The sequence below is a fragment of the Mixophyes fleayi genome, chromosome 2, assembly GCF_038048845.1.
Source record: "Mixophyes fleayi isolate aMixFle1 chromosome 2, aMixFle1.hap1, whole genome shotgun sequence".
NCBI classification, from domain to species: Eukaryota; Metazoa; Chordata; class Amphibia; order Anura; family Limnodynastidae; genus Mixophyes; species Mixophyes fleayi.
In genome coordinates this window covers 30,904,757-30,965,773 of record NC_134403.1, presented here as the reverse complement: position 1 = coordinate 30,965,773, position 61,017 = coordinate 30,904,757, and the positions used below count along the sequence as shown (strand labels likewise).

Sequence of the window (61,017 nt, the reverse complement as noted above, 5' to 3'; positions counted from 1 at the left end):
CTGGAGAAAGACCCGATGTCTTAGTAAGACCGATGAGCACCGATGTCTAAGTATTTTTCTTTCATAGTTTTAGAATTTGACCCTGATGAAAGGTTGCTGTGTGTCTACAAGACGTGCAAAGTAAAGCTACCTCGGAACACTGAAATCATCATTGTCACGAACAGCACTCACCTGAGTCTGCGTGACGCTTACGTGACACAGGGTCAACCACAAAGACAACCACCTGGTCTGTCTAAAATGATTAAATCCTTCCCTATCTATGCCACACACTAGCTTTGCGATACTAATTACCACCACCAAGGTTGTTTCGGATAAGAGCTGACACTCTTATTTAGGAAGCCTTCGGTTCTCCCTAGCATTAATCCAACACAATTTACTTTAATCAGAGTTCACTTAAACCACAAGGTTTGCACAGTTTCAATTAGGTAGCGTCTGGACCAAACTGTCGCGTGAATTCATAAGAACACAGAGACTAGAACTTATTAAGTGTAATTTAATATGGAAAATACATCCACAATGCTTAAGATAAAAAGATAATAAAATGACATACAAATTGGGTGCAATTGTTTCTTATAAAATAAAAAGGATAAAACACAGAATTGATACCTCACTTAGAATCAAGTTTGTGGTGCCGGGAGGAGCAGGAAAAAATGGAACCTCTTCAATTAAACTCCCTCAGAAGAAAAAGAACCCAGAGTTACATTTTCAATACAGTTTTAAAGTCAAGCTACAGGGCCCCCCAGCCCCCTTCCCTGTGAGGTCAGAACCAACAGGAGGGGAGAATGCAAATTAGGGTCTTATGACTTTGCTGTTTGAATACCTCTAAGTCAAGTTTTCTTTACACCGTCCTAACTTTTCAACAGTATGGTTTACGAACATGATTTTACCTTCACACAACAGGTCCTACGTTTCCCTTCATCTGCATACCACACATGCCTCTGGTATGTATGATATTGGAGAAAATGATATGATCTTTTCCTGTGCCCTTATTCAGCTTAAATCTGTCATTAACATACAACCCAGTCTCTGCAGTCGGCCTGTCTGGGGCCTCCCAAACGTGTGAGATTTCATTGTCTTGCAAGAGATCTCCTCAAAGGCATTCACATTTGCCATCCTGCCATAAATGGTATAAGGTGCTATCCTTATCTACCAGCCCCCCTGGGTGGTTTAACATCCACAAAACCCATTGATCTAACAGCTTCTAAGAGCACCAGGTCACACTATTTCTAGGAAGTAATACACAAACATATATTTGCAGATTTATGCCTAAACATTAGCTTGCACATGACAATCATCATCATTTTATTTCTTTATATAGCGCCACAGCGCTGTACAGAGAACTCATTCACATCAGTCCCTGCCCCATTGGAGCTTACAGTCTCAATTCCTTAATATAGACACACAGACAGACAGACACACTGATAGCAGCCAATTAACCTACTAGTATGTTTTTGGAGTGTGGGAGGAAACCCACACAAACTCTGGGAGAACATACAGACTCCACACAGAGAAGGCCATGGTCGGGAATTGAACTCATGACCCCAGTGCTGTGAGGCAGAAGTACTAACCCCTGTGCCCAGTCATAAGCCATACACAAAACACAGAAGATGTTTTTTTGGCTAGTGGAACTTGTCAGTACTCTAATAGGGAGGGAATGGTACAGGCGATTAATGGACACTGGAATCCTGAATTTCTTGGAGAGATCAATCTGGGACGTGTTTCTTTTATTCTGAGAGAAGTTACGTAAACCACCGTATTGAGGACACAATTGTCAAATATGTTTACTGACTATTGTCTTTGCATCTTAACTAATTTACCAATGTTCACCCTTCCCAATTCCTGCAGTGCAGTCACCGCTGACGAGCACAACAAAAGTAACAGCTGTCGCCAGCAGGTGGCGCCAATGTACACAAATGTTATATTTTCCCGTTGTTACTACAATGCAAAAATATAAATAGAAGCAGAGCTACGTGGAAATTTATATAAAGTATTGCAATATACACCACAAATTAATATACACTGCTCAGCCACAACATTAAAACCACTGACAAGTGAAGTGAATAACATTAATTATCTTGTTACAATGGTAACTGTCAAGTGGTGGGATATATTAGGCAGCAAGTGAACAGTCAGTTCTTGAAGTTGATGTGTTGGAAGCAGGAAAAATGGGCAAACGTAAGGATCTGAGCGACTTTGACAAGGGCCAAATTGTGATGGCTAGAGGGCCGGGTCAGAGCATCTCCAAAACAGCGGGTCTTGTGGGGTGTTCCTGGTATGCGGTGGTTAGTACCTGCCAAAAGTGGTCCAAGGAAGGTAAACCGGTGACGGGGTCATGGGCACCCAAGGCTCAATGATATGCGTGGGGAGTGACGGCTAGCCCGCCCGGTCCAATCCCACAGAAGAGCTACTGCAGCGCCAATAGCTGAAAAAGTTGATGCTGGGTATAATAGAAAGGTGTCAGAATACACAGAGCGTCTCAGCTTGCGGTGTATGGAGATACGTAGCTGCAGGCTGGTCTGAGTGCCCGTGGTGACTGATCACTGCCACACTGCAAGAATTGTTCAGGAATGGTTTGAGGAACATGGCAAAGAGTTCAAGTTGCCTCTAAATTCCCCAGATCTCAATTCAGTCAAGCTTCTGTGGAATGTGCTGGAAAAACAAGTCCGAGCCTAACGTCTTGGTACCAGATACCTCAGGAGACCTTCAGAGGTCTTGTGGAGTCCGACTCTGTCCTCCATTATTACTTACCGAGCTAATGCAGATGGTTATGTGGCGAATGAGAGACAAAAGAGACCACTGTGAAGACCCACAGCTGAAAAACAACTAATTGAATGGATGGCTGCAAATATATCCAAGATCATGTTTCAATACTTTTATGCAAACAAATGGCAGATAGGGGCTCACCCAGAGGGGATTGAAAATGTCAAATACTGTTCTGTAAAATGTTTGACTTAGGCTGCTTCTGTTATAGGCAGCCCAATTCCCACTAACATGATTGTAAATATATGAAGAATGTAGGTGAATGAAGGCAGTAGAAGTGGTGGTATTACATTCCCCCGTATACCCTCATATCCACCTTTCACATTTCCACCTATATAGAATTTGTAATCTATACCCTTCTGAATTCCCACAGTGATGTGAAATGCCAATCTGAATGTAAAAATCCTTCTTCCTATAATATACTGTCCGTGTTCCCCATAATGTAATGCAACAAGCCTGCCATGCTGAATGTCCTAATATCATTGAGTAGTTTCACCTTACCTGCAATCTCAGAAAATGACACTAGAGGGAGCTATCCCTTCTAGAAAAAGTATCATTGGAAGCATATTTGAAATCTGGATTATTTTAGTCATTTTCTCATCCCACCATCCTAGATTTTAACGTAAAAGTTTGTCAAGAATGACGGACTCTGCAGCCCATCCCAGCGTGCAATGTTAGGCATGGCAGAACTATGCAGACAATCTGAGGTCCGTTGTTCCCAGTAATCCCACCACTTTGTCTTGTCAGTCACACACCCACCACTCTAATCCATGTATGAAATCTGTAAGTATATCTTTCTAATTTTAGTGTTATAATTGTACCCCGATGTTGGTCAGAAGAGCGTAGACTGCCGCTCTAGATCTCTGTACAGGGGCATCTTACGACCACACTAACTGGCCCTAGTCATGCTTGAAGCGATCTGGCCATTTGGCCCAGGAGGGTCTATCTCATCCAGTTTGACCACTTTGTGTATGGCTGACTTGGACATTGGAGGCCTGACCCTTGTGTGGCCATCTTACTTCCTGCACATGCCCTCAGATACACATCCAGCTTACATACACTAACATCCAGAAACTGCACGAACTAAGGTGATTCCTGATAATACCCAGTGTGCAGAAATGATGATCAGACACCATCAGAAATTCAGGATTCTGGACACCGGGCACCTTGTGACTTACAGAATACTTAAATGAATTTACTGGCTCTGACACTTCTTTCGTCTTCCCTGGCAAATTACTTCATATGTTTCCTGATAATCTTTTCATCTCACACAATACACTTTCTAAATGCTGGATAAATCAAATGTGCAACCAGAAAAATTATAATTAATTCAACTATAAAGAAGAACTTGATGTGCACCACCCAGGTGTTTGCAGGGTGGGCACGGGAGAGGGTAAGTGGTACAAAGGGGGAATTTGTTGCTCAGTTAATTATATTGTAATGACCATCTATCCCAACCCCAACATTACCACCATGTCCCCCACTACAAGTCTCTACTTAGGCCAGTGCTGGCTAACCTGTGACACTCCAGGTGTTTGTGAAACTACAAGTCCCAGCATACCCTTCCAGCAATAAGCTGCTATATATTGGCAAAGCATGCTGGGACTTGTAGTTTCACAACACCTGGAGCGTCACAGGTTAGCCAACACGGACCTAGGCCCTCGGTGAAAACATTATGGGCCCCAGGTCTTAGTTAAGGGGAGGAAAACCGCTTTAATAAATTAGTGTGCTACAAATCCCTACATCAAACCCATAGAATTATCATCCTGTCATATATTATCATTCAGCCCAACGTAATGTAAAGTATTGCGGATTAACTTAAATTGGCCCAATATGGTTGTGCTGCGGAATTAGTGGCGCTATTTAAATAGCTGACTTATGTGTGCATGGCATGTCCAAGTGGATGTGTTCCATGGGGGGGAGGGGGACCGGAGGTTGCTTCATTTGTCTGCAATAGACTCACTCTCTCTGTAGAATACTGTGCATTTATATCAGCAACCCCATAGATGGTTTAGAACATTCTATGTTAATGTTAAACTCTCAAATTAATATTGCAAAATAATAATGACCCCCCCAGCAATGTAAAATATTCCAAATGATCATTAGGACCCTAATATTAAAACAACTCAAAGTTAATGTATTCCATTTTCCATCAACAAGACCCCATTAGGGTGGTACCATGTACTTCAGCCGCAGTACGTCAGACGGGGGTGTCCCCTCGGTCACCATTTACACCCCCCATGGCTGCTGGCTCGAGGGCTTTTCCACCACAGCTGTGACCCATCTGCGACAAAACACACATTACCAAGTCATAATATTACTAAACAATCCTAAAACTTAAGTGTTGGGTGGGAATTCTAAGATCCAGCAATAAACTGCATAACCTGGATGTGTTTCACTCTCTTAGAGAAAACCTCCTACGATATAGACCACGTACTTAACTTATCTAAAGAATTACGACACTGAGACTTATGAAAGTGGCTAAAGAAGGTCACAGTTTATTAATGAAATGAATAAGTAGCAGTGACAGTGAACTGTGAGGCAGCTAAGTCAAACTGATATTTGGAAACAAGCGTGGATGGCTAACGGCCTACTCCACTTAACGGGACAAATCCTTAACTGCCCGGCCAGCGCTAAATCTGTCGTCAGAGTGACAACGCCCCCCTCCAGGCTACTCTATGGCCGCCCTCAGAAGCGGGCCAAGGGATCCTCACCAAAAAGGACCATGAGTCACGTTCCTCGAAGGGGGTAGCACCTGCGGTCAATCAGCGATAACGCTGTAATGGTCAGCCGCTGCCCACAGTGACTTCCTACCACGCTGGATCTCCTTAGTAGACTGACAGCCCAACCAACACAAAAACTAAGTGACTATAGATCCGCTGAATAAATATAACTAGACCTTCGTCTGTGAGGTGAACCCCATCCCTACAAAACAGCTGTGTTGTCCTGTAGCTAACAAGGGGTGGTCGATTACGAAGCCACCCAATTGTTTAACATCTACCTCTACGCCCCGGTTACATTTGTTGACTAGCTTTTTCATTACCTACAAGGGGATGTCAGACCTCCACTGGAGTCGGGGCACTACTGCTGACCATATAAAACTGATGGTCGGCCAAATGTTTTTGATGTATGTCAGGTCCTTGCGTATTCTGAGAATCAGGTCTATTGACCTTTACCGAGGTCGTTGCCTCCTAAATGAAGTAATAGCATATCAGGAGGGCCACATTATTTTATTTGTCATGTCAGCAGAGACCCCATCTGCCCAGCCAACGAATGTCAATCGGGATCGAGAGCAGTTGGCAGCCCCTGTGAAGGTTAAAAACCCGAAAAATCCCAGAGGCACACCATTAATCAGCATATAGATACAAAATCAAGTATGAGCACTGATGTATCTCCAAACAGCAGCCCTAGGTACACAAAGGGAGCCACCAACTCCCAAAAATAGACAATTTGTAACAGAAAAGTGTAACTCACAGCGCTAGAAGGATCACATGCAATGGATGCCAGCATACATGGATAGCTGTAACACATAAAATAATACACACATAGAGCAGTACAGTCCCAATAGATAAATAAATGTCAGAAATACCTTCCAGTGAAAAATCCCTCTTCCAATGGTGATCTATGTGGCCAACTAATGTGAATAACCACGTGGAGGGATCCCCCGCAGGGTATAGTCTTACAAGATACTCTCTTTGGGTACAGCACGTCAAACAACCATCTGGCGGTGACTCCAACGTTATATTCCATACAGAACTCCAATAATATGGGATATCACAATAAAGGATTCAAATAGCGTCTTAGAATGAGGATAGGAGTGGGTTTACCCGATGTCCATCAGCTCTCAATCGACAGTTGAATCCGTGTGGTGGTCCAGAAGCCGGTCCTCCTAATTATCCAACGCGTTTCGAATATACAATATTCTTTATCAAGGTAACAGGAAACCCAGAGTAATATCCTTATAAATTCTTGCAATCCGGTCATGTGATTTTGCCCACAAATCCCGTTAAAAGTGGGCAGTCATGTGATAGTATCCGGAAGCGTCACTATAGATCAAAACGAGGCTTGGAACCTTCTCATCTTGTACATGCGCAGATGAAGATTAGCTCTCCGTTGTTTATGCCTCTAATAGATCCTCGTAGTGGAAGCCAGTTCTGTCTCTCTCATATTCTCAGTAAATAGATTTAAATAGAAATAAAGATAAAATCAATCTTGGTACATATAAATATGTCCCAGGAATAAAGTACCATATCAAATATATACATACATAAACAGAACGGGCCATATTTCATATGTCATATAAATGAAATAATATATTCCATTCATTATGAAGGTACCATGGATATAGTTAATTAAAATGACATGGATAATAGACCAACATAAACATTAAAAATAAAAAATTAAAAAATTATTAAAATCTTGTTACTTCACTTTATGCTCCAATTTGCTATAAAGATGACATATAAAACATTGAAATACTCCCATAAAGAACAGGATCATATACACCTAGCCCAGGTGAATTTGATAAAGATCTACAATATATTGGTTCATAAGAACCATTTTAGCTCAAATTCAGCATTGAGACCCCTAGGTATTAGGGTCTTTAACTGAAAGATCCATCGCATTTCCGCCTTTGCTAGCCTTTGAAGAGTATTCTTACATCTCCAATTTGGTAGGATACGTTCTATCCCTCAAAAACTAACTATATGGTTGGGGTTACATTGATGTATCTTTCTAAAATGGTCAGATAAGGTGTGAGTCTCCAACCCTTTCTTAATGTTGTTCATATGTTCTCTTAACCGAATCTTTAAAGGTCTTGTAGTTCGTCCAATATATAGAAGATTACAGCTACATTCGATGGCGTACACAACATTAGCCATATTACATGTTATAAACTGCTTGACACGGTAAGTATGGTTATTTCTTGAAAAAGTATCTAATCTCTTACAATTAGGGACTGTGATCTTACACATACTGCACATACCGCATCTATAGAATCCAGTACTCTTTACATTAGACTGATCTACATCGAAGTTCACACTTCTTACGATTTTATCCTTAATGTTCGGTGCCTTCCTGTATATAAAGGATGGTGCCTCCGGGAGACTCCCTCCTATTACAGGATCTTTTTTCAAAATGGACCAGTGTTTTTGAAGTATATTTTTTACTTGTTTATGAGCTGCACTGTACTGGGAAACAAAGGACCATTCAAACCTTTTTCGGTGGGATATATCTCTATCCTGCTTATGAGTCACTTTGCTATCCCATTCTTGGGCTACCTTTTCAGACTTGTTAAATAGATCTTCTTTATAACCTCTATTCTTAAAGCTATTTTTAAGTTCATGAAGTTGATCCTTCAGAACATCCTCATCAGTACAATTTCTCTTCAGGCGTTTCATTTGTCCTACTGGGATATTTGAAAGCCAATTTTTGATGATGGCTCTCATAATGTACATAGCTGGATCTATCCGTAGGTTTTATATAGGTTTTAGTGTGTATGACACTTTCCTTAACATAAATTGAGATGTCCAGAAAATGTACAGTCTGATTGCTGTGATTGAAAGTTAGTTCCACATTGGATATGTTGGAATTCAGATATTCAAAAAACTCCAACAAACGATCACCTGGCCCATCCCATATAAAAAATATGTCGTCTATAAAAAGAGTCCATAGCACCAGATTCGCCCCAAAGCCACATGAATCCCCAACCCATTCTTCCTCCCATTGGGACATGAAATGGTTGGCGTAGCTCGGGGCGAATCTGGTGCCCATCGCCGTGCCAATGCATTGTAGGTAGTAATTATCACCAAAGCGAAAGTAATTATTATTCAATATAAAGCTAATCGATTTGGCAATAAACTCCTTCAGTTGTTCATCCATATTGATCGAATTAAAAAAATGCAGTACTGATTTGATGCCCAGACTATGTTGAATAATTGTATATAGAGCACGGACATCAGCCGTGACCAAAATGTAACTATCTTTCCATTGAATATGAGACAATTTATCCAAAAAATCTTTAGTGTCTCTGAGGTAAGATGGGGTTTTCTGAACCAAAGGTTGTAAGAATCCATCTATTACCTCCGACTGATTGGACGTAATTGACCCTGTGCCAGCAATAATCGGTCGTCCAGGGGGGTTTAGAACATCTTTATGGACCTTAGGCAATATGTAGATGACCGGGATAGTGATATCTTCTATTTTGATATATTCGTACATATCCTTGTCTATTACTCCTATAGCATGATACTTATCAACCAACATGGAGAATTTCTTTGTGATATTTCCAGTTGGATCACTTTTAAGCTTTAATTAATCAGGCCTTGGCCCGGGGAAAAAATGGGAAAAATCCCTGCTTGTCGCATAAAAGTGACAAGCAGCAGAGCCAAGGGCTACCAGAAAGGTGAAGAGAGAAAAGTGAAGGTGAACCAACAAAGTAATCAGGGAAAAAACAAAGCAGATATGATTAGACATTGGGCCTAATGTATTTCTTATAGGTCATCGATTTCCATCTCCCCAATGTTTTAATGGCTGCTACCGATGCATCACCTAGGGCTGCTGTCGTGGCCGCCCCAATCCGAAAGGAATGGGTGCCATACTGTGATGGGTCCAAACCCCTAAAACTTAGGGCTCTTTTAAAAATTTGACTGGAATTGAAACCTAAATAATTCTTAATTCTTAAATGACTACGAGTTGGGTCAATAGGCCTAAGAGGGGGTAAAGTGTGGACTGGGCTACTAGCTGAAATTCTAAATGCGCCAAAATAAAATGCCAGCGCAAGGGCTGTCTGGAATAACAAGCATTCATAAGGGTTCTCGGTTACCGATTGGCATTAGTTGTCGCAATAGCTGGAGATCGACTGGTTGCCTCAGGTCTTCCGGAACTGGTCTCTCCCGCGCCCAACTTTTTACCAATATAAAACTTTTTCTCATGTCTGGGACGATGGCGGGGCATGAATGATACACCCGATAAAGTATCAGCCATGGCTGCCTTGGACGCGGCTGTACTATATCATTCCCACATAAATGCCATAATGGAATCCACCTGACCTGACTCCTGGGTCCCCCTTGAGTATAGGAAATTGCACCATTGTCTCCATGCCGCCTGGTATGCACGTCACGTGGCAGGAGCCAGGGCTCTCTCCTCTAGTCCTGTTATGCCGGCCTGATAACCTGCCAAACATAAGGGGGACACGTCGTTCCCATAAGATTAGCGTGTGATACTAATGCCCTAAAAGGACGCCATTGGAAATGCGATAGAGAGTCAGCAACACCGTTCTTGACCCCTGGAACATGTTGGGCTTTAAACGAGATGTCATATTCCAGGCAAAGGAGAATGAGATAATGCAGGAGACTAATGGTATGTGGGGATGAAGCGCTCTGCTTGTTTATAGCCTGTACATCTCCCAGATTATCACACCAAAAGTCTATGGGGTATATTTACTAAACTGCGGGTTTGAAAAAGTGGAGATGTTGCCTATAGTAACCAATCAGATTCTAGTTATCTTTTATTTAGTACATTCTACAAATTGACAGCTAGAATCTGATTGGTTGCTATAGGCAACATCTCCACTTTTTCAAACCCACCATTTAGTAAATATCCCCTTATGTGTTTATCACGCAGGATAGAGGCCCAGAGTTCTACTGCTACAATAATCGGAAAAAATTCCAAAAGTAAAAGTTTGGAGGCGATGCCACACTGATGCCAAGCTTCCGGCCAACGGGCTGCGCACCAATCTCCATTCAGGTACACGCCAAAACCCAGGGAACCTGATGCGTCCATATACAGGTCAAGTTGCTTTTTGGAGATAGTAGTGTGGGGCCATTAAAATTCTGAAGAAACCTAACCCATACTTTGAGATCTTCTCTAATCTCTGCTGACAAACGGATCAGGGAATGAGGTCTGGTCTTCCCCGCTGTAGCTTTTTGGAGCTTCCTACAGAAAACCCTGCTCATGGGGATGACCCTGCATGCAAGATTAAAAAGGCCTAACAGGGATTGTACTTTTTTAGCTGGCTGGATTATGAGCTTTGTATGTCCCCAATGGCTTGGATCATTATCTGAATTTTGTCCTGTTGGAGATAACAGCAATCTGCTGCTGTATCAATTTCTATTCCTAAGAAGGACAGACGGGAGACTGGGCCCTCAGGTTTTGTCATGAGCTATGGGTACTCCCAGCACCATGAACAAGGCTTGGGCTGCATGCAATATGTTACCACACTAAAGGGAGCCCGAGGGACCGAATATGAGGAAATCGTCCATATAATGCGCTATTTCATGGTGACCCGTTCTGCTTTCAGGCCGCAGTGTAGAAAAGAGCTGAAGCTCTCGAAGTAAGCGCATGAAATTGACCACCTCATGAGCAGCAAGCGATCAATGTAAAATCCATCTATGTGTCTAAAACCCATTAATCTAAATGATTCAGGATGCAGTAATAATCTAAATGCTAATTCTATATCTAGTTTGGCTAGTAATGAGCCATGGCCAAGTCCTTGCACTAACTTTAAAGCTGATTCAAATGATTGATAATTAACTGTACTATGGGCTGGGTCTATGACAGCGTTTACTGAGTTGTCAAAAGGGTAAGAGAGGTGTTGGATGAGCCTAAATTTCCCAGGGGTTTTCTTTGGAACCACCCCAACTTGGGGACACTATCAGGTCAGGTATGGGGGGTTTTGTAAACGGGCCCAGCATAAGGCCCAAGCTAACTTCTTTTGCTATATTTTTCCGACAGTACTTTGGGAAAACTTTGCACAGATTTTAAATTCCGGGGGATGGGTACCTTGGATTGGGAGTCTAAAACCAAAACTAAAACCTTGTTTTAAAAAGGAGGCATTCTCTTTATAGGGTTACAAGCTAAGCCATCTTTCTAGGGCTAACAGGTTAATTGGCGAGGTAGCTTTCAAGCGTAGTTGCTGCCTGAGCTCCTCTTCACTGGCCTGCGGTGGATATGGGTCTAGTACATTTCGAGGTGGGATATGATCCTCTGCAAACTGAGCACATGAGGCGATATTTGCACGCAGTGCCTCGGGAACAGGATCCCTCGTTGCTGTCCCACTCCCCGCTGAATGAAATCACTCGTGGCCCGAGATGTATGACACCTGTTTGCTAGAGCTCATCAAGTCCAACCAGGTGTCAATGTCCTTGCTACCTAAAGGAATGCTAGCCCGTCCACTCATTTGTCCTTCTAAAGATGTTGTTGTACGAGCGCCAAACTAAGGGGTAATCCATCTGATACATATCGTTAATCATGTGTAGATACCGTCAGACGTCCGTCTTTTCATCTGGTCTATACTCGATGTATACGGCGGCAAAAACGCAGTATCCATTTAACCAATTTGCGAAGGACTTGTACGCGTCTTCTCCAATACCATTCTTTTCCATAGCTTCAGCTAAACCCTTTTTGCTGATATGTGTGATCGTGAACCTGTTTACGAATATCCCTTTTTTTAATCCTATCCTGACACTAGGCCTAACTCCAAACGTAAGAGACCTATGCCCACGGTGACCAGCATCGCTTGTGCACCCACCTACTTGGGGACCTAAAACCTGCCCTGCTTTTGAAGGTGCCTAATGTTGACTGTAATAGCTACACAAACTTGTGCGGGCCCTGACCAGTGCTGGTGCTAGCTAAGGGGGGACTGGTCTTACCAGTATTATGTATAGTAAATAAAAGATTCTCCCCGGAGTTGGAGGCGATGCTTTCCCATATGTAGCTGCTGACGGCGGAAGTGCGGGTGCAAGTATGTCTGTGTTGCCAGATGTCTGGTTGATGTCCTCGGCTGATCTGGAGGTGTTCCTGTCTGCCACAATGGTATTCTGGCTCTGGGAATCTGCAACCGAAAACATGTTAGTATCTGCCACGACTACTTTCCTTCACCCTAGGGATGGTGGCTGGGGTTGAATTGATTGGGCGGTGGCTGTTATCGAAGTGTCTGACATTCTGTACTCAGTTCGCAGGGGGTATGGTGCTCGTGTGCTCGTGGCCTAGCCGGCCCAGCATGACACCCATATGTATCACGGTTAAGTGTCAGACCGGTATTCATTGTAGGGGGGCTGGGTCAGCCTCGGGCGTAATCGTATGGGGATTGAGGGTATGGGCCTCCGCATTCCCTAAATTGAACTCTCTGGCTTGGTTGGTAATTAGAATGGGAACTGCCTAAAGGTACCGCATGTTCTACTCGTTGTGAGTCGTTCCTCAATATGGCCGGGTGGAAATGGTAAATCCAAAATGCTAGCAGTGCAAGAATGATGATAGTCTATGACCCTGCTATTGGGGCGGTCTGTTGTGGTCTTGCACCTTGCGGTGTTATAGGGATGAGACTGTGAGAAGGGGGTAGGATTGAACAGGAATGGGGTCATGTAATATCTCGCCTAATTGGCGAGTTTTGGAATAGCAGCAGAGAAAATTCCCGAACATTGACGTTCCTATAACTTCCAAAACTCTCTAAATCTGGGGTGTATTGGGAGTTAACATGTTGTGATCTGTAAGTGTTGAATGGCAGGCTCATTAAGGGGACTGGCCTAACGGGCGGTGGGGTACAGGGGAGGGTTGCCCTTATATAATTTCTGCAGTGCCCATTGCTATTAACATCCTGTCGGAATATCCCTGTCCGGTAATCCTTGCTGATAAAGGAAACGCAGGGCTGCAGGGGATTGTCTATAGAGCTGTGCTCCCCAGTCTGACCCTCTGGGGTTGTTAATTAAGTAAGGACTTGGGGAAAATAAAGTTGATGTGGGGCAGGGCAAAGTATTTCAGTGTTTGCGATTGTAATTGGCAATGGGGGGGGTTAATGGCAATACTGACTGGGAGCTACTGCGTGAATGAAATGGCCCTACTCCTCCTGCATTAACTGTCTGGTATTGCCTGGTTGCATGATCAATCATAGGAGGGGGTCGGAGGTGCATGGATAGGGGGGGTTGTTGGCAGCCTGGTAAGGGAAGATGCTCCTTCTTCCCTTTCTGAGAGCCCTCTTGCTGAGTCCTTTAGCTGCACCAACGCCGGGCATCAGTGACACCTGCTCTGTGCGTGGGCTCCGCGCATGCGCACAGACGCCGGCGGTTCAAAATGAACCGCCGGGCCGCACAACTGGGAACATCTCTTCCTGCTCATCCGGGCAGGAGCAGGTAAGTGATTGGCAACCGCCACGGAGGGGCTATTCTTAGGCAGCCTGGCCGAGGGGGAGGGTCCTGCCGCCGACACTCATAACGCTGGGCATAGATATATGGCTGCTGTCGTGGGGAGAGGAGGAGTCCTTCAGCTTTCTAGGGCGCGAAATACAGCGCCTGGGACGGATAGAGGTAAAAACGAATGATTAATGGTATAAAATTTAGGGGATGAGTGGCGGAAATTTATGGAGAAAGGGGGGCTGCTATGTGAGAACCGAAAACTATTTATGGGGGGGAGGGGAGGGAGGGTGAGGGCAATAAAGTGTGGAGGTGGGGGGGAGCTAAGGGATTAAGGTGTAATGAAAAGGAGGGATATGGGATCTAGGGGAGATAAACTACAGCAATTAAAAATATACGAATCCTTTCTCGGCAGCTCTTCTCCTGGGATCTCGAGCAGTGAATAACAAAGGATGTGTGACAATGTGACATGCTAGGACTTATATAGACAGATCTCCAGGCACTCATCATCATGATCAGCTATTTATATAATGCCACTAATTCTGGAGCGCTGTACAGAGAACTCACATCAGTCCCTGCCCCATTGGAGCTTACAGTCTAAAGTCCCTAACATACAGAGAGAGAGAAAGAGAGAGAGAGACTAGGGTCAATTTGATATTATTATTATTATTATCGTTTATTTGTAAGGCGCCACATGGTTTCCGCAGCGCCGTACACAGTACAAACAGTAGACCATACAGGGCAAAACAGTACAGAACATTAAACATAAAATACCAATACTTCGTAAACTCCGGGCAGGCAAATACAGTAGAGACGGAGTGGAAGAACAGGTATGGAGACAGGAGGAAAGAGGGCCCTGCTCATACGAGCTTACAGCCAATTAGCCTATTAGTATGTTTTTTGGAGTGTGGGAGGAAACCCACGCAAACATGGGGAGAACATAAAAACTCCACAGGCGGACAAGGGAGGAGGAGTCGTTATACTGGATAGATGTTAAAGAGGCATTGCGCCAATTACATGACCCTGTTTTTTATAGATTCCTTAAGAGTGATCCCAAAAAATTATTTCAAGAACAATTGAGAATCTTTTTAGAAAATGCACTGATTGAGGGTGTCATAACAAAAGATGAATTTGGTTTTTTGTTCCCCAAACATCCTGTGATCCCTATATTTTACTCCCTACCGAAGATTCACAAGTCTATTGTCTCTCCACCAGGGAGCCCTATAATCTCTGGTTTGGGATCATTGACATCCAATTTCTCTTTCTACGTAGATTACCATCTCCAAAAATATGTGACTGCCCAGAGATCCTACATTAGAGATACCATGCATATTCTCCAATTAACGAACAATATCAAGCGGAGACCAGGCCTGGCATTTTTAACCTTAGATGTGCATCATCATCATCATCATCATTTATTTATATAGCGCCACTAATTCCGCAGCGCTGTACAGAGAACTCATTCACATCAGTCCCTGTCTCATTGGAGCTTACAGTCTAAATTCCCTAATATAGACACACATTCACATACAGACAGAGAGGGAGAGACTAGGGTCAATTTTGATAGCAGCCAATTAACCTACCAGTATGTTTTTTGGAATGTGGGAGGAAACCGGAGGAAACCCACGCAAACACAGGGAGAACATACAAACTTCACACAGATAAGGCCATGGTTGGGAATCGAACTCATGACCCCAGTGCTGTGAGGCAGAAGTGCTAACCACTAGGTCACTGTGCAGGCATTCTATACTCACATTCCACATAAGGAAGGATTAAAAGTTATTGAAGATGTATTAAGTAAAGATGATAAATCTTTGGCTGGACATAATGATTTTTTGCTCAGTGCCATTGAATTCATTTTGACGCATAATTATTTTACATTTGATTCTGGTACTTACCTGCAGGTCAAGGGGATGGCCATGGGGACCAGGTTTGCCCCAAGCAATGCTAACCTCTACATGGGGGCATTCGAAGAGCGCCACCTGTGGAGGGAACCGTTCGGGCGAACCTGGTCCTCTATGGCCGCTTCGTTGACGACCTGTTTATAATTTGGGAGGGTGGTTTAGAGTTTGCACTTCAATTTGTGGAGTCTTTGAATTCCAATTGTTTCAATCTCAAATTCACTCATCTATTCAGTTCAACTGAGAGGAATTTTTTAGATATTACTTTTTATGTGAAAGATGATCGTATTGTGTCTTCCAATTACAGCAAATCGGTGGACACAAATTCCTATCTTCATTATGCCAGTGGACATCATCGCCCCTGGATAGATAATATCCCAAAAGATCAGATGCTGAGGTTACGTTGTAACTGCACAGAAATTGATGATCTTAGAAGTCCAGCACAAATATTAGAAAGGAATTTCTTTGAAAGAGGTTATCCCAAGTTACTAATAGAGACCGCCAAAGAGTGCGCTATGATAAAGATAAAGACGATCTGCTAGTTTCCCATATCGAACAAAGAGGAAATAAGAAGGCTTGGAAAGATGATAGTCTCCCATTATTTGTCTCCAAATATAACATTAAATCAGATAGGATTAAGAAAATTATCACTGACAACTTTAAAATTTTGCAACAAGATAATATCCTACGTAACTTTATAGGAGATAAACTCAAAATTGTTTTTAAAAAGAATCATAATCTGAAGAGTTTGTTAGCACCTAGTTTTTTTCAAACCAGTCATCTGGATCCTGTGTAGAGAGGACTTGGATTCCCTCGCCACCAAAAATTGGGGGGGGGGGGGGGATAGATTTTCCAACCTCTGTAGAGGTGAAGCTATGTGGATTTTCAGGTTACAAACTCTATTCCCGGAAGGTCTGAATGAGACGTTCGAGTTTAACAATTGGTGTCATTAGATTAGGGGTATTTGATATCATGGGATCCATTATTCCATGATGTTATAGTGCTTTGGGATCAGAAAGCATTTTAGACTCAGTATTTAGACCAAGTTTTTATTAGCATTTCTAATGCAGAATTGATATGATCCACCCATTTTGCTTTTTATTATTTTTATATTTTTGTGGTAGTATTTAGTCATCCATTTTTTATTACTAAGTTTCATTTTTATTTTTATATTTTCATTCATTCAGTTTCATTATTTTTTATATATTTATTTTCATTTCTATGCATTTTCATGTTATTTGTGCTTCACACATCAGTCAATCAGACCAATCAAGGTTTCTTGAATTGATATGTCATGTATATATGGATAAATTAGCACTGTTTTGTACACTTATTTTATTAATGGAGAGGTACTGCCATTAGGATTATTAAGCACAAGGTGTGACTCAACCAATTAAGCCCATTCGGGAAGGGCTATTTAAAGATCAATGACCTGACAATCGAGATTGAGGCTTGAGAAAGTCCACGATACAGTGGACGAAACGCGTTGCCATTTTAAAGTATCAGCAATTGGCTGTGAGTCATTGTGACCATCTCTACCTATACCAACAAAGCGGTGATCCAGTCCACTTCATTGATGCGATTGCGCTTTCTATGGACATACTAGGAACACTCTTTCCATAACTTTGTTTCACACGGATTTCTCACAGGTGCGCACCTATTCTCATCATTTTCAAAATGTTGACACGCTGACAGCAATAATACGGAGGAGTTCAAGTCGGAACACAATACATCTTACCACACCCAGTCCATCTTCCAGTCCGCAGACACCCTCTCCGTCCTTCAGTATTAGTATCCCTGTTCATTGTCCATTTTGTGCATGTTCAGTCTCCAGCAAGGAGTCCACCTACACAGGACTTGTACTGAATAAGAGAAATTTCTAATCTCCACAACAATAGCACTATTCAGGCAGTACCATCCAGTACAAAATACATGTTGTGCTACCATTCATTCTTGGATGTTTCTCATTAGTCTTTATGCTATTTGAGACTTTTATTTATTTTTAATTGTTTGTGTGATTAATAAATTGTACATTCACATATTTTTATACATTTCTCTATTGGGTCATGTTTATATGAGATTCATGCATTTGATTGACATCCTATTATTGATACTCATCTTGGGTTGAGTTTCTCCCAGCGCTGTTTTCATCTCTGTGTTTATTGCCATTATCTTGGGGGGTGTCAGCACCACCCCTTTACAGCTACGGGCAGTTTCTCATCTCCTTAGCGTGAGAAATAATTCAGTGCCAAGGTTTTTTTTAGTGTGTGGTTTAATAAATAAAACTGAGCCCAATTTGGTGGCTAGTAATTAAACCTCATGCCAGTGTGCTGACTGGTAGTAGAAGTGTTGAGGCGTCCACCAGAGGTTTCTTGATGCCTTATTCCAGGCTGTCATTATTAGTCGATGCTCATTGTACCATGTTTTATACCCCATAGGTAAAAATGTTGAAGGACAGCAAAAGTAATGTAATGTGATTCTATTTTTATGTATCTCAAAAAACATCTTCCATTCATCTCCATAGTATTTATTAGTGTGCACTCCTCAGACCCTCTCATGAGGAACGTGGCTTCGCAAAGGACATGAGGATATTTGTGGAGAATGGATGAAAAATGATTCTGTCATAGGGTACATTTAAACAGAGCAGCTTTCGCTAGAGGTCAAGCTAGCGCTGTGTTTAGGTGAATGCCATAGGCAAACCGAGGGGGGTTCTTAGTACCTGGTAACCCCCCCCCCCTTCCTCTAAGCCTGGGGCACTGTATAATTGATGGGGCTGGACCCTGTCCCCGCTTCACATGGCTCTGCTTGAAAGGGAGAGCTGCGTGCACCTAACAGTAGTACACGCGGCATTGCCCATTTATATTATAGGGTTAGTAAGAGTTGGAGAGCAGCCAAGCCCTGTCTAAAAGTATAGCTACACCCCTATGTATGCTGGTCATGCCCACTGGCGGCGTGGTGTGGAAACCCCACTCTACAAATCTTGTGTTTGCCCCTGAGTGCAGTGATGAGATTGCAAAAGGGAACAAATGGAGACTTGGAATCTTAAAATTCTGGGATTTGTCTAGATGGGAGTACCAGAGTGGTGGTCTTGGGCTGAGCCTGAACCTACTAGCACTTCTGGGTTAGCTGTATATGATGGAACCCTCTGTGACATCATTAGGATGAGTAGAACATTTCTGGACATGTACACAAATGTGGGCAGGTGAGCTGTGAACGCGGGGCTTGATTTAATCCCAGACCTGGTGTGTGCGTTGCCCCAGTCCGTTTCTTATCTTGTGTGGAACTTGGGGGCTTCTTCTCTTCTTGTGAGCGGGCACTGTGCTGTGACATCATACCCCAACACCACACCCCTTGCCCATTACCAACATGGAGGAGGAGCAGTAACTGGCAGCTTCATGGTTAAGAAGCTGCCTGCTGCCGGTCCTCCATGTCAGCAGATATCGCTCAGTGTGGGGGCACCTAGACTCGCCTAGTGGTAACGACGGCCCTGCATTGATCCCTGTGGTAAATTAACTGGGCATACTCATTGATATAATAACTAGATGGATGACAGACCATGGAACAGAAATGAGATATTGTCACAAACAACTGCTACCAGAGCCACCTGTGGGGGGGGTTATACCTGTGGGGGGTCCCGAAGCTATTACTTGATACAGTGTAAATTGTACAAACCCTTCTGATGCAAATACGAAGCCATTTACTTCATCCACATCTGATATTGACTTTTATGCAGTTGACAGTGTGTCTTTAGGCAGAAACATGGTTATAAACCTTCTAATAATCTCATATTGACTTCGTAGTGATCTTTACAGTTTCCCTATATGATTAAACTCATTTCTAAAACTGGGTACACACTATAGAAAATTTCTCCCAATGCAATATCTTTACTGGTTTCACCAGAGACTGAGAGTTCCGATCACCATGGCGATTCCTGTGTACACACTATACACGTTTTACAAGATTTATCTTCAGATCTGTGCTCTTCATCTGTCATAACCAACGGCTGAAAAGATTGTTCTTGTAAACTCTATGGAGAGTCTGATCATGAGTGCATACACACTGCAGGGTGGGAACATCATTCTGTTCTATCATTGAAGGAGATTTTTAGTTGGTTTAAATGAAACGATAAGATGTGCTTTGGAACGATAATCGTTCATCGTTGGAGCGTACACACTAATGCGATATCGGGCATAACGGTCGTTTATCTGGTGAGTAGTACAGACAAGTGTGAGTAATGCTAAGGGGACTCACAGTGAGTGTAGCAACAGATGTAACATAACGTACAAGGGAGTCAGACAGTAGACAGACACGTGGGACTATAGGTAGAGAGGACCCTGCTCACAAGAGCTTACATTCTAGTGGGTGGGGTGAGATCAACACTTGGGGCTGATCAACACTTATTTGTAAAACAGAAAAAAAGTTGTTCTCCTTTAATGAATATGCATTACTGTACGTTGTTATACAATAAATGTGCCCTGCCTTACAATGCTCTTCACACACTATAGCATGTTATTCATATTACATGATAAGAAGCAAACAAAGGTTGTTCTATATGTATCTAAACCCACCCTTTTGTAAATATAACAGAGAATGTAGTAAAGTTCTGTGTTACATTGTATCTAAAATCAGCCATTATAATATGCACCGCATGCTGTGTGGGTAATAGGTCGTAGAGTAAATACTGGAGGATTTCAAATATCCATGGAAGTTTTAAGCAACTTTTAAGCCTCATTAGGTCAGCTTGGTCTGTCTATGCGCTCAATGAACAAGCCTATGCCCCATGATTCATATGCCAGTGTTCTGTGATGGAACAGTCAGACGGAGAGATGGAAATTAGTTTTTATCAATGACTAATGTGTGGTTAGGATCATGTAGAATCTACAAATGCCCCCTCCAGTTTCTGGTGAACCCTTTAGAAACGTTAGAGACTCCCCCATGGTATGTGATGAAGCATTGGGCAGGTACCTCTGGGTGTTTTCAGTGAGGGGGGGTTTAGGGACCACTTATTGCTTCAGAAGTGCTAGGCACGTGACATGGTCACATCCGTAAAATGGACAGTTCATATATTGGGAGGTATATCTCCCACGGTGGCCGCCCAACCACTGCTTTAGAAGGAGGCTAATGGGAAAAAATTGATTTTTGTTCAATGCTACTAAATATATAATTGTGTCCAAGAGTCCATTATTGCAAAACAAATAAAGAAGAGCTAATGCAGTTTTATTTAATTTTTTAATTTTAATGAGTACATGCCAAGTGTATCTCTCCAGGAGCCTTGCGCAGCATTTCGCTATCTTACTATATTTGTTCATTATGTCTGCTACAGACATTAAGGGCTAGATTTACTAAAGGGCGGTTTGCTCAAACCGCCGCTTTTCGGGCAAGTTTTCCGGCGGTTTACTAAAGCCCAAACCGCCGTCAAAGCTGCCAGAAATTACATTTTTCAAAACCGCCACTTTACAAACCGCCATCCCGATTTTAACAATGATGAACATACAAACAGCCGGATTTACTAAGCTGGGGTTTTCAAAACCGCCGCAAAACAGCCATCCAAACGGCCAAAATGAAAGAGGTGGTTGCAATAGGCGAGATTGATCAAACAGCTGCTGTTTGAGCTATTTTTCCATTCAGAACATAAGAGAAAACACCATTGATATTTTAATCATTTGGAAAATCATTATTTATTGATAAAGGGACAAAATAAATGTAATATTAATTTATGAGAGAATTTTTTTTATATATATATATTTTTTTTAAAGGGACACTATTATAGCATTATATTATGTAGTCATTTTAAATTGAAGCCTCAAGCCGCCCTATAGTAAATGCGGCGCTTTGAACCAGTAAACCGCCGGTGATGGGTGGCGGTTTCATACCGCCACCAAACGCGATTCTTAGTAAATCTAGCCCTAAGAGCTTTAGACCAGTGGCATGCAACTTTTTTTTAGCCAGACAGTGTGCCCCTGTTCTGGGACCCTGAACGATGCATTTCCCAATATAATGGGGTAGATTTATCAAATCTTAAAAAATGGAAAAGGTAGCGGTGTTGCCCATATCAACCAATCAGATTCTAGCATTTATCTAGTACATTCTAGAAAAGGACCACTAGAATCTATTTGGTTGCTATGGGCAACATCTCCACTGCCCTCAGGTTGTGCACTCCGACCATAGACAACATCATCAGGTGATTATTTTAATCTACATTAAAATGAGTCAAATCATTGACGCAGAGGGATAAAAGCTACCAACAACTACAGCTTCAGCATGCAGATATTTTGACCAATAAAATAATGAAATAATGTTTTGATTTTGTGCTACATTTTATCTGGAGATGTGAGGTGGATACATATGATGTGAGGTGGATAGATATGAGGTAGATATATAGATATGACATAAATAAATAAATAGATGAGAGGGAGATGAAAGAGATATGAGATAGATAGATAGATAGATAGATAGATAGATAGATAGATGTGAGATTGATAGATAGATAGATGTGAGATTGATAGATAGATAGATGTGAGATTGATAGATAGATAGATAGATGTGAGATTGATAGATAGATAGATGTGAGATTGATAGATATGATATAGGTTAATATGAGGTAGATATGATATAAGTAGAAATGAGATTGAGATTGCTAGATGTGAGATTTATAGATATATGAATATGAGATAGATAGATAGATATGATATAAATAGATATGTGATAGATAGCTATGAGAAAGATAGATATATATGATATAAAAATAGATATAAGATAGATATACTGTAAATAGAAATGGGATTGAGATTTCTAGATATGAGGTAGATAGCTATGAGATATATAGATATTAAATCGCTAGATATGAGATATATAGAGCGATAGATATGATAGATATATATGATTTAGATATTATATAAATAGATAGATATGAGAGAGAGATTAGATACATAGATAGATAGATATGAGAGAGATATGAATTAGATAGATAGATAGATAGATATGAGAGAGATATGAATTAGATAGATAGATAGATATGAGAGAGATATGAATTAGATAGATAGATAGATAGATAGATAGATAGATAGATAGATAGATAGATAGATATGAGAGATATATGAATTAGATAGATAGATAGATATGAGAGAGATATGAATTAGATAGATAGATAGATATGAGAGAGATATGAATTAGATAGATAGATAGATAGATAGATAGATATGAGAGATATATGAATTAGATAGATAGATAGATAGATAGATATGAGAGAGATATGAATTAGATAGATAGATAGATAGATAGATATGAGAGAGATATGAATTAGATAGATAGATATGAGAGAGATATGAATTAGATAGATAGATTAGATAGATAGATATGAGAGATATATGAATTAGATAGATAGATAGATAGATATGAGAGAGATATGAATTAGATAGATAGATAGATATGAGAGAGATATGAATTAGATAGATAGATAGATATGAGAGAGATATGAATTAGATAGATAGATAAATAGATAGATAGATAGATAGATAGATAGATAGATAGATAGATAGATAGATATCCATGAGATATATTTGAGAGATAGGTAGACAGACTGATCGATCTGAGGTGCAGGTTTGCCAAGTACACCAAACAGTGAAAGACTTGAAGAGACACCATTTTGAAACATTATGTCTTTTCAAACCTGTATATTTTTAGGGTCCTCACCACCATTTAACAGCCTATCTGCCCCCTTTTCCCCATGTTGAAATCTTCCATTTTTGCATGAACATTTGACCACTGGGAGGCGCTGCACCATCACCGTTTAGTTTTCCTTTTTCTTCCAAGAAGCACTGACATGTGAGGCAGATACAATTCTCATCATGTACTGCTGGGAAAAGTAAAAATAGCAAAACAGGACATGAGCGAAATATTCAGCTTTCCACTCAGATGTGAATGGTTATTTTTCAGAAGAGACTGGATCTCTGCCATCATTATGTCGAAGCCAATGACTGCCAGCGCCCATTGCTGAGTCATGCCCGTAGCTGGTGTTACCACTGGGAGGAAACACGAGCAGCGAGAACTCTCAGTCCCGCAGGCTGTAACCCAGTCACTTTGTCACCTGTACACTGGTAACATTGATGCAAACAGTAACTCTTGTGTTTATTTAAAGGAATTTTTGGATGATGTTGAAGCATTTATACAGAGTGAGGAGCAAATGTCTGTATAAAAAGATTCTTTGTCTGGAGGATTTTGCAATAAAAACAGCTGAATAAACCTAGTGAACAGTTCCTTGCGCTGTGTCTGAAGTAGGGATGTGCACCGGCGACTTTTGAGGTCTCGTGTTTTGTGTTTTGGATCCGGATTTTCATTATTTTTGGGGTTCGGATTTGTCTCGCAAAACACTTGACGAAAGGTCTCGGTTCGGATTTAAGGTTTTGGATTCGGATTTTTTTTGGAAAAAACAGAAAAAGTTTAAAAATCAAGTTTTTGGGCTTATTTTCACTCCTATGCTATTAGTAACCTCAATAACATTCAATAACAAGCATTTCCACTAATTTACAGTGTATTCTGAACACCTCACAATATAGTTATTAGTCCAAAACGTTGCAACGAGGTATCTTTCTGGACTGCGTAGAGGAGTGGGTCACCACAATATATATTAAAAACCCTGAACTTGTATGATTCGCACCAATAAATGTACCTGGACTGCGTAGAGGAGTGGGTCACCACAATATATATTAAAAACCCTGAACTTTTATGATTCGCACCAATAAATGTATCTGGACTGCGTAGAGGAGTGGGTCACCACAATATATATTAAAAACCCTGAACTTTTATGATTCGCACCAATAAATGTACCTGGACTGCGTAGAGGAGTGGGCACTGGGCACCACAATAAAATATATAAAAAACCTTCAACAGGTCTGCATTACACTACACATACGGCTGCTCCTCCATCCTCTCCATCATATACATGTTGGAGTTTTAGCGTGTGACAACCTCTTGTTTTTGATAATGTCAGTGCATTTTGAATATTTTTCAATTTGCCCCACACCACTGAATGTACTTTATCTATGATACGCATCTATCTATCTTGACTGCGTAGTGTGGTGGCCCCGGTACACAATTTGGTACCGAGGCCACAATATAATTAAAAAACCCTCCACGTGTCAGAATTCCACCAAAAAAGGGTATGGACTGCGTAGTGTGGTGGCCCCGGTACACAATTTGGTACAGAGGCCACAATATAATTAAAAAATTGGGCATCAACTGTCACCGTTGTTTAATATCTGATACACCTAAATATGGACTGCACAGTGGAGTGGCCCCGGTAGTAAATTTGGTGTCGGGGCCACAATACCTCCTCCAACTTCCAAGTGTAGTGTTTATAAAGACAGACAGCGTCGAAGTGTTATTAGTTGACTTTCTTAACCCTAAAATTGTCCCTGTTGCAAATATTCGTGCAATGGACAGTTACTTTTTTATTGAAAGACTCAAGCTTTCAAGTGTAGTGTTTATAGAATATAAACAACAATACAGTAGTTTTAGAGCACGTCAATACCTCTTGTTTTAAATTATGACAGGGCATTTTACTTTTGGTTTAATTTCTTGAATTTTTTTAAATTTGGTTTTACTTTTTGAACATGGCAAACGACTGTTGATTGGTCATATAATGCAACAAAAAAAAGGTCCAAGATGGAATTGTCCTTGGGCCCTCACACCCACCCTTATGTTGTTGAAATAGGACATGCACACTTTAACAAAACAATCATTTCAGCGACAGGGCCTACCAAACAACTTTGGCTGAAATGATTGGTTTGTTTGGGCCCCCACACCAAAAAAGCTATTCATCTCTCCCTGTACAGACTAAACAGGCTCTACTGAGGCAAGATGTCGTCCTCATCCTCAACCTCTGATTCCTCTCCCCCTACAGTGTGTACTTCCTCCTCATCACACATTATCAATTCGTCCCCGCTGGACTCCACAACCACAGGTCCCTCTGTAGTATCTGGAGGGCAGTGCTGTACTTCATTGAGGAATTGATTATTCATTTTTATAAACATCATTTTTTCAACGTTGTGAGGAAGCAACCTCCTTCGCCGCTCACTGACCAGGTTCCCCGCTGCACTAAAAACTCTTTCCGAGTACACACTGGAGGGGGGACAACTCAGGTAAAATAGAGCCAGTTTGTACAGGGGCTTCCAAACTGCCTTTTTTTCCTGCCAGTAACAATATGGACTGTCTGACATGTCTACTTGGATGGTGTCAGCAAAGTAATCATCCACAATTTTTTCTATTGTGACAGCATCCAATGCAGCGAGAGTAGACATGTCTGCAATGGTTGGCAGGTCCTTCAGTCCGGACCAGATGTTATCAGCATCCCCGCCAGTGCCTCTTTTGGGAAAACTGAGCTTTTTCCTCGCAGCCATAGATGTGGAAGAAAATGAGGGTGGAGCTGTTGGCATGTCACGGTCCTCTTCAGAGGACAATCTCCTGACCAGCAGGTCTTTGCACCGCTGTAGACTTGTGTCCGCCGGAAACAGAGACACAACATACGCTTTAAACCGAGGATCGAGCACGGTGGCCAGAATGTATTCCTCTGACTTTAAAAGAGTGACCACCCTCGGATCCTGGCAAAGCGTACGAAGGGCTACATCCACAAGAGCTACATGCTTGGTGTAATCGCAATGGCTTACCAGCTCCTCCCTCACTTTCTCCAGCTGCTTCTGCAACAGCCTGATCAGGGGAATGACCTGACTCAAGCTGGCAGTGTCGGAACTGACTTCTCGTGTGGCAAGTTCAAATGGCTGCAGAACCTTGCACAACACGGAAATCAGTCTCCACTGCGCTTGACTGAGGCGCATCCCCACTCCTTTGCCTATGTCGTAGGTGGCTGTGTAGGCCTGAATGGCCTTTTGCTGCTCCTCCATCCTCTGCAGCATATAGAGGGTGGAGTTCCAGCGCGTCACAACCTCTTGTTTGAGGTGATGGCAGGGCAGGTTCATGCTTTTTTGATGTGCCTCTAGTCTGCGGTAGGCACTGGCTGAATGCCGAAAGTGTCCAGCAATTTTGCGCGCCACCGCAAGCATCTCCTGCACACCCCTGTCACTCTTGAGGTAATGCTGCACCACCAAATTAATGGTGTGGGCAAAACATGGGACGTGCTGGAAATTGCCCATATTTAATGCCCGCACAATGTTACTGGCATTGTCTGACACCACAAATCCCCATGAGAGTCTAAGTGGGGTAAGCCACTGGGAGATAATTTCCCTCATTTTCTCTAATATGTTGTCAGCGTTGTGCCTCTTATTAAAGCCTGTAATACACAATGTTGCCTGCCTTTGCACGAGCCGCCATTTTGTAGTTGCTGCTACTGATGCAGCTGTTGCTGTTGCTGCGGAAGGGGATGCATCTACCCAGTGGGCTGTCACAGTCATATAGTCCTTCGTTTGCCCAGAACCACTTGTCCACATGTCCGTGGTTAAGTGGACAGTGGGTACAACCGCATTTTTTAGAGCACTGAGGACACTTGATCGTACTTCTCTGTACATTTTTGGTATCGCCTGCCTAGTGAAGTGGAATCTCGACGGGATTTGGTACCGGGGACACAATACCTCCATCAACCCTCTAAATCCCACTCCACTGATGGCGGACACCGGGCGCACGTCTAACACCAACATTGCAGTTACAGCCGCAGTTATACGCTTTGCAATAGGGTGACTACTATCGTATTTTGTGGTCATGGCAAACGACTGTTGGACGGTCAATTGTTTTGTGAAAGACTTAGCGGTCTTACGACTTCCCCTCTGGGAAGATGACCGACTAACAGCAGCAACAGCAGCAGTGGCAGTAGTAGGCGTACCGCTGCAGGATTCCTCGGATGAATCCCGTATTGAGGAGGACTCAGTCTGGCTGCTGACTTGGGCTGCAGGACTGAATCTGATGGAGATTGTGGAGGAAGTTGACGAGGAGGGTGTTGCTGGTGTGTATCCAACTGGACCACGGGATTTAGGTGTCCCTGTACCGATGAGGGTCCTAGCCCCAGTTCCTGAACTAACCACTGAACTATGAAGGTTATTCAGGTGACGTATAAGGGAGGATGTTCCTAGGTGGGCAAGATCCTTACCCCTGCTTATTTGAGCTTTACATAAGCTACATATGGCCATACATTGGTTGTCTGGATTTGGATAAAAATAACTCCAGACCGCAGAGGTGCATTTTTTGGTCTTCTGACCAGGCATGACGATGGGCTTTTTCATCCCATGGACATCAGCTGTTTCCCCCCCTGGTGCCTCATTTACAATAACCACATCACCATCCTCATCATCAAGTTCCTCCACAGCGCCAGCTACATCATCAATAGCCTCCTCCCGAGCCACCTCTTCCCGTACAGTGATGGGAAGGTCAGGCTTGACAACCACCAACATCCTTGGACTCGCCTTGTGGATTTGTGATAATTTCTCTTTAGAAGGCAGAGTTGTTTGCTGTTTTGTTGCTGACAGCATAACTCTCTTCAATTTTTTGTAGGGGGGGGAGGAGGAGGAGGGCTAAGATCCGTGGGTGAAGCTGAACCACTAGTCATGAACACGGGCCAGGGCCTAAGCCGTTCCTTGCCACTCCGTGTCGTAAATGGCATATTGGCAACTTTACGTTTCTCCTCAGATGATTTTAAGTTTCTCTTTTTGCTACTTTTTCTTAACTTGGGCTTTTTGGATTTTACATGCCCGGGATTGGGCATCGGGCTTGGAAGACGACGTTGATGGCATTTCATCGTCTATGTCATGACTAGTGGCAGCAGCTTCAGCATTAGGAGGAAGTGGGTCTTGATCTTTCCCTACTTTATCCTCCAAATTTTTGGTCTCCATTATATGTAGCACAAGATACTGCAGAATGTGTGAACTTGGTAATATTGCAGTACCAATGGACTTATACTGCTGGATTGGTTTTGCAAATTTGGTTATAATTATTATATATTTTTTTTTTTTTTTTAATTTTTTATTTTTTTTTACTTTTTTTTTATTTTTTAAAAACTTGGGAATAATGGGGAAATAACTATGCCCTTAGAAGCACAGAGCACAGGACACAGCACCACTGGACTGAACAGGACACGGCACAGGACCCAGCAGCACTACGGAACTCAGCAGGACAGAGCACAGGACACAGCACCACTGGACTGATACTGCAGAATGTGTGAACTTTGTAATATTGCAGTACCAATGGACTTATACTGCTGGATTGGTTTTGCAAATTTGGTTATAATTATATATATTTTTTTTAATTTTTAATTTAAATTTTTTTTTTACTTTTTTTTTATTTTTTAAAAACTTGGGAATAATGGGGAAATAACTATGCCCTTAGAAGCACAGAGCACAGGACACAGCACCACTGGACTGAACAGGACACGGCACAGGACCCAGCAGCACTACGGAACTCAGCAGGACAGAGCACAGGACACAGCACCACTGGACTGATACTGCAGAATGTGTGAACTTTGTAATATTGCAGTACCAATGGACTTATACTGCTGGATTGGTTTTGCAAATTTGGTTATAATTATATATTTCTTTTTTAATTTTTAATTTTAATTTTTTTTTACTTTTTTTTTATTTTTTAAAAACTTGGGAATAATGGGGAAATAACTATGCCCTTAGAAGCACAGAGCACAGGACACAGCACCACTGGACTGAACAGGACACGGCACAGGACCCAGCAGCACTACGGAACTCAGCAGGACAGAGCACAGGACACAGCACCACTGGACTGATACTGCAGAATGTGTAAACTTTGTAATATTGCAGTACCACTGGACTTTTACTGCTGAATGTGTGAACTTGGTAATATTGCAGTACCAATGGGCTTATACTGCAGGATTGGTTGTGCAAATTTTGTGGTAATTAAAAAAAATTAAATTAGTTTTTGGTATTTTTTTAAATAACTTTTTTTTATTTTTTTAAACACAGGGGAATATTGGGGAAATAACTATGCCCTTAGAAGCACAGAGCACAGTACACAGCACCACTGGACTGAACAGGACACAGCACAGGACCCAGCAGCACCACTGACCTCAGAAGGACAGAGCACAGCACACAGCACCACTGGACTGATACTGCAGAACACAGCACAGCACAGCACAGCACAGCACAGCACAGAACTAAACAGCACAGCACAGAACTAAACAGCACAGCACGAGATCTACCAGGACAGAGGACCACCTAACACACCCTCCCTCTACCCTGATCAATGCCCGAGTGAAGATGGCGGCGACTAGCGGGGAATTTATAGGATCCGAGTATCGCGAGATCCGACAACGGGATTATGAGTCAGAGCCTCAGTTTCAGATTTGAATTTGGCGCCAATACCCGGATCTGTCTCGGATCCGACTCGGATCGGCAACGTTCGGGTGGGCTCGGATTTCATAAATCCGAGTGCGCTCATCTCTAGTCTGAAGGGGCTGCCGTGACTCTAACCCACATAGAGGACTTGAAGGGTTTGTAGTGTTACAGGAAACAATTCGTTTTCTGTTGTGACTTTACAATAATTAAACATTAACCAATAATTAATAATGTTTTGTCATTTTGTAAAGAAAGATAGTATAGTTCTTTTACAAGCATTGCATCTAAGGAGTCTGTCGTCACTTTGCTCCTTATTACTAGGGGTTCTGAAATTGAAAAACTGCTTTATTAAATAATAATGTAATAACTAAAAAAAATTCTACTTATTTTTTTGTTTTGTTTTGTTTTTTGCACATGCACAAGGGGGCAAACTGACTTACACATGTGCAGACTGACCCTAGAACGGCCTGGCGAGAGGTAAGACTCGCCTTAGCGCTTCCAGCCAGTAGCGTCAGGGAACTGAACACCGCGCAGCTGCCCAGTCTTTTAATGGTAAATTGGGCTAAAGAAAATTTTCTATTGTTGTAATAATCAGCGATAGAAAATCTTCAACATCATTAGGTGACAATGCTCCTTAGTGGTCAATGTCATTAAGTGAAGGAGATGGAATCATAGCATAGGCAAACCGAGGGGGGGGGTTAGTGCCTGGAAACCCCCCTCCAAGCCAGGGGCACTGTATAATTGAGACGGCAGAAAAAGGGAGAGCTGCATGCACCTAACAGTAGTGCACGCAGCATTGCCCATGTATATTTTATGGGGATAGGGAGAGTTGGAGAGCAGCCAAGCACTGTCTAATAGTATAACCACGCCCCCATGCATGCTGTTCACACCCACTGGCGGCGTGGTGTGGAAACCCCCCTCTACAAATCCTGCGGTTTGCCCCTGCACAGCATGTTGCCATGTTTCTAAACAATGATAAATAGATTACAATACATTACAATACATTCTATTACTGACAGAAATCCCATGTCTGCCAGTAATAGGCAATTCATTCTCCAGGACCAAACACCCGACATAACTTTAAATGAATCCATCGATCGGCACAGTTTGGTCGCCTTGATTCATCATGGTATACCTACATTTCTGCAGAACCATATAGGGTTGCAGATCAAGATAGCAGTGTTTGTTGATGAGCAGAAGTTTAGCCAAAAGGCAGAGTTGGGCGGAGTGAGGGAGCTTTGCTAAGTATGGGGTAGGAGGATCAGTGCAGAATTTTGCAGAGCAGAAACCAAATTTAATTTTGCTGACCGGAATGTTGAAATGAGATAAATTGGTGGAGAGGGAATGCAGGAATTTTCATTGTGCTATATCTAAATGGGATAACATAAAGGCAAACCCCTCGATCTCCTCAGTATTGAAGCCATAAATAAAGCTAAACTGAGCATTATTTTAGGGGGGGGAAATTAAATGTTTAATTTAATGAAAGGAGTGGTTCTGAAGAGGTAGGAGACTGGACTTTGATGTGAATTTCACCCTGTGTGCCTCTTAAAGACTTTCTGCTTCTCCATAAACCTAGGCCAGACCTGGATAACCTATGGCTCTTCAAGTGTGGTGAAACTACAAGCCCCAGAATGCTTTGCAGCAGGTAAATAGCTAGCCACTAACTGCCAGGGTATGCTGGGACTTGTAGTTTCACAATACCCGGAGAGCCACAGGTTGGTCCAGCCTGACTTAGACACACTTCCAGTTTGTGGAAGCCTCTTACGGGATTGAATATCAAAATAATGGAACTCCCCGAGAAGAAACATCATAGCTATTTAAGATGAGGGGAAAGCAAAAAGATTGACAAGTTCCTTTTTAATTGTTAAGTAAACAAAAATGGTGGACATCTGGGCACAAGAATAGATGAGTGCAGTGTGTTCATCACAGAGAAGACTCAGAAGGTAGAGTCGTAGATGTTATAGGAGCAGAGGAAAACAAATGCTGAGGGCAATATTTAGATATCCTGCTGCTGATCCTGTTTTTCCCACTAACAAATACAAATACACAATATATCTCTGTGGGATCACCCTCCAATCAGGCCTGGCCAACCTGTGGCTCTCCAGGGTTTGTGAAACTACAAGCCCCAGCATGCCTTGCCAGAAGATAGCCACCCGATTGCAGAAGAAGGTAAGCAGGAGATTGCGGCTTGTGATTGGTCCTCCCACTCACACAACCCCTCCACCGCCAATTAAATATGTTTAGCTTAATTGATTTGCTGGTTTTGCAACACAGAACTGACAGAGCCTCTGGTATGACAACTGCATGTAGCTGCTTCTCTGCCTTTTGGCTAAGATCAAGTGAGTACCTGTCCAAGTAGGTAATTCCTGCACCTGAAAGGGCCATGGGAAAGCTTGGTCTGGCCAGAAGGCTGGTGGCTTTGAAAGCCTGGGATAGCACCCATGGAGTGGTGAAACCGGGGTGCCATAACTCACTTGAGGAGTGGTGACCCTCACTTGACACGAAGGCACTGATCACGTACCTCACTTTGAGCCATACACTCTTCCTTGCCCCGGCCTTTTGGCTAGGCAGGAATAATTTTTAACATCTCGGTCGAAAGGCTGGGGCCGTTTTGCACGGCACTATTTATTTTCTCACTGTTTGTCACTTCACTTATTTTTATGTTTTATTCTTCATGGATTTAGGGGTGCGGGTAGGCCCTTATGGGCTCTCCCCCCAAAGATCTAGGGAGGGGGGGGGGCTGTGTGGCCCTGAGGTTCCGCCCCCCCTGAAAAACATTGTGGGTCCACCCTTCCGGCGGTTGGACGAGCTGTCGAGCTCTGGGTGAAGCTTCTGCGGATCCCAGGGGCTAAAGGGAGCCTTGTGGTGAAGGGGGTCTGAAGACCCTTGACCCCTAAGGGTCCTTTTGGATCCGAGGGTCGGGGACTAGGGCCCTTCCTTTATTGAGGAGGGCCATCCTGTCAAGTGAGGGTGACCCTTGTGCACGTTTTTTAAGTTTTGCACTTTTTTTTCGTTCACTGGGACACGAGAGCACTGAATCACAGACTTTCAATAAGGAACTACATGTAGCTGCCCCCCGGGGCTCCGGTTAGGGGAAAGGGGCAAATTACTAAAATATTTTCCCATAGGGTAGTGCAGCTTGAATATACATCAAACAAAGAGTGGGAAATGTGAGTTATGCTGTATACAACATTGTAAACATGGGCTACATTCTCTGGCTAAATCTATGAAGGGAACTCTATCATTCTGTTGCTTTGATCGCATTAATAAACAAAATATCCAATTGGTTTGTGCAGATCAAAATGTATAATCATTTTAAGCAATGAAGTTTAAATAATACACTGTATATGATCTATACTTATCTGGCCAATGTCTAGCGGACCATCTGCATTTTATATTCTTGACACAGAACAAACATTAGCACAAACCTATCTCTAGTTCATATTTATGACTTTCAAACACTTCTAAATATAGATGGACAAGAGAGAGAGGAGTCAGCCCGGTGGCGTGACGTAGTGGTGAGCTGAATGTAATCTCTTGTGAATTAAGAAACTATTTCTCATACAGTGCTAGAGGAAAAGAAGATACTACCCATTGTCTCATGAATTTCAGCCTGACATATATTGCACTATAGACCATGTTGGGGTGTAGTGTCCTATGTCTGTATACAGTGTAATAGAATTGTATTATGATCATGTCCAGTGGTCAGGTCATGTTGGGGGTGTAGTGTCCTATGTCTGTATAGAGTGTAATAGAATTGTATTATGATCATGTCCAGTGGTCAGGTCATGTTGGAGGTGTAGTGTCCTATGTCTGTATACAGTGTAATAGAATTGTATTATGATCATGTCCAGTGATCAGGTCATGTTGGGGGTGTAGTGTCCTATGTCTGTATAGAGTGTAATAGAATTGTATTATGATCATGTCCAGTGATCAGGTCATGTTGGGGGTGTAGTGTCCTATGTCTGTATAGAGTGTAATAGAATTGTATTATGATCATGTCCAGTGATCAGGTCATGTTGGGGGTGTAGTGTCCTATGTCTGTATAGAGTGTAATAGAATTGTATTATGATCATGTCCAGTGGTCAGGTCATGTTGGAGGTGTAGTGTCCTATGTCTGTATAGAGTGTAATAGAATTGTATTATGATCATGTCCAGTGGTTAGGTCATGTTGGAGGTGTAGTGTCCTATGTCTGTATAGCGTGTAATAGAATTGTATTATGATCATGTCCAGTGGTCAGGTCATGTTGCAGGTGTGACCATATATATTTTTTTTAAAATGTTGGTATGTCATTATCCTATAAAGTAGGCTCATCCAAAGCCATTCAATAGCTCATTAGTGAAATAAAACAGTCAGGTGTTGTCATGTGTTGCAACGATAGGACTAGAAACCTGATAATTGCTCTTAAAAGAGAACTAGAGCCAAAGCTAAAATTGGTTTTGGTGGAGCTAGGTGAGTTCAATGCAATAACGAAATCTCACCTGGTCCTCTGAATTCAGCCTGCTCCAGGTGGGCTTTTCCCAAACTACTGCAGTTAATGTCTGGGCAGTTAAGCCACATTCATATTGATCTCATCTAACTTGTATTCACGATAAATGCTTCCTCACAAGCTAAGAATCCTTGGGCTGATCTTCAGAGCTTTTAAATTCTAACCAGCTCGTTGTAGTGAAAATAACTCTTGTCATTGTTAGCTAATCCCTACTGGAACATTTATACCTTTGGACAGAAAATAAAGGGATTCTATTGTTTTATTGCTTGTTTTCTTAATAGATATTTACTTACTAGTTTGATAAATAATAGCTTTGTAATCACTACTTGGAGCCGTTAAATGAGAAATTAATTTCAGCCGTTCCCTCTCCGGACTTGGAACAGCAGTTTGTTCAGTCAATAACCCTACCCAGAGTTACTCAAGTTTACACTTCTCAGGCTATGAACTTGGAGCATCATAAGAGCTGAGAGGATACGTCTAAACACCTCAGGTGCTCTGGGCCTGTGACCCCTACAGATTTATTATTTTGGAAAGTGGCCCCAGGGTGGGGTGGGGGGACAAAAAAAGGATATATTGTTTTTACAGATGTGAAAAAGCTATAAATCCCTCTCAGCATTAATGTCTATGCCATTATATTTCGGGTAGAATTTTTTTTTTTTTACTGCTTTAAAGAGCAGTTTACAAATTGAAACCAAATTTGTCACATCGTAGCCCCCATAATTTCTTTGAAATGAAACATTCATTTGTGTGTAAGCTTCAAATGAAAGTCATGAGAATCTCATTAATGAAATATCTTATAATTCCATGAGGAATAATGGTCATGTAATCTAATCATCTAGTTTAGTTGACTGGCTTGGGCCTGTTTTTAAATTCTAATTAATTTAATTTAAATAGGAAAGCAGCTGGGTGAGAAAAGGTATTAAACTATTTAGCTAAGCAGAGTTCAAAGAAATTTTTCTTCCCCATTTTGTTTAACGTATATTTACTTCTTTCATGTAACAATCTTCTGGTGTTAACATACATAGATCTCCAATCTAACTTTAGGGTCAGTTTTAAACTGAACACTGGTTGCAGATTTCAAGGTTGGGTCCCTCTTGGCGAATGCTGGGCTGCAGACTTCGGGCTAGGTTTACTAAGCTGCGGGTTTGAAAAAGTGGGGATATTGCCTATAGCAACCAATCAGATTCTAGCTTTCATTTATTTAGTACCATCTACAAAATGACAACTAGAATCCGATTGGTTACTATAGGCAACATCCCCACTTTTTCAAACCCGCAGCTTAGTAAATCTAGCCCTTCGTGTTTCCAATGCACGTCGCAAAACATCCTTAACCCATCCTTGGGTAGCCCAATCTGTGTGGAGTTTCTCCGTTCTTCCTGTGTTTGTGTGGGTTTCCTGCAGGTGCTTTGGGTAGGGAATTTAGATTGTATGCTCCAATGGGGTAGGAACTGGTGAATGACTACATAGCCTCTGTAAGAACTGCCTGATATGATTGGCACTATATAAACAATAACAACCCTGAGCTTCAGTGAACACGGTATAGGATTTCAGGACACACTGCAACCTAAGTTGATGCTTAAAAGCTCTCCACAATATTGTAACGTGTAGGCTACAGGGAGTCTCTGTACTTTAAATCAATTATTTACATATTTTACATACATCTTGAAAAATTTACATCCAAAACTCCAAAGCCCCACAGCTTACGATTTAAAGCAAGCTTGGACAATCTGGTTCTCTCCAGCTGCTTTGCAACCACTAGTCCCAGCATTCACATATGCCAAGGATTGTAGTTCTACAACAGCTGGAGTTCCACACATTGTGTCCCTCTGTTGAGTGTAGGGTATGTGTATAGATAAAGGATGAAGAGCAGAACAGTACAGTAATGTTCTGTGCGCACCGGCTCTAAGAGTTGCTTAGCAGGAACTTGAAATACAGATGTAGCTGCACATGTGACGAATGATATCTCTGGCGATCCAGAAACGATCTGCTAAGCTGCAGTACTGGGTGTATTTAGAGGAAGATGGCTCAAGATACGCGCATTCCTTTTAGTATAACTAACACCGCTTCTGTATAATGAGAACAGAAAGCTTGATCTTCAGACATGGGGATAGTTCAGCGAACCAATCTTGTCAAGTGTGGGCGGGTCTTATTGCAGGAGAGGTTTGGTCTATTACAACAAGCCCTATTGGTCCTAAACTTTCAAACCTCGATTACCTAGTGAGCAGGAGGTTGCATGCATTTGGACTGTAAGCCATTAACCCTAACCCCAATGACGTTACAAACGAAAAACGAGGTCTTAAGTTATTTTATTTCCTTGTAATCATACATATGAAAAAAGTTTAACATATTTTACATACTGGACATAGGAAAATGGTCACATAACAGATTTCAGAAGGGGTACAAGCGTACCAGTTAATAGGTGTCCCTACTTTATTGCTGTCAGCATAGGTGGCATGGAGACTGTGTTTTTTTCTTGCACCATTCCATTCTATAGCAATCTATGAGATGGCTGCATAGTGGCTGCTATTATAGTGCTCAGCTGCGAATGTCACACAAGGTTAATAAGCATTAATGCCGATGCTGCAATAGCATACAACGTGCTCGTCGGTCACTACAGCCATTTGACGCTCTAGAAAAGCAAGTGGAGCGATGAAAACCAAAGTGGACCCTTCACCCATATTCGGTGGATTGCAGCCATTAGCTGAACCAAGAATGCAGTCTGTGAATACCCCAGGAGTTAGTGGCACCACTGAGGCACGAGGCACGCAGTGCCTCATTGCTCGGGGAGGTCACTAGTTCCTAGTGAACAGACAGGCTATATATTGGTTTAACCCACAAAGTGGCTGCCTCCATTAAATAGGAAAGCAGCTGGGTGAGGAAAGGTTTTAAACTAGGGTCCTCTTTAAAGATGGACACTCACTGGAAACCCCTTCAGATTTAAAGAATGAAGAAAAACAAAAAACTAAACCACAAACCAAAGCAAAAACACATGGATCCAAAAATTGCAGAATATAAATTTTTACAAATTATTTACAGCCATAACCCTCAAACATATTTCTAGGCGATGATTATTCTGGGCTACACTTACTGCATTTAAATGAGAGGGAGACTTGGAGCACAGACCACAACGGACGTTCAGCTGTTGAAAGGCTGGCATTGGGTAGCGTCAAGTCGGGTCCAATTACCAGAGCACTTACTCAGTTCAGCTTCATAGAACGACTGAAGACAAATTCATTACATACCTGCTACTGTTTGTTTTTTTTGTTATTATTAATTCTTTAATTTCAATTCTGTCCCTATAAAGCCCCATCAGTAATAATTCTTAAAGATGTAAACAGGACATTGCTGCGAGCTCAAAATATCCCGTTTTAAAAAAATATATATTAAAATCCAACACCAATTTATTCAATAAATAAAACGAGATTAGGCAAAAATAAATCGTACAAAGATTTAAGCAGACCCCTCGGAGTTTAATTACACAGATTGATTAATCAAACAAAATTCCATGAGCATATACATGAAGACAAAATCTATAAGCCTGCAGCTTGTTTCCAATGTAAACTTTATCCTCCATATAACACACAAGTGACGCTAATAGGTGTATAAACTCCTGTAAATTATACATGTAGAAAAATCAGCGAGTTCTGACGTCAGCGTTTCAGTAAGCACTAAGAAAACTTGTATTGTATATCCATATTTAATGGATATTTCAGTATTTTAACTAAATATCTGTATATAACTGTGAATCCTGAACAGGGGAGGGCTGGTAAATTTTAGCTTCAAAGGGAGAGACTCGGCTCAGTAGCCTATTAGGAAGATTTTAAATGAACCACCCCCCACTTTGCCCAGCCAGCCTCAGATTCTGACGTTGTTGCTTATAATCAATCAATTCTGTTGCCATCTTTGTTAGCATGACTTTTGTATGACACAAAATAATGTAAATGCTCATGGATATTAAAAGTCACCTTGCATTTCAGTGTCGTGAACCCTTGCACATTTACAAAGTCTTATGATTGACACCTCCTCCGTTATTCAGGGTCCTGTGAGGAGGTGAGGGCTTGTCGGGTCGCAGGCCGCTCGTTGCCCACCGATGGTTAATATTTGCATGCTTTTTCTACGTTGCACCTACTGTGGTGCATCGTGGATTGGTTCACTTAGCAGGCGAGATTATTTGGCAGCAGATATTTATGGAGAACCAATGAATAAACCTGACTAAGCAGCTGTCTGCTCTTCTGCTGAACGTAGCCTTAGAGGCTTGGTATGAATAACCAGGCAATAATCTACACATCAACAAAGTTCTTTTAGATCCACCTTAGTAAACGTTCCATTTTTATGTTGAAAGTCCCAGTAAAAAAAAAAAAAAGGAGCACACCTAAATCTAACTAATTTACTAAGCTGCGCTATATACACATCAAAAGGACACTTAACTTGATACGATATGAGCAAGAGACGCGTTAGCATCTTAAAACCGGACAGCCCAGTGTCATTTACTATGTATAACACCCTTTGTTCAAATGCAATTTAATCAGCAGAGTTGAAAGGTAATGGTAGCTGATATTTAAATACAGCTAGAACTTAATGTAATTATATATACTTATATACAGACCTTTGATTATTAATAATAGTACGTATTAATGCCACATTACCACCTTGGAAAATATTTCCCTTAGGGCCCCCTCTCCCAAGCTGGAGCCCCAGGAATTGCCCCTGGGGTATAACAGGACCGGCTCACATCTCATCCAGTCATTTCGGCCTGGGCCTGAGAGAGAGAGTCAGATGTTGTATATAGAGAATGCTGGTTAGTTAAGCTTACTTAAGCTTGGATAGGAAGCGATATGATCTACGAAAGCAAATTTATTACTTCAACATCTCATCTGAAATCTTGAAGAAAATCAAAATGGCAACTCCCCATTGTGTGTGGTATCAATTGCATGTGCCAAGTGGTGGCAAAAATGACGGTGGTTTTTAATTAATTCACTCTTTTCCAGCTTCAAAGTAACTAAGAATATTTATTTGGAGCAGAATTCTTTTATTGGGGAAGAGTTTCCAAGTGTTTGTTAGGTCTTGGAGTGGATCTGTCACCTGCGCACAATGGAAGCAGCCATTTTGTTGGAGCATTATTCATGAGAATGCATCATGGCAAAATCACTACCTGCATCATTTTGTGAGGTGTATTCCGTTACTAGAGCAAAGATCAGCTATCACAACAAAGCAATTTTATTTTTCCCATCTTAAATTCAGTAGTGAGGACTTCTAAGCTGCACAGTGTACTTGTGACATATATTCCTGATATTAACACCAGATATAACATTTATAGAAGAACTGGTTCTCCCCACATTTTAGTTAACAGGAAACAAAATCTATAAATTGACAGTGATTTATTGCACAGTGACAGACTACTATACCGTAAGCAGAAAATACTAGACAATGTTCCCCGTGGAATTCACCCAAAACGTTTAAAGAAAAAAAACAGTCACTTTGTGGAACATTGAAATATATGTAAAACAACGTCATATCCTGACATGTTCATTTTAAATTGGATTTGAATCTTGCAGCTTTATTAAGGGGTTGTACGCCCTCCCTCTCTGCTAAAGCTGGCACAAGTGCAGCCTATGCTTGTGTGGTATTACTGTTTTCAAAGATCAGGTGCTAATTCCTTGCAAAGACCGGCATAAGACTGTAACAGAGGCAGAGGGTGTACAACTCTTTCAAGGAAGCAAAGTGAGCATTTGATTTTCAGATGTCTGAAGTCAGATGTTAGCAGTGCATAGCAACATTTACATTCAACTCAGAGCATGGTAAAATTTACAGATATATTTGCAACTGTCCTTTACAAGTAACGAAATAAACGCGAAATAAACATTTACCAAAAATTTGTTTTTCCATCATATTTCCTATTAGTCAGCAGAGCAGTTTCCCAAATTCAGTTGGACATTAATTGGCTCTATTTTATTTTTTTCCCCATCAGTGCAAATAGAACTAATTCATATGGAAAATAAAAAATGTGCATGGAACAAGTGAATTTTCAGAAACACAACAGGTTGGAATGTGGAACCCTCCACTCAGTTAACAGGCGTTTCCTTTAATAAGATGTTTAAAATGTGTCGATTATTATAAATATTAACATTTAGGAGAATACTGATCGTGACCTTGATATAAATAATATACCTGTATTCAGAGATACGTAACAAATCTGCACAATATACCAGCTTATGTTCCTGTAACAGTCATAATAAGATACACTGACCAGAATAAACATCATTTTATTTTGACCTAATATATAGGGAATCAGGTCATAGGCCAAACTTTTGAATATAAAGTACAACACCATATAGTAGATTTATTAAAACTTCTAGAAAGGAAACTTGGAGGTGTTGCCCCTAGCAACCAATCAGATTCTAGCTATCATTTATCTAGTACTTTCTGCAAAATGATAGCTAGACTCTGATTGGTTGCTATGGGCAACATTTCCACTTTTGCTTTTTAGAAGTTTTAGTATGGCTAACATCAATTATAGTGTATTTTGCAGTATGTAGGATTTGATTTAACCTTGATTTATGTTCAGACACTTGGTTTTTTGTGACAATTATAGAATCAGGTTTCTAATAAATTTGAACAACTATGTTCTTTTCTATTTTCTGCTAGTTTTAGTGTGAAAACAAATGCTACTCTGACTATTAATAAAAGCAAATGTTATACTTAAAAGGGCTAGCAGGCTCAAGCAACATTTAGATACAATGAGAAGCAGTGTGGAAATAGCTATTCTGAGAGCTGAAGCCATTTCCATCCTATCATATCACTAGGAACTAGTGACATCACTAAGGTACATATGCAACTTTGCTTTTTTTTTGTGTGTGTTTTGTTTACAAAATGCATCATCCAGAGGCGATGTTCAGCCGAGGTCAAAACATTCCCTCAGACCAAGGGGAAGATTAAAACATCTAAAAATAAAAAGTGGAGGTGCTGCCCATAGCAACCAATCAGAATCTAGCTCTTTATCAAGTACATTCCTAGAACATGATAGCTAGAATCTGATTGGCTGCTATGGGCAACACCTCCACTTTCCCGTTTTAGAAGTTTTAGTATATCTGCCCCCAAAAGATAAATAAATTATTTGCCCGATTCATCCGTCTCTCAAAAATTCAAGTGTGTTTAATGTGCCATAAATGACATAATTGCAAATTAGGCCTCAAAGTGTTATTTAAAACTACCATCTGACGAGCCAAATCGCTAGAGCCGCTGCTTGGCTGCCAGTATGGATGCGTTCAGCTACATCAGATGAGATTGCTTACACCAGTAACGTGATGATATGAGATTGAAAGCCAGCTACTCATTCCTATTTAATGTACTCACAAGCCAGCGTTATCATGGCGTCTAAACAAGTTTAATTCCTGTGGACTTACAAAAACACTGATAAACAGGATTAAAATAAATGGACATCTGGTTTAAATCCCACAGGAATTACAAAACGTCTTGCAGTAAAGTGCGAGCACATCTATCAGTCGTCAGTACGGATTTACTTTTCTAACTTAATAATGCCGGTCAGTTTTCATAACTCTCGGACTGTCCAACGAACCTTTGGAAAACACTACTCCCTGCAAAAGAAGCCATGGAAAATGACCCGCCAAATGCACTAAACAAAGCTTGGAACCCCAACCCAAATATACCCCAGAGACCACCTAGTATGTCGATGCCAACATTTGGTATGGCACAAATTGTATAGTATGGGAAACTGGCCATGTCACACAGAAACCTCGTTGGCAGCCTAAGTATGAGACAAACAACCGAACAGACATTGTCAACGACTCCTACAAAGCCACAGAGAATATTTGCAAACACACAAACGACGTCACACGGAATGTTCAGCAGAACTTTGCTCAGGGCGAAGATGTAGGTGGTGACCGCGGTCCAGACCCAGTAGAGTCTCCCAAAGATTAAATTACAGATTTGTTTCACCAGGAACCACACTAGGCACAAGACACTCTTCACAATTTCGTAGGTAATGCAGAAAAGGAACTGGAAGAATCTAGAAAACGCTCCTGGTGTTTTAACTGGTGGCTCGTCTTCCGTTTGAGTTGAGGATTCCGACACTGTTCCCAGTTCTGGGGGCGAAGCTCCTCCCCCGCACTGGTTGGAGAATAACTTTACACCTCCGGATAGTCTGCTTTCAAGTTCCTCCACAGTAACCTGTTCTAGACCATCTACATCTGCAGTTCTCTTAATGACTCCTAAGGACCAGGCATCGGGGACGTTACAACAAGCTGCAAACCAGACGTACTCCGGAACGGCCACTTTGTCTTTTATTTTATCGCCAGATGGGACAGCCCCAGCAATAAGGTGAAGGCTATCTCCATTCCCACAATGAGGTACCAACTTCTCAATGACGTTATCCACATCCGTGGCCCATTTTTCCTTGAAGCTCTGTGTCAGTGGCACTGCATTGGTAAGTGCTGCCGGAGCTCTATGGAAGAGCAGTCCTGGCTGGTAATCCGATGAGGCATAGTCTTCCTCTAAAGCCTGATTCGTACCTAGACTTTCAATCTGCTCGGACACATCAGAACCTTTTGTCCCTTCCTCCAAACTGCTTGTGGAATCGTCCAACTGAAAAAGATGAGAGAACAGAGGCTATAAGCACATGCTGAGGATAAACTGAGCTTGTGAACATCATGCAACCCTATATAGAATATCATTCACACTACATATACAAAATGTTCAGGGGTGTCTAAGATGGGAAGGGATTTAGGATAAAGTTATGGGGGAGATATTTACCTACGCACAGAAGACTTCCTGTCAGCATTCCTATTGAAGGACATGACAGGTTATCTCCTTTTACAGAAAATGACTGAACAGAACACTGGCTTGTATCGGCTGGACAGTAAATGTAAATATTATGTCCAATATATCAGGTCCTGTCACGATATGGGAACGTAATATATTTGCAAAAAGGCTTATTGAAAAAAAAAACACGTAAAAGTACAGAGCAAATGCAGTTGCGATGTAACGCTTCTACTTTTGCGCAAATATACTGGTGCTATGGGTAGCTGCATCGGTTTGATGGGCCAAGATGGCAGCATCTAAGGGGGTACAAAGGTCTGCACTGTCCTCAGGTAGAAATGGGGTGGTACAAGGCATTTCTTTGAAAGAGTGGATTAGGCGCATGGATGCGCCTAATTCTGCACCGAGGTTAAAAAGCAAAAAAAAAAACCAGATTTAATTGTGCGGGACAGATTTAAATAAGCCGGCGGTGGTGGAGAAGGTGCATTTAGGGAGGAGATGTTCTATGAGTGGGCACACAGTGTTTTCCTGGAAATAAGTTAGATTTTGAGGTGACATTGTTGCTGTTGTCACAATGAACATTTTTTGAAGCATTCACAAATGAAGGTGTAAATACTCATTTCACAACAGATATTTTTCTTTAATTTTTATTAATCCCCTACGAAGCACACCCATCACCAACATGTAGGTTTTTGGTTAGTGGCAGACATTTTGTGTGCTGAACCAATATTCATGAGAATACAGATTCAGTTCATTAAGACCCAGGGCTAGATTTACTAAGCTGCGGGTTTGAAAAAGTGGGGCTGTTGCCTATGACAACCAATCAGATTCTAGCTTTCATTTATTTAGCACCTTCTACAAAATGACAGCTAGAATCTGAATGGTTGCTATAGGCAACATCCTCACTTTTTCAAACCTGCAGCTTAGTAAATCTAGCTCCCAGTGACTCAGTTATAACAATGGAGCATCGTAATCATGATCCTTAACGATGTGACTCGTTGCTAAGACATTACTGGCTGCAATCCTGAGAATATTGATTTTGATCACAAAATGGCTGCCTCCAGTATATACTATATAGTAGCAGAACCCCCCTCCCCTCCCAAAAAAATAAAAACATATTTCTTGCATCCTTGCTAGCACGTGTCTTATTCCCTATGGAGTTTGGCCCTCTCACGGTCTACCTCAATGTACAGTATAGTTCTATCTCTGTTCTATGTCCCTGTTACAGCTCTGCTGAAAATGAAAGCGCTTTAGAAATAATGCATAATAAAAATCAGACACGTACAATGTACATAATCACTGGCTGCTGCCATCAAGGGAAATCATATTAAAAATCCCCCCTTGCCAGTTTTTGCTCTCGTCCTTAGCTAATGACCTTGAGACACGACAGACACTTAAATGCTCTCCTGAGTGACAGCGTGGTCGATAACACCCTTTAGCAAAAATGTCTAATGCTTCGCTATGGGCTATGACATAAGCTTGTACCGTCAAACAGGAACTGCAAGCACATTGCAGAGATATAATGATGGATGTCCATTTAGTGCAATTAGCCGATGGTCTGAAATGCAAGCTCTCAAAATCTATTTAACCGATAATATTTCTCTCAGCGGCTGACTGTGCAGCTCAGATATCGATCCGTTAAAATAATGAACACTCGCATTTTTAGGCTCCACATAAGCAGTCTTATAGGAGAGAGCTAAAATACCACAGTTGTGGTTGTAAAGGATTTCTGTTTTTGTGTGATAAAAATTTCGGTTTGCATTCTGGGAAATCAAGCGGAAGGGTAGGAAAATGACAGAAATGGTGAAAGTGTAATTTATGTATCGGTTACAGTATTTCTACAATTAAATGTAAAATATGTTTAGAAATAGGGCTTGTGATTGTTTAATCATTACTATAAAACATGGATTTGTGTCATTTTGTGAATAGCAGTTATTTTTCTCTCTGCAATGTTCCATTTAACTAAAAAGTCTCTTACACACGCTGGAGGCAGCCATTTTGTGTCCTGAACAAATATTTACCATGATTCAGCCTATCAATTGCTCAGGAACCAAGGACAATAAAGCATCGTATGACCAATGTTTACTAGTGAACGGATAGAGTGCATGTTCATATATATCCCACTGAGTGGATACACCATACTTGTCAACCCTCCCTGAATGTCAGGGAGACTCACTGAACTAGTGGTGATCTCCCTCACTCCCTGAAGAGTCTGGCATTCTCCCTGATGCTGAGCCAGTACAAGACGTGGTTGGCTTCGCCATCTGTGGCCATGTCCATGTATTGATACCTATGGAGGTGGCCATTTTCATGGAGACCAAGATTTAAACAAAGACTGACAGGTAAGACAACATGACTTCAGTTATGGAGACAGAAATGTAAAAGACACTTTAGTCTCTAGAGATTCATTAGCTGCTTTTCTTTAATGCATAGTTGCCTACTCTTCCGCATTTTTGGGAGACCTCCCGGGCTCCCAGGAGAGCAGGGCAACCTCCCGGTTCTCGCCCCTGCAATAGATAAGTGGCAGGGGCGGGGCTTAATGACGCAAATATTGTATCATCTTAGAACCACCCCCTGCTGTAATTGGCCAAAATTGTGACAATCGTTTAGAAGCGGTGCCAAAATGATGCGATTCGTCAAGCCCCACCCCTACCTCCCCCCGGTATCTCCCTGAAGCCAACGAGAAAAAACTGGCAAGTATGGGATACATGCTCTTAAAGGTTGCCGACTGTCAGTAAATTTACTGACATTAAAATAAGTCAAATGTTAAAAAGTCAGCAAGAACAGTGGAGGACAGTAAAAATCACTATAAACACACTGAAGTCTTGCACTGATTATGTTGTGCTTGTGTAGGACTGTAAACCTCTCTCTTGCATCCTTTTGTTGCAGATGCAGCTTCACTTGTCAATTCTGCACAAATCGTGATACAGCATGAAAATGTGTCAGTAAAAAAGTCTGTCTGTAAATGCTTTAGAAATTGGTCAATAAAATACATTTTCAAGGGTTGGGAACCCTGGTGCTCTTAAAAGAATTTCCCCCGTGGGCAAGTTACAAGTGATCAATAAAATGTTTACAACAGCCCTGTCCAACCTGCGGCCCTCTAGGTGTTGTGAAACTACAAGTCCCAACATGCCCTTCCAGCGATCAACTGGTTGTCTACTGGCAAAGCATGCTGGGGCTTGTAGTTTCACAACACCTGGAGGGCCGCAGGTTGGACAGGCCTGGTTTACAATATTGGGTTGCCTTTAAGTTGTGCCCATAGCTTTTATGAAAACTTTGAGTGAAATTAGCAGATTACTTCTATTTGTCTGGCAAATAGACATTGTGTGAATAAAAGCAAAACGTATTATTCAAACGCCACACAATGTTTTACTTGGCATGTAATTAATGTCTTTTCAGTTGTGTAATTATATTTTCCATGATGACCTAATTAAGTATATTAGACCTACTGATGTCTTCATGTCTTTTATAACAATGTTGTACGGATGTAGGAGACATGCAAAGCTCCAAACTGTCCTTATTCAGACGAGACAGACGATTCGAAGAGCCACCATAGCGGTATGGCTGCCCCCTTGTGCTGATTACCAGGAGGCCACTGTTATGGGGTATGTAAATGTGCCGTCCTATATTGCAAAATACTTGCACAATGACCTTAAAAGTGAGTCACCGATTCATTGGATGCGTTATGTACGACTGTTTTATACAACCACCATTGGCTATTTTTAGACCTGACGGATATAGATGATTTAGTGACCCAAAAGGCTGCAGTGCATTTTTAATTACAAGAGCTAGGCTAAACAGACGCGTTAGTTAGTTGCCCAATCTCGAGAGTGATCTGATGGCAGAAGTGACTCATTTTGTAACGCATTGTTTCTTACATGCTCTGCTACACAAGCAATTGTTAATCAATTTGTAGTGCGATCAACTCCTTCCATCACACAATGCTCCGATTTAACCACCACGGGTGAACTTTGGGAGATTAATCTCCCGTGTTTTAATGGGATGGGCAATTCATTAATTGCCTATTGTGATTCTGGGCAGGAAATGCTTTTGGAAAATTAAAGATTTAATCACAGAGACTGAAAAATCGTCCATGTGGCCCGACACAGGCTTAGTGATTAGATAAGATTAAGATAATTTATATCATGTAGTAACTTACTTATTAAACGTATCTATTGGTCTTCATATATCAAGTTAAATTAACCACAATTAATGCATCGGTTGTACCCACAAAAAAACAAAACACACTTGTACTGTATTTTAAAAGCATCAAAAATAGATTTGCCTAGATCAGCGATTCCCCGACCAGTGTCTACGGACACTTGTTTGTGTCAGCAAAACAGACTGGATGTGTCGCAAGAATTTAAGTGCTAAAGGTGACATGACAAACTTATAAAGTAAGGTTATATATGACCTATATTTTAACTGTTAATTGAAAACATTCAGAGCACAGCTTGTTTTGTTAGATTTAGCAATATTTTTCATGGATATGATATTGTTTATTACAATATTTTAACAATGGTGTAAAAATAAAGTAATCACGTTAGTCATGTTAGGCTCAAAAAGCTTAGGAATGAATGGACTAAGGAAGCTTTACAGAAGTACTTGTCTCTCTGTGTACTGTATTATATTTGGTATACGGTAGATTTGGAAGCTTTGTGATTTCTATCTAGGACAGTCAGGTAGTCACATGTCAAGGAGGGTTGGCTGAAAACAGTAGAGTACCTGATAAGAAACAGACAGTTTATTATTCCAGGACACAAGCTGAGCTCTGTGCATGCACTAGAACACTAATCTGAAGTGTCCCACTCAGGTTATTTGAATTGTATGTGCCTCGCCCCCTCCTTGCAGGCTCAGCCACTTAATGCATGGTGACTAAATGGTTAGCACTTCTGCCTCAGAGCGCTGGGGTCATGAGTTCGAATCCCAACCATGGCCTTATCTGTGAGGAGTTTGTATGTTCTCCCCGTGGGTTTCCTCTGGGTGCTCCGGTTTCCTCCCACACTCCAAAAACACACGGGTAGGTTAATTGGCTGTTATCAAAATTGACCCTAGTCTCTCTCTGTCTGTCTGTCTGTGTGTCTGTGTGTGTGTGTGTGTGTGTGTATTAGGGAATTTAGACTATAAGCTCCAATGGGGCAGGGACTGATGTGAATGAGTTCTCTGTACAGCGCTGTGGAATCAGTGGCGCTATATAAATAAATGGTGATGATGATGAGACGGGCACACACAATACATTGCTCTATATTATTTACTTTCCTAATAAAAGGGAATTTGGCACTTTTATGCTGGACACACACCATGTAAAGAGGAGATTCAGTCCGATTGCCAAACAGATATGTGGAAAAGAAGCTGAATAACCAGACAGCAAACTGACCGCTTTGCTTGTTTGAAGAGCGATGACCTCACGCCGCCGCCTATGATGAAATAGTCAGATGGCTGGCGAGGATAAGGCAACAGATGACCAGCATTACACAAAAAAATTTGTGATATACCCATAGCATTAAGGCGAGCCGGCATCCGTAGTGTGTATGTCCAATCTCACAACCATCTCATCCAATAAATCTTCTTGGACAAAATGTGGTTTTCCAGTGACACCCACTGGCCCCTATTCGGGGTCACTATCCAATCAGCACAAGGAAGATATTGACAGCCTTGTCAAATCCGACAGTTCATCCCAACCGGAGGACCACCAGACCTAGCCACAATATCCGTACCCAAATCTACCATATAAGTGGTCATTCAGTGACCGTACTAGTAACTATTCCGATGACATTAGGAATTGAAGTGAGCACCCACTCAAGTCCATATAAACATCTTGTATTCTCCCAGCTAATAAATTACTTTTTACATTCTCCAACAATTCTTGACTCAGGACCTGAAATTCCTGCTTGGTAGGTTGTATCCTCTAGTACGGGGATGGCCAGCGGCCTCTGGGTCTCCAGGTGTTGTGAAACTACATGTCCCAACATGCTTTGCCAACAGGTAGCCAGCTAACAGCTGGCAGGGCATTCTGGGACTTGTAGTTTCAAAAAACACCCGAAGAGTCCGTACATGCCTAGAGGTATACATTATCCACAAACCTCTGCATGGTCAATCACAGACGTCTCTACTTGATGATGTGCAGAGACTGAGGTGAGGAAGGTGACCAGGTCGGAAGACTCCATCTGATTTTAGTGAGCTGGAGTACATCTATTTTCAATTTTTTTCAAACATGTTTTTATGCGGAGAGGACATTTCTGCTATCAATCTGTCAATCCCTTCCGTGTCCAGGCCGGGTCAGGGTTCCCGTGTGGAGTCAAAATCCTGATGGTGCCCTTCCATCACTTCCTTTAAATTTCAGCTTTGCCTTAACACCTTGGGCCTGATTCATTAAGAAACTTAAATTAAGAAGTTTCTTATTTCAGTCTCCTGGACAAAACCATGTTACAATGCAAGGGGTGCAAATTAGTCTTCTGTTTTGCTCATAAGTTAAATACTGACTGTTTTTTCATGTAGCACACAAATATCAACTTTAAATTTCAGTGTACAAATAAGCTATCAAGTATTTGTGTGCTACATGGAAAAACAGCCAGTATTTAACTTATGTGCAAAACAGAAAACTAATTTGCACCCCTTGCATTGTAACATGGTTTTTTTGTCCAAGAGACTTAAATAAGAAACTTCTTAATTTAAGTTCCTTATTGAATCAGGCCCCTTGACTTACTGTTGAGAACAAGCTGATTTAAATAACAAACTGATTTAATTAACACATTTATGGATGGCAGGAAGCTTCCTATCCAAATAAATATGATTATATCCACCTCACGTCGGAGGCAAGCAAATTCATTTGGGACTATCCCAAGGCCTAATGCACCGCAGTCTGCCAGTAAAGGCAGCAGATTCAGTTTCACTTAATGTTCTAGAATACGATTTGTTAAACCACATATAGTGTAGTTACCGTATTCATTACTTAAAAAAATAAAAAACATTGTTTTTTTAAACAGCCAAACTGGGAACATACAGTCTGCTGTGTAGTTAACAAATTACAAGAAGTAAAAGAAATTCTTGAGAGAGAAAAAAATTCTTATGTACGTTAAACCATAAAGTAGTTACAACAAATGACATTATTTGTGAGAATAATATGATTTGTTCATCTGAATAATAATAAACTCCTTGTAATGAGAAGGTTCTGTCTCCCTGAGGGCGAGGTGTGTGCCCGTTCTCCGACTGTGCGGGTGGAATCCGGTTGTGCAAGTGTCTGGATGCAGAAAAGCAGGATTGTGGAGGAAAGAACCAAGGCTCCAACACGCACTACACTAAACTCATTTGTATGGCCTATTAAACTGCAGTTGAATGTGAGAGGAGGGTGGAAATAAAGTTGATTACATAACAACACCGCTGAATAGAAGGGCATGGAATGCAGCCAACAAAACAATTCTATCACTGCTCATTCCAGCAGTATAACGAAACGTAATGCCATAACACAAGCCACAGACCAGTCTGTAAATAAATGCTGGCATGCGACGGAGTACACTGCTGATTTGTACGTTCATTATTTTACAGTAATCTTGATAGACCCACAATACACCGCACTGATGGCAATCATCATCATCATCATTTATTTATATAGCGCCACTAATTCTGCAGCGCTGTACAGGGAACTCACTCACATCAGTCCCTGCCCCATTGGGACTTACAGTACAGGAAACCAGAGCACCCGGAGGAAACCCACGCAAACACGGGGAGAACATACAAACTTCACACAGATAAGGCCATGGTCAGGAATCGAACTCATGACCCCAGTGCTGTGAGGCAGAAGTGCTAACCACTAAGCCACCGTGCTGCCCCAATGCTCATTACTGCAGTAAGTTAGCCGACTCCATCCTTAAACAAGAACAAAGCCATGATTAGAAAGTTAACTCTTTATTTCCCAGAAAATTATTTTCAACCTCATAATGAGTAACAGGTCGGATATTGTATTTTAATTATACCTCATATTAATCTCATGTACGCCACTGATTAATCATTAATTGGCAATGGCCATAATCTTTGAAAAAACAAAAACAAAGTTATGGACCTCCAGGCCTGCAGTCTCTATTTTAGAGTTCCTATTATGTCACAGTATGCAACGATCTGGTCGTGAGGAGGTGAGATGCAGTAGGCTTGGGGAATTGGGCGACAGCAAGTTTCACAAGGAGACCAGCAATTTGCATGACAGTTAAATATCTGGATTTCCAGACAGCGTGTGGTCTTGTTTACATCTTACTGTAACCTCACATGACATCTGATCTGCGGTCAGATGAAAAATGGGAGAGAACTGTAGTGTGATGTGTTCACACGGAGGAATGATAACGAGGCATGACTCCCAAACACACTAACAGTTATGCTGCATGTCCTCATCAAACTAAAATGTATTTATAATGTGGGTTTTTTTCTCATATACATCAGGACTTCAACACATTTACATGAATGGATAAAAAAAAATGTGCAATCGGATGCAGCGCTATAAGAAATAATTTGCTTTACGGTTTATAGATAAAAGAACACACGGAAAGTGGATACAAATGTGCTAGCTATGAACAAGCCTTTGGATGCAGCATGTTGACTCCCATATGTCCTGTTTTTCCAGGGACAATTTGCATCCTTTGATACTGCTATGTCTTCCATAATTAATGTATATTATATAGGAGCATGACTGTGGTAGGTTAGGATAGGGTTCGTATAAACTAAGATCAGTCACACCCATGTATAGTGTAGGCAACTCCATAACCGTCACTCTGCAAAAGCTGTGGCCTGCTAACTCTGCGGGGACCAAGTGACTCAGGGTATCTGACGGAGCAGGGCAGTCTATGCAGACACTCTCCCTTCTAAGTAAGCAGAAGAGAGAGCCATGGCGGCCTTTGTCTACACCCAGAAACAGCAGCGAGAGATCATGCTAAAAAGGGAGTGGAAATGCCATTAGCTAGGGGAACACCTCAGGCGCAAAGCGATTTTTCTTCCACTAAAAGTCATGCAAACATGAACTTAAACAAAGCTAACAAAAAAAAAAGAAAGAAGAAAAGACTTTGAAATAGGGCTGCATTTAACATATACTGGCCAGATGGTTAGGGCGGCACCGTTAAGGGACAGAATAGAAGTAGATACGTTCATATCATGTTTTTCAGGACACAACTTTTGCTTTTACGAACTGCCTTAATGTTTTCAGCTACATGTAAAAAAAAAAAACACTTTGCTGAGTATTGAATTATAGTTTGTCATATATGGACAGAACGGGTCACACGTAGTTAAAAAAAATATCTTTAAATTGATTTAGTCAAAGTACTAGATTACAGGTGGAGTCATATGATGATCAAACACATGGCAATTATCTGGTTAAAAAATAATAATTTCGGAATGATAGGGACTGCTGTCAGGACAATTTGCCTTATCTCAACGATCCATGCGTCATCCTAATAATAAAATGTAATGCAGGGCCTAGTCTGAGTTAGTCAATCATTAGGGTTAGTGGTGCATGGGGTTAACTACAAGGGGGGCTACAGATGTGTATTACAGATGATCACAGTATGCCAATGTCAGTCCACGTGTGATCAGATTAAGATCACCTAAACAGCCATGGCCTGACAGGCATCTGCAGGTGTGTATTTGCAGATACTGGATAGACAACATTGTTTTAAAATACTCCTCTCTCAAAAAGGAAGTCTGTGTGTCCTAAAAACTTGCAATGTCTGGGGAACTAGTCAACCATTGAAGGTGTTAATGAAATATTTCCAATATATATTATATATATATACACACACACTTTTTTTTTTTTAGAGACAAAGCGATGCTCCTCAGTGCCCTAAAATTCATTGCATGTGTTGATGTGTAAACCAATGTATCACCACTGATGCACTGACACCAGCGCCAACCACACAGCCAGCAGGGGGACTAGGTTTGGTGACAATGCCTCTTGTTCACAGCTGACGTCAGGCAGTCCCCCGGGAGTCAATACAAGCGCTTCATTCTTTTCAGCTGATACATCAGGATTTTTTTTCATGCCTGTCACAACATTCTGCCTCCCATCAAAGCAGCTCTGCAGACAAGGCAACATGATTCCCAAAATAGAGGGAAGGCATGAAAAACCTGCTACTTCTTACACCGCTCTGCAGTCACTGAAAGTGATGTCAGCTCCAGATGTACAATAATGATCTAAGGGAGGGTTCTGTGATCACATTCAGTCTGCAAGGCCTCACCAATGATGTACATAAATTATCCAGCACTATAAAGAACAAATGCTTCCATAATAAAGTAATTATCTTGCTCCAGCTGGCTGCTGGAAATTTGAATTTTGCAATTATTGATCTACAAGACGACAACTGCATTGTGCAAAACAAAATACTGGACACAAAGCAATTCAATAAACAAGTGAATGGGGCAACCAAGATTGAACAATCCATCCGCATGGGGCACCTAAATTTAAAGTCAAATCAAATACTCTTAAAGATAAGAGCTGCCAAAGCTCTGACAATTTTCTTACTGATAATGTTAGGGAAATTTACCAGCAACCATCAAATTGGACTGACATATTTTTGTATGAAAATTCTAAATGGTCAGAGGACCAAGGGATATCAGACATTGGAAATAAGATTTGCCCAACATTACTGTGGCCCAAATCCCTCCATGTAATGTGTAATTTAGTAGTGCCTGCAGATGTAATATTTTTAACAATAATATATTTTAATTGTCAGTAAATTTACTGATGTCTGGCAAACAGGCTGTATTTACATAGCACTCACAGACTAGAAATTTATGACGGATACAATTGTAACGCGTACATAGAAAGAATATGGTGGTGGTGGGGGGGGGGGGGGCGCTTGTATGGATCAATTATTACACAACACTCAGATGAGAACACATATATTATATCAATTAGTCTACATTTAATAAAGGGCAATCCTTTGTTGGGTAACAATGAAGCAACCACCTCATACCAGTGCACCTGCCCAGTGTGCATCTCATGCATAGGGATTAATGTACATAGAGAGGCAGTATTAGCACACACATAAATATATATATATATATATATATATATATATATATATATATATATATATATTTATGTACGTGTGTTTTGCAGCCATCTGTAATATACTGAATATATTGATTATTGCAGTAGCAGTCACACAGCTGGGTCTCACATCCACAAGACCAGCATCCTCCCCCCCCCCCCCAGCCCATTGTCTGCACTTACCTGGGGCTCCAGCAGCCAGTCCCCCTCCTCACTGGCTGCACCCTCCCGGTATGTGAACGCAGAGTACACCGGGATCTTGTGCTCGGTGCTGTACAGGGTGGCGAACCTGGCGCCCCCCTGGTGTCTCTGGCAGATCTTGGCATGTGAGGGGTCGCTGAAGCCCTGGGGGGGGCTCCCCTGGTAGAAGAAGTCATTGCACTCTGCAAAGCCATCCTCAGCCTCCTGCACCAGCCGGGCGTGCAGCACACATGGCAGAGCCGCCAGGCAGAGGAACACAGCCGCCGTCATCATCCCCCTGCACTGCACACACTACCTGGCTGCTGGGCGAGGAGCACGGAGGAATCTGGGAGGGTCTGGAGGAGGAATGTGGTAGAAGCTGAGCTCCCCTCCCAGACACACAGGGCGGAGGGAGACCTGGAGCAGTGCTGCAGTGTCAGTGACTGCGGGGGCGCAAGGGGTTCTGGGAGATTCCTCTCTGCTCACTACCAAGATGCAGCCTGCCACTTAGCTGAGTGCCCAGTGCTGCCTGTGCCAGGGCAGCTGCCTTCACCAGAATACACTGTGCCAACCTGGCACTACCAAGGAAACTGCCTTCACCAGACTGCATTGTGCCAAGGAAACTGCCTTCACAAGACTACATTATGCTGCCTGTGCCAGGGCAGCTGCTTTTACCAGACTACACTGTGCCAACTTGGCACTGCCAAGGAAACTGCCTTCAGCAGACTGCCCAGTGCTGCCTGTGCCAGGGCAACTGCCTTCACCAGAATACTCTGTGCCAAGGAAACTGCCTCCACAATACTACATTGTGCTGTCTGTGCCAGTGCAATTGCCTTCTCCAGACTACACTGTGCCAGGGCAACTGCCTTCACAAGACTACACTGTGCCAAGGAAACTCCCCTTCACCAGACTACACTGTGCTATCTGTGCCAGTGCAACTGCCTTCACCACACTATTCTGTGCCAAGGAAACTGCCTTCACCAGAATACTCTGTGCCAAAGAAACTGCCTTCTCCAGACTACACTGTGCCAGGGAAACTGCCTTCACCAGACTACACTGTGCCAAGGAAATTGCCTTCACCAGACTGCCCTGTGCTGCCTGTGCCAGGGAAAGTGCCTTCACCAGACTGCCCTGTGCCAAGGAAACTGTCTTCACCAGATTACTCTGTGTTACCTTTGTCAAACAGGGTCGCCGAGAGGGGGTAAAGCAGGGGCCCGGACCTGCCTGTATAGTCATAGGAGCCACCAATCTGATGGCCACACCCCCTTCAGCTATGGAAGGGGCCCAAAGAAGTTACTGTAACGGGACCCAAAATTCCTCTTAGCGGCCCTGGTGCCAGGGAACTTGCCTTACTTAAACTACCCCGGGGTATTCAACAGACTACGCATCTGATTTGTGGCAAGGAACTTGTCTTCACCCGAGAAACAGTACTTAAAATAACCCTACTGCTGCCTTTGCCACCAGACTACCCAGTGGGTCTGCTTTTACGAGACTTTACTATATCATCTGACTACCTTGCTCCAAGAATACTGTCTTCACAAGTCTTCCCTGTGACAGGGAACCTGCATTCTCTGGGTTACTCTATGCTAAGGGGCCTCTCCTCAGTCTGATCTGTGCCAGGGAACTTGTCTTTACCAGACCTCCCTGTGCCAGGTTTAGCATTGAGGCACCCTGAGGAGGTGCACTCAGTGAGTCAGAGGGCCTGGTATCACCAGACTAACTTGTTCTAGGTAACCTGTCTCTACCTGCCTATTCTGTGCCAGGGCACCTGTTTGCACTAGATTACCTTTGTTTCTTGTGACAGGATAGCCTTACTCTGCCATCTTGTCTTTCTCTTGTCAGTTTATCTGTGGTTTACTGCTTTGTCTTAAGGTTACCCTATTACCATCTGTGAAGATACCTGGTTTTCTGGCCCAATTCTACTCACAGGTGCCTTCCTAGGCCAGGGAAGCCTACCCAGTACCTTCTAAGGTCAGTCAGGCAAATGCAGTTAGAAAAGTACAACAGTACATTTATTGTAATAAAAACAACACTAGAATATTATGTACACAGTAAATAAATGTCAGGTAGGTTTACCACATCATCTGTCCCTTACCCCCACTAGCTTATGGAGCTACAGTCACCTGGCTGTCCAGACTTGACGACCCATGGATCTGCCGATGTATTTCCCAGAATGAACATCACCTCCCCCACTGGAGTGACTCCTTATATCTAAGGTCACATTTACACAGTCTTTTCCCCTCCCTGGGCAAACCCCTGGGTCTCTCCTTGTTAAACATTGGTGGAGAAGGGGTTTGGAGAAGGGAGTGGAAATGAGCTGTACTTCCACAGAAACTCCTGTGTTAAACTAGGTACACACTACAGGGTTTTTGTCCAATAATCGGCTCAACCAGCCGACATACGACCGCTCGTTCGAAAGTCTGGTCAGTGTGTGTAGTGACACGATGGTCGAAAGTCTGCCCAAATGTACGATTGTCGCCTCATTTGGTTGGTCGTACCGTTCAATATATTCGTTCCAATCTCCTTTCCGTTGTGTAGTGTGTCTAAACCTCCGACCGATCCACGACAATCCTCCGATACTTCCTCGAACCTGGGGGACGTGTGTATGTAAATTTGTGATACCTGTACCAGTCCCACGTGGTGCGGAATCCGCGCATCACAGACTTGTCTTTTGTATAGATGTGTATTGCACCTGTCTGGCTGCAGACCATTACACTTGTATAAAGCACGTGTGTTATTATCCTTTGCATCTATGTTGGGAATCTATTCATATTTAGGTTTAAAAATAGAAATGAATGAAGAGATACTGTTGCCTTCTCTTTTTATGCGGTTTTGGGTGTTAACTATAGCGAAAGCCGTGCCCATTTATGCTAATGTCTTCGGTATATCCTTACATGCCCCGCAAATGTTGCTTCAATGTGTACGAAATCACAATCATTGCTCACGACAACATGGCTGTAAAAAGTCGCTAAAGGGACGTCCGCTCTTCCCTTTATCGTCTAAAACAAGGCTAGTGTGTATGCAGTCCATGGACCGAGCGATCGGACCATCGATCGGATGTAAAATCGATCGACATAAAAAGTTTTTGGAAAATTCTGTAGTGTGTATCCAGCTTTAGATTGTAGACCAAATGTCTGGAGTAGTCTTGTGAGAACAATGGATACTAATTATCCTTCCCTCACCTCCAAAGATAGGGTAGCAGTCAGCCCCTCCTAAAATTAACCCCTTACACTACTTTGTGATGTCACAGGGTCCACAGCTGTTCCATGCTTCCTGTAGAGAAAGGAGGGAGGAGGATGAATGCAGCTCCAGCCCCCTCACCTGTATCCTGGACACCACCTGATCTTTACCCATAACCCACCTGGCTTCAATTTGAGAACAATTCATAACAGCATCACTGAATTAACAACCAAAACTTTTTACAATGGGTAACATGGAATGAAGAAGTTTCTTATCTAGGCATGGCTACAATGTCTACTTATCCACATGTAATTAGACACTGCAGTTGTACTCTGTTCAGCTGGGGAACAAAAGGAAGGGCTATAAAAAAGTGCATGTTATAATCCACATTTTGTGAGAAACGAGGGACAGGATGGTTACAGTGTTATCAAACTCATTTAGTCACAACATCAGTAACCTGTCATTACTGACCACCTACTGGTGTTACTTAGTCACCAGGCACTCGCTGACTTTAAGTGCCAACAGCGCCCAATGGCATTAAATGTTCTCGAAGAGTTCACTCTTGGATGGTTACACATCTGTTTGTGGTACTGATGATTCATCCAGAAGTAAGATAGTGCACGCACAACAGACGCATAGGACAGGATACAAAGCAATGATGACCCCCTGCTACGAAAGAAATGCAGTTGTTAAGATGACACCTTCCCCCTGATCCCAGCTCAGGAGAATTGCTGATTTACATAGGATTTCCTGTCTTGAAATGAGACATAAATAGACTACTTCCAAAATAGGCAGTACCTTCATACACTGACGTGCTGTTTCACCCCAAAATACAATACAGGGTCTCATCTGAAGACTAATATTCTCATCTGGAAAGCAGAATATAACACAGATTAATTTTTGAAAACCAGTATACAATGCAAAGTTCTCAACACCCCATCTGGAGATCACTATATGTGTATATTGTGTGTGTGTGTGTGTGTAATGTGGGTGGAAAATGTTTCTCCCACTCAGTCCCCGGATAACAGCTCTTCACTCTGGAACAAGCACTGTAACCCAGTGCGATACATGGGCAGGTTGTTCATCAAGACAATATCCAAATCCAAATATATGGGAAGGTTCCAAAGGGCAAGATGTAGGTTGGAGAATTGCAAAAGCGGCATACATATCCCTCTCTTAAAGTACATTATACTGTATTTACCTGTACTATATCCGAATGTGTGGCATATTTTACTGACATATTGCAGTAATTACATAAAATTTTTTATACATAAAGGACATGTTGAGAGATGGAGGGAGGGGGGGTATAGCAATCCAGGCCTGACATAAATGAACAAGCCATGGATACCATCACTGTGACCAGTGGACGCACATGAGTTATAACATACGAGGCATGCAGAAGGGGCTGTACCCTTTTGGTAAAAAAAAAATATGACATTCTCTACTCTGCCCTAGTACCTAAATTAAACCCTACTGTATATAAAAGTGCTACTAATGCCATTATACAGAGCTTACAAGAATTTAATAAGGCTAAGATCATGGGAAAAATCTTTCTGTAGTCACAAAGTACATATTGAAAGACACTATGGAGCCTATTATCGTAGTGGCTGATTACAATGGGTAGTGCAATTACATAAGTTTTCAAACACATACATTTTTTTATGCTACAAGATCCCTCTTTGTATTGGATCTACTTGTGTTTTAGCTTTAGTAGTCCTTGAAGACACATACCAGTGTCTACATTATTTATAAATCACAAACAATAAAGAGTTTCATTGACGAATAAGAACTTATACATACTTGTGCAGAATGTTTGAACACTGCATAAAGTGCAGGCCCGGCGCTCCTATTAGGTAAGGTTAGGCAGTTGCCTAGGGCGCCGGGCTCTGATGGGCGCCACAGAATTAAAATGCATTTATTGTTGTACTTTAAAACTGTGTGGCGACCACTGAGCATACCTTCCATACCTTGCCCCTGCACAGCTTGAGATAGATCCACAGGGAGAGGGGAGGGGCTATGGATCACCACCGCCGCCCTCCCCTCCAACAGCTGATGGGGCGCTCCGTCTCCTCCCCTTCACTCACTGACTGTCGGGCGTGAGAGGAGCAGCTTTATGGAGCCAAGTTAAGGTAAGGAAAGACGTGTGTGGGGGGATGGGGGGGGTGGGTGGATTTTAAAATTGTGCCTAGGGCATCGAGGACCCTAGCACCAGCCCTGATAAAGTGTACTGTGTTCCTTTAATGCAACGTTCGGTCAGATAGAAATACTAGTTCTTCAATTACAATTATGTATTATTATTCACAATTTACATTTATAGTAAAATTTCTTTTTTAATTGTCCCTAGTCTGCCAGTGTTACACCTGTGCTTATTCCTATGATAGTTACACAGCACTTATCTGCCATACAACTCTTTGCATACAAATATAACTGTGTAACGCTAGTTATGTCAAATTGGTCCTCATTATAGAACATTCTAAGGGGTGTGGCTTAACAAAAAGGGTGTGATTGGGTGGGTGAGAGGCTTGATTGATGGGATTATGGGCATTGATTGAGGTGGATAGGGGGTGGGGCTTATTTTATCCAACATTTTCCTTTTTAAACATTGGGTAGCACAATCACATCTAAAATGTATCAGTCATCCATATATCTTGGTGTGTGTGTTCCTTTAGCTGGTCCTCTGCACTTTTAAGGAAGACTTGAAAAAAATAGTTTTCAGGCTTTTTATACTATCATGTTGCTTATTAATGAATCTTTTCTTTACAAATAAATATACCTGTTATTTTTTTTATACTCTTTTCCCTGGAAAAAATGGAGACAATGCCCCTACTCCTTAGACTAATACATGAGATACTCCATACATCGTATATGAATTTGTCGCAAATAAATAAAAACCTTAAATCCGTTCACAAAAATGTTTTCCAACAGTCCTCCACGTTTGGACGCTTTATAATTATTGATCAACAAATGACACTTAAAACCACATATGCACCTTTGATGTCGCGACACAGACAATTTAAATGCTATGAAACCCAGGGGGTATATTTACTAAACTGCGGGTTGAAAAAAATTGGGATGTTGCCTATAGCAACCAATTAGATTCTAGCTGTCATTTATTTAGTACATTCTACAAAATGACAGCTAGAATCTGATTGGTTGCTATAGGCAACATCTTCACTTTTTCCAAGCCGCAGTTTAGTAAATATACACCCTAGAATTATCATTCCATCCAAAACATTTTTGGGACAAATATATATTTTTATTGGCGACCCTTTTAAT

General features: G+C 41.9%; 1 protein-coding gene and 1 long non-coding RNA gene across 2 annotated transcripts; both read right to left on the bottom strand.

The window, feature by feature from the left end:
• Positions 1–5,229: 5,229 nt before the first annotated feature.
• LOC142140826 (uncharacterized) lies at positions 5,230–13,812 on the bottom strand. Its single transcript, XR_012688572.1, has 2 exons — positions 12,411–13,812; positions 5,230–6,930 (listed from the first exon to the last, which is right to left on the bottom strand). It is a non-coding gene; the product is annotated as an uncharacterized LOC142140826 (long non-coding RNA).
• A 23,056-nt stretch (positions 13,813–36,868) lies between these two features.
• ENDOD1 (endonuclease domain containing 1) lies at positions 36,869–55,048 on the bottom strand. The gene is made up of 2 exons (XM_075198754.1): positions 54,565–55,048; positions 36,869–43,178 (listed from the first exon to the last, which is right to left on the bottom strand). Exons 1-2 carry the CDS (start codon positions 54,853–54,855, stop codon positions 42,120–42,122), a joined length of 1,350 nt encoding a protein of 449 aa, XP_075054855.1. The 5' UTR covers positions 54,856–55,048; the 3' UTR covers positions 36,869–42,119.
• Positions 55,049–61,017: the final 5,969 nt, after the last annotated feature.

What these genes read in the sequence shown, in the direction of transcription:
- ENDOD1 (XM_075198754.1), bottom strand. Translation starts at nt 54,855, where the DNA reads ATGATGACGGCGGCTGTGTTCCTCTGCCTGGCGGCTCTGCCATGTGTG. An exon ending in ACTGGCTGCTGGAGCCCCAG is followed by an intron (nt 43,179 to 54,564) that starts GTAAGTGCAGAC and finishes CATCTTTTTCAG; the next exon opens with TTGGACGATTCCACAAGCAG.